This window comes from Chenopodium album, chromosome 9, assembly GCF_948465745.1.
Source record: "Chenopodium album chromosome 9, dcCheAlbu1.1, whole genome shotgun sequence".
Classification (NCBI taxonomy): Eukaryota; Viridiplantae; Streptophyta; class Magnoliopsida; order Caryophyllales; family Amaranthaceae; genus Chenopodium; species Chenopodium album.
In genome coordinates, this window is record NC_137842.1 from 60695774 (window position 1) to 60766742 (window position 70969).

The 70969-nt window shown below is 33.5% G+C and overlaps 2 protein-coding genes and 2 pseudogenes across 5 annotated transcripts; 3 read left to right on the forward strand and 1 right to left on the reverse strand.

Annotated features, from left to right (window-relative positions):
• The first annotated feature begins 6699 nt into the window (after positions 1 to 6699).
• Positions 6700 to 9234, forward strand: LOC145560019 (F-box/LRR-repeat protein At4g14096-like). Of its 2 annotated transcripts, none has more exons than XM_081621274.1 (4): positions 6700 to 6838; positions 7202 to 8301; positions 8387 to 8542; positions 8653 to 9234. In XM_081621274.1, the coding sequence occupies exons 2-4, from the start codon at positions 7858 to 7860 to the stop codon at positions 8995 to 8997; spliced, it is 945 nt and encodes a 314-aa protein (XP_081477400.1). In that variant the 5' UTR covers positions 6700 to 6838; positions 7202 to 7857; the 3' UTR covers positions 8998 to 9234. The 2 variants fall into 2 exon arrangements, with proteins under 2 accessions (XP_081477400.1, XP_081477401.1); XM_081621275.1 differs by having other exon boundaries at positions 6721 to 6838; positions 8146 to 8301.
• Positions 9235 to 24201: 14967 nt separating this feature from the next.
• On the forward strand, positions 24202 to 26811 carry LOC145560020 (F-box/LRR-repeat protein At4g14103-like). 2 transcript variants are annotated; one of them, XM_081621278.1, is made up of 4 exons: positions 24202 to 24336; positions 24863 to 25965; positions 26055 to 26204; positions 26291 to 26811. In XM_081621278.1, the coding sequence occupies exons 2-4, from the start codon at positions 24919 to 24921 to the stop codon at positions 26639 to 26641; spliced, it is 1548 nt and encodes a 515-aa protein (XP_081477404.1). In that variant the 5' UTR covers positions 24202 to 24336; positions 24863 to 24918; the 3' UTR covers positions 26642 to 26811. The 2 variants fall into 2 exon arrangements, with proteins under 2 accessions (XP_081477404.1, XP_081477402.1); XM_081621276.1 differs by having other exon boundaries at positions 24292 to 25965.
• Positions 26812 to 32188: 5377 nt separating this feature from the next.
• Positions 32189 to 32824, forward strand: LOC145557849 (secreted RxLR effector protein 161 pseudogene; annotated as a pseudogene).
• Positions 32825 to 43578: 10754 nt separating this feature from the next.
• LOC145558648 (auxin-responsive protein IAA26-like) lies at positions 43579 to 47177 on the reverse strand (annotated as a pseudogene). Its single transcript, XR_014092592.1, has 7 exons — positions 47008 to 47177; positions 46333 to 46912; positions 46212 to 46213; positions 45323 to 45598; positions 44839 to 44983; positions 44218 to 44282; positions 43579 to 44089 (listed from the first exon to the last, which is right to left on the reverse strand). The product of XR_014092592.1 is annotated as an auxin-responsive protein IAA26-like (transcript).
• Positions 47178 to 70969: the final 23792 nt, after the last annotated feature.

Below are 70969 nucleotides of genomic sequence, written 5' to 3' on the forward strand. Positions count from 1 at the left end.
ATGGAAGGAAAAAAAAGCCAATCAGATGTCAAGTTCCTTGAGGGAGGAACTGAAGCTCCAGAGTTGAAGCTTCAAGACGACGAGTTCCTTGAGTGAGGAACTGAAGCTTCAGAGTCGAAGCTTCACAGAGTCTCAAGGAGTCTAATGTATTTTATCTTTATTTTAGGTTTCTTGTATTTATGTTAAGTACAATGATAATTGATAGGATTTAAGTGGATTTAATTTTATTTGGTAAAGATTTTATTTCCGTATTTTAACTTAATAATTCTCGAAAATATCTTTTAGTTAAAATATCCTTTTTTATTAAAAAGATTTTCTGTTTTGATTTTATCTTATTCTTTGGAAAAATCTGATTATAGGAAAAATATCTTCTTCAACGTGTGTTTTACTTTGTCAAAAGAGGTTGAGAAAAATTAGGAAGCCAATAAAACCACTTCCTGGTAATTCGTTTAGCTTGCTGCCCAAACTCCCACGAACTGCACTTCCTAGTTTTATGGAAGTTGTGGATTAGTGGAGGTTAAGGCAAACGACAGTTTTTAACTTCCTTCTCCTCCTATAAATAAACTTGGTTTTCTGTTTAGAAAAACATACTTGAGTATTACAATCTTTTAGTTATTAAAAAGAGTCATAATCCACTTAAGTCCTTGAGTGTCTTAGTACTTAGCATTTAGAGTTTAATCTTGAGTTGTATTGGGATAGAGTTTGAGGAAACTCTAAGAGTGTGTATTGCTTTAAGTGAAGAAAGGAGAAAGAGAGAGTTAGAGAGTTCAACTGGTTGAGGGATCAGTTGAAAGGGAAACTTGAGTTCGTGGAGGAACTTAAGTTAGAGTCTTAATTTGTAATAGGTTGTTTGCCCTATTATTATTAAGAGTTGAGTTTAAAATCCCTTGTGGTCGTGGTTTTTCTTCTTGATTAGGGCCAAGAAGTTTTCCACGTAAAATCTCTCTTTGCACTTTTAGTTTTTGTTTGAGTTTCTTGATTAATTCCGCAAAAAAAATTACCGTACTTCCTCTACAATACAATTCACCCCCCCCCCCTTGTATTGTTCATTCGAGTCAACAAGGTGTATGAACTCCCATAAGCTGGAGTTGTACTAGTTAGCCTATGGCGCTGACTTTAATGAGCTTTTGAGCCCTAGTTGTGTTGTGTTGACAACTGATATGCACCTCCCAGATGGAGCTGGTATCCCATACATGCATACAATACTTACTTAAAAGGATGGTTAAATTTATATACTACTTATGTTTCAAATTATTTAGAACAAATGAATATTTTGTCACATAAATATTTTATTTTTTTTTTTTTGCAAAAAAAGAAAAAAAAATAAAGAAAAGTAGCCGTAATTCTTTGGAATTTTCGGTTCCGAAAATCATTTATATCATTAATTGCATTCAGCCCCCAAAGTTCATGTTGTTTATTACTTTAAATTTCGTGTTATTAAGCACACCTAAATAATAGTAGTTTGTGTTGTTCAAGCTAATTTCCCCTTATATTACTATTTTAGCATATTATTTTATTGAGTTAACCACACAATTAGGCCCTTAATTCTTACTTTTTTCACTCTTTACATGATTTTCAAGTATGAAAACCAGAAGAGAGATGGGGAGAGGGGTGGGGAAAAGAATCAAAGAGGTATCATCAAAATTAAGTTCTTAGGTGGACAATTAATTTAACCCAAGGTACTCAACTGTTAACCCAAGGTACTCAATTCGTTTTGGGTATTTAATATTTTTGGGCGGAAATTGGGGTTGGATACTCAAACAGTGAAAAAAAAGTGAAGTACCCAAATGGTGAAAAATGTAACAATTGAGGGTCCATTTGTGTAGTTAACTCTATTTTATTTATTGTTTTTTATAAAACAAGGATACGGAGTACTTCCTCCCTTTTTTAATGTTCTACTTTCCAAAATGACCATTTTTTTTAAGTGTTCCATTACTGAAAATGGAAACCCACTCACACATTATATATTATTACTCTCTCATCTTATAATCCCACTATCATCTATTAACTATTACTAAAACAAAACCCGCTTTTCACAAAAACAAAAACAAAAACAAACAAAAAAAAAAAAAAAAAAAAAAAAAAAAAAAAAAGCCCTGTTGATGTTATCAATTCCTTAAAGTGTCTTACGCGTGAAGCTCTCATTAAAAAAAATTTCCTCCAAATTTATATATGATGTCATCAATTTTATATATTTTTTTCTTTGTCATTTCCTTTTACTTGCTAGAAACTAGGATCAACTAAGTTTGAAACTAAAAAATACAAAACTTGGCATTGGCATCGGCATCAATATTGTTGTATACACTATACTATTTTTGGATGTTAATAAATTTAGATATTGATATATATATGAAGTACATTTCTTTAGCTTTCACTCTAAACATATAAGTGTAATAGATAATGCAACATTATTTGATATATTATGTCTAACCATCATTTTAGTTTATTTTACATAACATAGTAAATATTATGATGCGTCATTCAATAATAATCATTTAACAATAAAGACTATGTACATGTTTTTTTTTTTTTTTTAATATTTACACGTAGTATAACAATTTTATTTTTAAAAAGCATGCCAAAGTTATTTTAAAAAGTTGTCAACAACAAAGTTATAAAGGAAATTTCTATTGGTCAACAACATGCTTCCTCCTTTTGGGAGGAACTTTTCTCCCTCGAAAGAAAGGGTTTCCGATCTCCTTCGAAAGACAAGGGTTTTTCGACCTCCTTCGAAAGACAAGGTTTATCTCCTCTTTTCGAGGGAGAAATTTCTTAGTTTTGAATCTATGGTAGCAGATCTAATGGATTGTCGTGAAATTATTTCGTTGGTGAAAAAGTTATCAAGTTTTCGAATACGAACAGATGAATCAAAAGGAAAACATCCTCACGGCTACAACGGATCGTTAGATTGTCTCTCCAACAAGGCTGTAGTTTTCAGCGATATAAGCGGGAGATGCTCCGCAGTGCAAGATCTACTCGACGATCGTAGTTTTTATGAAGGAAAATTCTATTTGATTCAATATCTTATGTATTTGTTAACGTCGAATCTCTATTGTAGATGTCGTATGACTTTTAATTAATGAAATATTTTTGCTATTCAAAAAAAAAAAAAAGTTATAAAGGAAATATGGAAAAATTACTAATTACCACCGTGCAACGCGCAAGTACTAATCTAGTTTTAATTATAATATTTTCTCCCTCTCACACTATTTTTGATAGTCACGTGGGGATGGGGTATGTCAATGTCAGAGTTTTGGGTCAATACAGGAATATGAAGTCAGGTGGCGTTTGACAACAAATTTTTAAAATTGGGTGGTCCTAGGCAATATATTTTTAAGTGAGTGGTTTAAGATAAAAATGTATTTTTAATGGGTGATTTTACACAAAATTTTCAAAATAAAACCCGAATGAAGAGTAAAGAACGAGATGATTATAACCTGAAAGGGAGTGACCGAGTCAGTAATAAAGAACAATTGGAGTATCATGTTTTAATTTCCATTCACTCGTTAAAGGTCAGAGAGAAGAAGAAGAGGAATAAAGTATCTATGTTTTAATTTCCAAAAAGAAAGTTAAACAAAATAATAACAAAAATGGAGGAATCAAGTAAAAATTAAGCTCTTCTATCTCTCTCCTCCACAATTCAACCAAAGAAAATAGAAGAACCAAAATTAGCGTTAAACCCTAAAAATCCGAATCAGAGGAAAAAAATGTAGAATTGGTATTAGGAATTTAGAATGTAGAGATTAGAAATTGATTATTATTTTAGGGATTGGGGATTAAAAAAATATAAAGTTTTTACCATGTCAGGAATTGATTTTCCTTAGTTGTATTACCGTATGAACAAGTATATATATACAATCTAATTAGAAATTAGGGCCGATAACATTGGCCCATTAACTATATAATATTAGTGACGTAGAGAGATTAGCTTCTTGGTTCGACGAAGAAGTGCAATGTCATAAAGCTTGATTTTCGGTTTTTTAAGGGTAATGATTTCTACTAGTCGGGCTCCCGGAGTCAGATTGCTTAATAAAATATATTTTCGGAAATGGAAACGGGCCAATGAGTCCAACACACAGTTGCTGTGACTGACAGGCTTTTTAACCCATCCGAGTTCGTTTAAGGCCCGAATATAGCGTTTAAACAATTTCCGGATTTTATTTTATTTTATTTTTGTATTAGGGTTTTGTTTAGACTACTTAAACGCTGTAGCCGTCTTTAATATTCAGTTTTTGACGTTTTTATAATATTTTCAAGAGTTTTACTCTTTTCTAGTGGATTCCGGAGTATTTTAACTGATTTATTGCTTGTAAATCTGTCTGTTCGCGAAGGATTAGCGCTTGCTTTTCTTTCTACTTTTCCGACTGCGTCAATCAGGCTTAACAGAAGCGTCTCTGAGTTCGCCATTAAACAACCTTCGAAGCATTCTCTCTTCCACTTAACTATCTAAGGTAACTTTTCATTTTAATTTCCTGTGAATAATTGAATGTCAATTTTACAATCTAGGGTAATCTGATTTGTGATTATAATCAATCTAGGGTTCAGGTGAATTATTGAACTATAGGTTATAGTTACTAAATTTTTGAAAGATTATAACAAGCGATTTTGTTGCTACATTGTTGTTCATGTTCTTATATAAGTTATAATTTGGTTGATATAATTGTATGCAGATAATATTTTATTTTTGGAGGCCATGCCAGTTTGATAGTTTGATTCGAGACGTATCGTCGCGTGTCCCACGAGATGAATTTTCCGAATAAGTATTGACGCATAGTGCCTATATGTTTTAGAAACAAATAGGATGACAAAATGTACCACTGCAGCATAATAGGTGACAGGTGGTACATATTTTAGGAGAAAATAATCAACGACATAGGATGGCAAAAAATATCACTACATGCATAATAGTACACAAAAAGTACAATTAAGACAACTTATACGTTAATGGTACATTATACATGCATCATAGTACACACAAATGTACCACTATAGAATAAAAAATGAAAAAAATAAAAACCACATAATACCGTTCTATTTGCATGCCTAGCAAATACTCCCTCCGTTTTTAAATACTTGTTCCACATTCCTTTTGCGGCCGTTTTTAAATACTTGCTCCGGCCATTTCCTTATTTGGAAAGTATTTATAATATTTAATTCATTTTTCTCAACTAGTGATCTAATTTTAGGGGTCGTTTGGTTGGGGTTAATCATCAAAGGGAATGGGAATCAACTACCCTCATTCCCTTTGTTGTTGTTTGTTAGACCATTTTCTCCATTCCCTTTACCCCCTTCATTCCCCCAAATCCCTCTAACTCCATTCCCCCCCTAGACTTTCCCATTCCCTAGCCACCATCTCACCACCACCCTCTTACCACACTCACCACCGGAAAGTCAGCCGCCACACCGCCGCTCTACCTTCGATGGGTCACCGCTCGACCTCTGACGGGTCGCCGCATCTCCTCCGGCGGGTCGCTGCACCTTCACCAACCTTTGTTTCGAGGGTGGTGGGAGGGTTGTCTGACGCTTTTATGGGAAGATAAGGGGATTTTAAGGGTTTTGCGAGGGGCTCGGCGGGAAGTCGGGAACAACTTTGCGGGGGAAGAGGAGGGTCGGCGAGGAGGTTGCGGCGAACAGTGGCGAGTGGTGGGGGGAGTGCGGCGAACGACGTGGTGGCTGAAATAGGTGGGATTTGAAAAAAAAAATGGGTGGTTGTGTGGTGGTGATGTGGTGGTTCGGTGGTTGTGTGGATTGGTGGCTTATTTTCATTATTTTCAAAGCAAATAACATGGCAAATGTAAGGGTTTTTCATTCCATTCTTCTTCTTTCCCTTTGTTCATTCCATTCCGATTACCCTATACGAACCAAACGACCCCTTATTACTTTTAAATTCTCTCTCCTCCAATTTACCTTCCATTAACCCTACTATTTTAATATTTTAATACTTTCTCTAATTTTTCCTAAAACTCCGCACATGGAGAAATGAAGCAAATACTATCTCCGTTACAGGTTATGTGCAGCGATTTGATATAAAGCAGAGAGGGAAAATGTCTAATCTTTGCTCATAACCTGTAACGAAGGTAGTATTTAAAAACAGAGGGAGTACTCTCTCCGTGTTTTTTAAGTGTTACACTTTGACCGGCGCGTAGTTTTTGACAATTTAATTGACTTAAATAAAATAAAAAGTGGAGTATTAAAAAATTGTAAAAGAAAAATAGTGGGGTTAATAGTTTATTGAAAAGTAATGAATGTGCGAGAAAAGATATAATAAAAAAAAAAAGTAGTAGTGGTGGTTTGGGTGGGGACCATGAAGAGGAGAGAGATATAATATTTAAATGTAGCTTGTTGCCAAAAAAGAAACTGTAACATTTAAAAAAATATGGTCGAAAATGGGAAGTGTAATACTTAAAAAAACACATTGGAAATGAAAAATGTAACCCTTAAAAAAACACAGAGGGAATATATGTTATGCACCTATTGGCCTTTATACACTCGAATAGACGAATAGTACAATGTACATGGCTCACGTGAAATAGGCTCAAAAATAGAAAGTAGAACCCCAAATGGAGGAGTAAAGAACGAAATGATTATCACCCAAAGGGCCGAAGGGGAAAAAGTAGTAAATAACGATTGGACTATTCACCATTAAAGGATTAGATAGTAGAAGAAGCAAAATAAAGTATCAAGTTTTATTTTCCAAAAAAGAAATTTAAAAAGAAGGAGAAAAAATGGAGGAATCAAACGAAACACTTGTGTTTGTGATTAGTCACTCGCAAGCTCCTCTATCTCTCTCCTCCATTGAAGAGCAAGCTTTCTCACTTCCACTGAACCACCTTCTAAGGTGACTTTTCTTTTAATTTTCTGTAAATAATCGAATGTCAATTTTACAATCTAGGGTTTATCGTTAATCTGATTTGTGAGTTTACTCAATCTAGGGTTTAGGTGAATTATTGAATCATAGGTTATTGTTACTGAATTTATAGAAGATTTTAACAATCGATTATGTTGCTACAGTGTTGTTCATGTTCTTATGTATCTGATTGATATGATTGTATGCAGATAGTATTTAATTTTTGGAGCCCAAATTTGATAATTGAGTCTAATTTTGTTAATGATGAACTGTAGAATTCTATTTATTACACTTTAATGTAAGATAAAAGTTTATATCTTGTATTAAGTTAAATTCTTGTCTTCATTGAAGCAGGGAATTAATTAATTCAAGATCTGGGAATTGTGTGTAACTTGTATGCTCTATGGATTTGAGCTTGAAACCATGCAGTAGTACTACTGCTACCTTACAGAATGATCTAAATTGCAGCGACGACCTTCTATTAGATAGGTTCCCTAATTTACCTGATGAATTGTTGATTCGGATACTGTCTTTGCTTCCCACCAAGGATGCTGCTGTTACTAGCATCTTGTCCAAGAGGATGAGCTCTATTTTCCCTTTCATTACGAGCCTCGACTTTGACGATTCACCTATATCTCATTGTTTGAATAGACCCTTTGCGATTCAACGTTTCCCCACTTTTGTTGCCTTAGTTAATAGTGCTCTGTCTGCATACAAGTCTCAGTATCTTACCAGGTTTAAACTTGGAGTGGGTGTAGACTTCATGGGCAGATGTTGTTTAGATTGCGAAAGTAATCTACCAGGTGAGAAAGACTGCTGCCCGGACTTGAAAGCCTCACAAATCAATGCGTGGATCTCTTTTCCATTAACCCATTGTGGCCTCAGAGCTTGACCTTCGCATTCAGGTGAAAAAACCTGGTGATTGTCTGATACCCCTAGAAATTTTCACTTTTCAAACTCTAGAGGTGTTAAAGCTCGATGTTAATCTTAGTCTTGATCAAACTTCAACCATGTCATCCTTTCATCTTCCAAACTTGAAGCGACTCCAATTACGTGTGCCTGTCATTTCTGAGGTAGGCTTTGTGACAAGGCTAGTTTCTAGTTGTCCTATACTTGAAGATCTCATGGTGGATGTGGTTTGGAGCCAGGCCTATTTCATAAATATATCTTCCCCTTCTCTCCGGAAATTATGCTTATTTGTGAATAGATATGATTATAATGATGTTGATAACAAATTTGTTACTATTAATACTCCTAATTTGGAGTATCTCAACTACACTGATTATTTAACATTACAGTACTCTGTCCCAAACATGAATTCTCTTGTTAAAGCAGATGTCGACCTTAGAATCTGCCCGGTTGGGCCATCTGAGGTTTGTCTTGTGCAAGTGCTTAACTTTATCAGTGTCTTGTCTAATGTTCAGCATTTAACTTTGGGTGGCGATTGTGTAAAGGTTTGTCTTGGTTCCTTGTTCATATTTTATTATTATTTATTATAAATGTGAAATTGAATGGCTATTTGTTAACTTTTGGTTGAAGGTTCTAAGCCGTGTTGATTTAAAGGATCGTCTGCCCGTTTTTCATAACATGAAATGTCTAGAGCTGCTTTATGATTATATCTGTTGGGACAAATTGCTGCCAGCATTTCTAAATGAGAATTGTTCTCCTGTGTTAGAAACGCTGGTCTTTCCACAGGTTAGTGTGTAATTTTATCTCCTGTATTTGTTATTAAAATTTTCCAAATGTGGAGCGTATTTTGTCTAGTGTAACAATTTTACTTTGATCATCACGTACTTAATTTGCAGGGATTAACTGAGCCTCGTAGCACCATTCGCACTTGGATTCATCCTATCTATCTGGATGAACGAGAATTTTGTAGAAACGCTCTAGCAGTTATTCCTTCATGTTGCAAAAATCATCTTAAAAGAATTGTGATAAAGCATTATTGTGGGGTTCAAAGGGAAATAAGTTTGATCCAGTTTCTGCTGACACATGCATTAGCTTTGGAGGAATTGGTTGTATTCCGGTCGAAGTATGTCGAATCTGATCGGAAGCTGATTGAGGATACATTGCAGAAATTAGAAAGGGTTTCAGCCTGTTCAATTCAAGTGTTGAATATGGCTGACATCAGCAAATCAGCAATGTTGTAATGTTGTGTATTTATTTGCATATATGCACCAAATGAGTTAAACGGCTAATGCGTTGATACGGGCTCATTCGTTTGAATTTTTAAAACAGTTCTACCAGCCTTAAGTTATGTATTCTAGAGCTGTTAGTAATATGCCACTTATTATTATATTTAATTAGGAATAGGGCACATATAAAATTACTATCTATTTCAAAATAAATGCCACATTTTGATTAGAATATGTGAACATGGAATTTAACTAATACTCCCTTCATTCCGAACATGTTTGACTTTTTTTTCACTATTTGTATACTTTCCCTGTTTTTTTTACTTGACTTGTTTCTTTTATCACGTTTGCCAATGCAAAACTTTAACGGTTAATAACTTTAATTCTCTATAATTAAAAAATATAAAAGTTATATACTTCCTCCGTTAACTATTATTTGCAACAAATGGGGTGTTTGCGAACTCCTAGGCAAAATTTGTTTGTGAGAGTAAAATGGAGAGAGAAAAAGTTGGGTGAATGTGATGAGGAGAGAGATAGAGAGATGATTACCTAAAAAGGAAAAAAAAACATTTGTTGCACATAATAGTTAGCATTCATTTATAGTATATGTTGCAAATAACCGTTAACGGAGGTAGTATTATGATAGTACTTTTTGAGACGAATTCAAAATGATCCAACATTAATATGTTTTTCCTTACATATTCACAAAACACGGTCAAAGGAGGGGTGGTGAATAGTGTAAAAGTCATAGCGGGTCAAGTAAAAAAAAAAACGAAGGAAGTATTCCTTTTGATTATAGTAGTTTACTACTTTAGTTTATAATGTTTTTTCCTCGTATTTATTGAGCTAGCCCCAATTACTCATTTGGAGTAACAACATTTGTTAATCAAATGACACAATTGTAAATAATTGTTTCTTCCTCTTTCTTCTTCCTTTTTCCTTCCCATCATTATAGCCACCACTGCCACCACCATCATCACAATCACCCTCTCTCAAGCCGATCTTCTTTTTCCCGTCGACCTTCGATCTTCTTTCTCCCGTTGACCTCCTATTCTTTGTCCTTTTTCAAGCCCACAATGCCGCGGTGGTACAAAACTCAAGCTTTCCCTTCTCCACCTTCCCCAATCTCCACCCACCTCCCTTGATCTCCACCCACATCTGGAAAAAATGAAAACCCTAGGATTGAAGGGTGAAATTAAGGGCATGGTCAACCCCAAAAGGAAGGGTTGACCATATCCTCTATTGAAGCTCCTTTAATTGATGATGGGTTAAGTCCGACATTTCGTAGATGCGTCAAGTTCAGCAACGACGAAGTAATGATGGGTCGAGGTTGTTGGGGTTTGGTGAGTCCGACTCACCGCGGAAACAAACCCAAAAACAAGACCGCACTCGCAATAAATAAAACCATAAACATAATTATATTAATCACAAGATTAAGATAAGCTAATTACCTTTGACGTGTGCTTCGCTCCAAAATGAGCTCTTACTTGAAAGCTTCAAGTCCCGCTCACATGGAGACCTCCAACGAAGTCCACCCGCACCAACAAAACCGACTAGGTCCAATGTCTTGGGGTTAGCAAGACCCGACCAATAAAACCCGAGTAATTATATTGAGTTCAAAGGTTTTCACTAATTGTGATGCCTTTTTCAACTCTTACTCAAGCGTCATTCCCAATGCCCATACTTGGGTATTTATAGGAAATGATGGGAGTATCATTTACTCTCCCATCAATGTGGGATAGTATGATTTTTCCATTTTATTTTAAAGCTAAAATAAAATTAATAATCAAGCTAGTAATAAATCAACAAGTGGCAAGCTCATGTGAGTGGTTAGGTGAGGACCACTTGGAGAAGGGGGGGACCAAACTTGCTCCCCACTCCTTCTCCCATAACCGGCCACCTCACTCCACACACACTCAAGGACCATAAGCCACATGGCACCCACCCTTGGGCACCAAGGCAGCCAAGGTGGGCTGCCATGTGCTGCTGTCCGTGGCAGCCACGCCCAGCAAGCCCATCAGGCCCAACACTCGCATGCGGGCTGCCAGGCGCTGCTGGCCAGCAAGCCCAGCATGCTTGTGCGGGCTGCTGCTGGCCTTGTGCCTTGGCCAGCGCTGCTAGGCAGCAAGCAATGGCCTAGCCATGCTGCTGCTAGCTGTGGCGAGCTGGCGCGCCTAGCGTGCTAGCTGCTGCAGCTTGTTGCGGCATGGCTTGCTAGCCATTGCGCGCACAAGGCTGTGCCTAGCATGCTAGCACGCACTAGGAAGCGCCTAGCCTTGCGATGCTAGCATGGGTGCGCTAGCACGCACTAGCCAGCCTAGGCTCGGCTTGGTGCGCATGCTAGCCACCATGCTAGGCCATACGCCCTTAGCACTCGGTTTGCTTGGGCATTCCGACGCTAGGGGTATTTTGGTCTTTTTGTTGATTTATTACTATTTCTCGTCTCGTCTTTCACTATTTTTCGACTCGACTTCCGACGCTCGGTTTCGACGCTCTAAGCTCGAATATCTGACGTCTAAATAAATAATACTCGGTCGACTCATTAATTCCTTCCGAATTAATTCGTCGTTTCGGTTTGTTGAATGCTTGGGTGTGACCCGAAGGGTTCAGTCAAGATTAAGCTGTAATATTAATTATTCATTAATATTACTGATCGGAAGCGGCCTCCACCCAGGCATTCCGATCACTTGACCTCACTGAATATATTAGCTTTCTAATAATTTTGAACCCACTAACGGAATAGTACACTTGTTCGAAGGACACCATTCCTTTCAATCTCCCACTTGTCCTTCCGGACAAGTGCGCATTTTGTGTACAACCTTTTTCCTATGTCGCTTAATGTCTCTTCATGAACTATAAGGTAAGATTTATTTTGTCATCCTTATTACGTCCAGAAGTGTTTCCCGATTCCGAGTCCGACTGTCAATAAACAGATGATTTCTAAAATCCATCCGAGCACGGCCATGCATTTTACAGTCTCGCTCTACGAGAGGCCTTGTATACAACAAAGACATCTTCCCTATTTTAGTAGGGGGACATTCCCAGTCTTGTAATGTATCTCCTCTTACTTAGAGGACCTAGTCGCCCGAGTGTTGCCGTTATTATCCCCTATTACGGCAGACGTTTGACAACATCAAAGCGAACTAGTACTCAAACAAGAGAACTCACAATACTCATGGTCGAGGAAATAGGTTCCGATAGCCATAATGAGAAGTATACTTATGACAAATTTTTTAATTTCTTAAAGTATTCTCATAGGTCGATCCAGTATGGTTCTAAACCAATACCTGTGCAAATGATTTATGATAATCATGTCCTTGTAGCACATGAAACGGTGTTATAAATCAAACTACACACTAATCTCAATCGGTCATTAATCGTCCATCGTTTAAATGACCTTGATTAGGGATAATTTTCGATTATAATATTCAATGTTCACTTAATAGGTGTTTCCTTACCAAGACTGGTCTTGATACCCTATTTTGAATATTCTCATAATCGAATGGACTCATTATTTAATCCTAAACCACAATTAAATAGCATAACGGAGTAATAAAATATTGCATGAAATTTTATATTACTCCAAAACTTGAATGGTTTTCCTTAGCGTCTTACATTAATTTTTCTCAAAATTAACTAAAACACTAAACAAAGAAATCAAAGCCAGTCTCCTACATGCTTGATTCCCATTGCCTCAACGTACTTGTTGTGCTTCACTTGAGGCAAAGGTTTAGTAAGTGGATCGGCTACATTGTCATCCGTTCCAACTTTGCAAATTCTGATTTCACCCTCTGATTTCCATTCTCGAATCATGTGAAATCGCCACTTGACATGTTTGACCTTCTGATGTTCCCTAGGCTCTCTGGCCTGATCAATAGCTCCATTGTTGTCACAATAGAGGGCTATTGGACCCTTTATAGAGGGTACAACATCAAGTTCACCAACGAACTTACGAATCCAAACAGCCTCCTTAGCTGCTTCAGCAGCTGCTAAGTATTCGGCTTCAGTTGTAGAATCTGCAGTTGTACTCTGCTTTGCGCTTTTCCAACTAAACGCCTCTCCATTTAGACATAACACATATCCAGATTGCGATTTGAAATCGTCTCTGTCTGTCTGGAACGAAGCTTGCGTCGATATAACCTTCCACAACTAAATCCTCTGCACCACCATACACCAGGAATTTATCCTTGTTCCTTTTCAGGTACTTTAGGATATTTTTGTTCGCAGTCCAATGCGCCTCTCCTGGGTCTGATTGGTAACGGCTCGTAGCACTCAAGGCATACGATACATCTGGCCTAGTACATATCATGGCATACATGATCGATCCAATAAGCGAAGCATATGGAATCTGATTCATTCTTACCCGCTCATCAGGTGTCTGTGGACACTGCTTCTTGCTTAGGGTTATGCCATGTGACATTGGCAGGTGACCTCTCTTGGCCTCCTCCATGACAAATCGAGCAAGTACCTTATCAATATAAGTACTCTGACTCAATCCAATCATCCTTTTCGATCTATCCCTATAGATCTTAATGCCTAGTATGTACTGAGCCTCTCCCAAGTCTTTCATTGAGAAGCACTTTCCAAGCCAGGCCTTTACAGACTCTAACAACGGAATGTTGTTTCCAATGAGCAATATGTCATCGACATATAAGACTAGGAAGGCGATGTCACTCCCACTAACCTTCTTGTAAACACAAGATTCATCTGGATTCTTGATAAAACCAAACTTACTGATGGCTTCATCGAATCGCAGATTCCAACTTCTGCTTGCTTGCTTTAGTCCATAAATGGACTTCTTAAGCTTACAAACTTTCCTAGCATTGTTTTGGTCGACAAAACCTTCAGGCTGTGTCATATACACAGTTTCTTCCAAATAACCATTAAGGAAGGCGGTTTTGACGTCCATCTGCCATATTTCATAATTGTAATATGCAACAATCGCTAGGAGGATCCGAACGGATTTAAGCATTGCGACTGGTGAAAAGGTTTCATCGTAATCAATACCATGAACTTATCTGTAACCTTTTGCCACCAATCTAGCTTTGTAAATGAATACATTTCCATCTTTGTCGGTTTTCAACTTGAAAAGCCACTTACATCCGATATGTGTATAACCTTCGGGTAAGTCAACCAAGTCCCAGACTTGATTTTCAAACATGGAATCCATTTCAGATCTCATGGCCTCTTGCCATTTAGCAGATTCGGTGCTTGCCATCGCTTGCTTGTAGGTTGCCGGTTCATCTCCATCCATAATCAGGATGTCCTGATTCTCGGTTAATACTAAACCAAGATATCTATCAGGTTGAGATCTCTACGTAGGGTAATGGATTGAGCATTTGCATTGTCGGTTCGACTTTGCACATTTTGATCATTTTGACCTGCGTCAACAGATGCTGTTTGAGCACTTTGACTGTCATTATGATTTTGTTGCTCATCCTCACGAACTTCGTCGAGTTCGATTTTCCTCCCACTTGTCATTTTGGAAAGGTGCTCCTTCTCCAAAAAGACACCATCGCGAGCAACAAACACTTTGTTCTCCGATTTATTGTAGAAGTAATACCCTTTGGTTTCTTTTGGGTAGCCCACAAAGTAAACCTTGTCAGATTTGGGATGAAGTTTGTCAAAAATCAATTTCTTGACATATGCTTTGCATCCCTATATCTTTAGAAAAGATAACCTGGGAGGTTTCTTCGTCCATAATTCATATGGAGTCTTTCTACAACTTTTAATGGAGCACGGTTCAGTGTTAGTTCCGCAGTTAGAAGTGTGTGTCCCCAGAAAGAGATAGGAAGATCACTAAGACCCATTGTTGATCGTACCATGTCTAACAAGGTCCGATTTCTCCTTTCGGATACTCCGTTCCATTGAGAAGTTCCTGGAGGTGTCAATTCTGAAAGTATACCCTTTTCTTTCAGATGGTCATCGAATTCTTGGCTCAAGTATTCACCACCTCGATCCGATCGAAGGGCTTTGATTTTCTTGCCAAGCTGATTTTCAACTTCACTCTGAAATTCTTTGAACTTTTCAAATGATTCAGATTTATGCGACATGAGGTAGACATAGCCATATCTACTATAGTCGTCTGTGAAAGTGATGAAATATCGATGTCCATTTCTTGTGGTTGAGCTCATTGGTCCACATACATCGGTATGTATAAGACCCAATAAGTCACTTGCCCTTTCTCCCAACTTGGAGAATGGCTGTTTAATCATCTTGCCTAATAGACATCCCTCGCAATTCTCAAACGATTCTAAATCGAAAGAGTCAAGAACACCTTCTTGTAGAAGTTTCTTGATGCGTTTGATGTTGATGTGGCCAAGACGACAATGCCACAAGTAAGTCTGATTTGACTCTATGGTCTTAGCTCTTTTGGTATCATTATTCACATTATAAAATTGTTTGTATAAAGAAAGCACATAAAGGCCATTTTCAGAATGTGCAATACCATATAAAACATTATCGAGATAAAACGAACATTCTTTGTCCTTTACTCGAAATTCAAAAACTTTGGCGTCCAACGCCGAAATTGAAATAATGTTTTTGGTAATGTTAAGAACATAATAAACATTATCGAGTTCCAAAACTAGCCCGGTGGGCAAAGACAAACTGAGAGTTCCTACGGATACGGCACCAATTCTGGCTCCATTGCCGACCCGGAGTTCAATCTCTCCCTTCTCTAGCTTTCTAGCGTTCCTTAGTCCCTGAGAATTGGAACAAAGGTGTGAGCCACATCCGGTATCTAATACCCATGATGTTAAGCTAGTGAAGTTAAATTCTATAACGAATATACCTGATTCAGAAGCAACGGTTCCGTTCTTCTTATCTTCCTTGAACTTGAGGCAATCTCTCTTCCAATGTCCCTTCTTCTTACAGTAGAAACATTCGGAATCAGATTTAGAAGACGCTACTTTCTTATCCTTGGTAGCTTTAGACTTAGGTGGAAAAGTTTTCTTCTTACCTTTCCCCTTAAAGCCTTTCTTCTTCTTGCCCGAAAATTTGAACGGCTTGCCCTTTTTAATCATGAGCATATCATGCTTTCCCTCATCCTTGAGCGTTTGCTCAGCTTGCTTCAACATACCATGAAGCTCGGTGAGGGTTTTCTCCATGCCGTGCATATTATAGTTCATCTTGAACTGATCATAGCCTTTGTGCAGCGAGTGGAGAATGATGTCAATTGCCATCTTGGTTGAATACCCCGCATCAAGCCTTCCCATGTTTTCAAACAATCCAATCATTTTGAGTACATGTGGGCTGACTGGCTCTCCTTTCTTGAGCTTGCTCTCAAGGATCTGCCTGTGGGTTTCAAACCTTTCAGTTCGGGCCTGCTCTTGGAACATATTCTGCAATTCAGAAATGATCTCAAAAGCCGTCTCTTTTTCAAAGAAAGTCTTTTGAAGCTCAGGAGACATTGTGGCCAACATGATGCATTTAACATCTCGATTGGCACTTTGCCATCGATTTAGGGCAGCTTGAGTCACCTCCTCATTGGGAGCCTCGGGCATTTCCTCATCAAGGACATATTCCTTTTGCTCTTGCATGAGAACAATTCGCAAGTTCCTTTGCCAATCAAGAAAATTTGGCCCACTCAGCTTCTCTTTGTTGATAATTGAGCGTAACGAGAATTGGTTGTTTGAGTTATTTGAAGACATGATTCTACAATTGAAAGAATTTTGAAATGAAAAACCATTCATTATACTTAAATAAGATTGAATTCATGCATTTTAATCAAACTTATTTAAAACGTCTTATTCACACATTAAAGATTGTCCCCATTTTAGGAAAGAATAAGTCGATTCCAAGATCCAAAGAAACAAAGAGTGGTTAAGCATGCTTTGGCTTGTCTTAACACTCAATCTCCTAAGGTAAGCAACGCTTTGCTAATGGCTCCAAGCCACTCTTGGTTGAATAAATCGTCGCATCCAATGCTCTCTAAACAATTTATTCCCTTTGCCACGACATGTTAGGACTCCATCACTCATGTCGTTGAGTATAACCAAAACCACCTTGCATACCCGGTATGCCTTACGTTCCTTGGAGAAGTAGTGATGCCTCGCTTTGGCGTAGCCCACCACTACCCTCGTTCGGTTGGTAAGTGTGTTTTGGAATGACAAGTTTTACTCAATATTTTAGGGACCTAGGGTTTCTATGTTGGTTGATTTAAGTGAACTTAATTAATCATCTCAACATTCGAAATCCTAAACATGCATCTAACATATAATTCATATATATATAAACATAAATATATATCGAAAATATAAATAGAGATGCATTTGGCAACTAGCATGACCCCTTGAGATCTTCAAGTCTTCAAAAGGTCTTCATTTGCAACTTCATGGCTTTGTCTTCTAAGAACCCCGTCTTCAAGACTTGACCAAAATATTACAATTTCTAGTATCTACGATTAGGACTAATCTAAATATTAAGGTACAAAAATACTCAACGGTTCGCAGACCGTATTTAGATTTACAAAAATACATCACGGATCACAGTCCGTATTTTCTATCCTAATCGGGCCCCACTAGTTGCCATTTCATAAAACCTGTGAGAGAATTTACATTCCATTCATCCATTCACTATATGTGAATGGCCCATGCATTTTACAACGATAAAAGGTAACAATGCATAAAACGCGCGAGAACTAGTAACTAATCTAGGTGGTTAATCCAATTAACACGCCTAATTAAACTAGTCAAAGTTGTTTTAACCGGTTATGGTAATAACTTAGAGACGCTCCCACTAAATTCCGCATCCAACTTAACTAATCCAATTAATTAAGTCGGTGAACCCAAATATTTGCCAAAATTAATTTTGCAAATGTCGCTCAAAACCCGAGGCCTAGCCTCCAAAATTTTTATTAAATAAACAAAATAATTAAAATAATTAAAACGACAATTTATGCAAAATTACGAATTCCAAAATGTCTAAGTGCCTAGCACTAAACCTTGGAGTCCAAAAAAAATACCCTTATTTACATATTAAGCAATGCTAAAATTAACTTTAAAATAACATCGCCTTAATAACCCGGGGTTATTGTGCCAATTATGGGATTGTACGTACCGTACAACAAGCACGTAGTATGCCCATGCGCACCCCCGCAACACCAAGCATGCATGTGGGCTGCTTGTGCTCGCATGCGCTACGCCCAGCCCAGCCAAGCATAGCAGCACGCACAGCGCGCACAGCCTTATGCTGCTGCGCCATGCTGCTGCTTGCTGCTGGCTGGCGCGCTATGCTGCTGGCAGCGAGCAGCAGCCCACGCCCTTCCTCGCACACACAGACGCACAGCACCACGCACCTAAGAACGAAGCGCCCAGCTGCCTCGGCAGCCACATATGGGTTGCGCGAGCAGCCCAGCTGGCCGAGAGCTAGCTCGGGGCTCTTAGGCCCCGTGTTGCGTGCTAATGCTTCGAAAATTATCGATTTTTGTGTGTGACATTATAAATCAATTCTAAATTAATTTTAGAATTAATTTTGAGGAAAAAGGAAAAATAACAAGTCCAACTTAAATAATTCATCCAAATGCAATTAACCAAATTTATTTCCAAGAACCATTCTTTAATAAAATTGGTTTAACTTGGTGTAATAAAATAAATTAGGACAATTCTCACTATTAATTTAATCACTTTAAATTAATCTTGAGATTTTGGCAAAATAAAAGGGAGTTGGAAAAAATGAACATAAGTTCAATAAAGACTCCAACTTTAATACTTGTGACTCCATGAAAATTTATATCTTCCAATATGAAGATAAACCAATTTCAATCACAAGTTTTAAACTTTATGATTCCAATCAACTAAAAAATGATTAAATCAACAAAGTTTAACCAAAATTCATGGAATTTAGTAACTCAAAGTTTCAATCACTTATCATAAATAAAGATTGAATCTTTAGTACTCGGAAGCAACAAAGAACAACTATTTCACACTTAATGCAATTAATTTGCAATTATGTGGAAAAATAAAACAAAACTTTCAAGCATCAATTACTACCAAGTAATCATGCTTAAAGTGGTCTAAAATTTCATATAAATAAAGGAAAGAACCAAATTCATAACCACCATAAATATGCAATCAATTTTCAAGGTTAGAAAGACTTAAAATTTTTCGTCAAAACGAAAAATCCCTCGAAAAATGCATTTCTGGTCGTTTTTTTTGGCTAAAAACAGAGTCCTGAAAGGGTAAAACCATTTCCAGAATGCCTTTTCCACCCAAAATTCACTATTTTTGGGTCGAAATCTGGGTTCGGGAGCTGAAGACAGCTCTAATACGAGGTAAAAATTGGAAAAACGAGTTACTAATCTAATTAGCAACTTAAAACCAGAAAAATTAAGCCATAAAAACACCTTGAAAATATTATGATTTTAAAAATAAACGAGCGAGGCTCCAATACCGTTGTTGGGGTTTGGTGAGTCCGACTCACCACGGAAACAAACCCAAAAACAAGACCGCACTCGCAATAAATAAAACCATAAACATAATTATATTAATCACAAGATTAAGATAAGCTAATTACCTTTGACGTGTGCTTCGCTCCAAAATGAGCTCTTACTTGAAAGCTTCAAGTCCCGCTCACACGGAGACCTCCAACGAAGTCCACCCGCACCAACAAAACCGACTAGGTCCAATGTCTTGGGGTTAGCAAGACCCGACCAATAAAACCCGAGTAATTATATTGAGTTCAAAGGTTTTCACTAATTGTGATGCCTTTTTCAACTCTTACTCAAGCGTCATTCCCAATGCCCATACTTGGGTATTTATAGGAAATGATGGGAGTATCATTTACTCTCCCATCAATGTGGGATAGTATGATTTTTCCATTTTATTTTAAAGCTAAAATAAAATTAATAATCAAGCTAGTAATAAATCAACAAGTGACAAGCTCATGTGAGTGGTTAGGTGAGGACCACTTGGAGAAGGGGGGGACCAAACTTGCTCCCCACTCCCTCTCCCATAACCAACCACCTCACTCCACACACACTCAAGGACCATAAGCCACATGGCACCCACCCTTGGGCACCAAGACAGCCAAGGTGGGCTGCCATGTGCTGCTGTCCGTGACAGCCACGCCCAGCAAGCCCAGCAGGCTCAGCACTCGCATGCGGGCTGCCAGGCGCTGCTGGCCAGCAAGCCCAGCATGCTTGTGCGGGCTGCTGCTGGCCTTGTGCCTTGGCCAGCGCTGCTAGGCAGCAAGCAATGGCCTAGCCATGCTGCTGCTAGCTGTGGCGAGCTGGCGCGCCTAGCGTGCTAGCTGCTGCAGCTTGTTGCGGCATGGCTTGCTAGCCATTGCGCGCACAAGGCTGTGCCTAGCGTGCTAGCACGCACTAAGAAGCGCCTAGCCTTGCGATGCTAGCATGGGTGTGCTAGCACGCACTAGCCAGCCTAGGCTCGGCTTGGTGCGCATGCTAGCCACCATGCTAGGTCATACGCCCTTAGCACTCGGTTTGCTTGGGCATTCCGATGCTAGGGGTATTTTGGTCTTTTTGTTGATTTATTACTATTTCTCGTCTCGTCTTTCACTATTTTTCGACTCGACTTCCGACGCTCGGTTTCGACGCTCTAAGCTCGAATTTCCGACGTCTAAATAAATAATACTCAGTCGACTCATTAATTCCTTCCGAATTAATTCGTCGTTTCGGTTTGTTGAATGCTTGGGTGTGACCCGAAGGGTTCAGTCAAGATTAAGATGTAATATTAATTATTCATTAATATTACTGATCGGAAGCGGCCTCCACCCAGGCATTCCGATCACTTGACCTCACTGAATATATTAGCTTTCTAATAATTCTGAACCCACTAACGGAATAGTACACTTGTTCGAAGGACACCATTCCTTTCAGAGGTCGTAGATGGTGGGCGACGAAGTGATGATGGTGGTGGTTGTGATGGTTGGGGTAGAAGAGGAGTGAGGAGAGAGAAAGTTTAATGGTAGATACGAAAAGATAAGAGTAGAGTACCCCTTGAGTAACATATTTTGTTATACATATTGAGTAACTTGGATTTACTCGTATTTTAGATAGTAGAAAGTAGAGGTGATCATTGGGCTGGGCGGGTTCGGGCTGGGCCAAAGTTAAAAAAATTATGCCCACTTCTCTGGTCGGGCCAAGCTTCGGGCCAAATTTTTTGTGCCCAAACCCGCCCAAAATGGTTGGGTCGTGTGGGCTTTTCGGGCCAATTTCAGGCCGGACCTAAAATATCAACTAAATATGCGTAAAAGTGTATTCCCAAACCCGTCCAAAAAAATTAATTTTTCGGGCCGGAAAATCTACCCAAAATCGGGCCAGGCCAACGGGCGGGGCTAAACTTGATCACCTCTAGTAGAAAGTAAAAATATGATGGATGTAAAATCTATAAAAAGCAAAAGCGAGTAAAATCGAGGAGATAGAATATGAAAAATATTACAATGTGATATGATGAGACCACTAGTGGGTTGAACAATAGCAAAATACTAGCTTAAGCCTCGTGCCATGCATAAGTATATTTTTTATATATATATAAAATTATTATATTGTATCTAGCATATAAAAGTGATGCTTTAAAGTAATTTCTTTGATATCAATAATATGAATCAGTTTTATCAAGGAGTGTTAAGGGTCTGTTCTCTTCAACTTATTTTCAGTTCAGTTCAGTTCTTATCTTAATATCCCTCTCTCATAAAATATTCAATTCTGTTCAACTCGGCTCCAATAAGTACAGTTCAGTTCAGTTTAGTCAATCAGAACAATCCTTTACTTTTTTGGCAAAATTTAATATTATTTCGTTTATCATATACTATACTCTGTAATTAAAAAGGAGTTGGAATAATATTTTATGTAAATTTGTATGGAAGAATTATGAACACCAAATAAAACGGAATACTACCTCCGTTCCTGAAAGTTCGACTCACTTACTATTCATGTGATCAAAATAAAATAACTTTGACCATATTTTATGATTTATACAATCAAAATAAATTAACAAGTTTGATCTTATTAGATTCCCCTTATGATAGATGGTTCAGATATCATTTTTAAAAAAAAATTTACTTATACATAGCCGAAGCTATTAGTGATCAAAGATGTTCATTGGAAACCGTGCAAATGCAAAGTTCGTCGAACTTTCAGGAACGGAGGGAGTATTTTTGTCTTAAAGATAATATAAAAGATTTGGAATGATATTATTATAATTATATCGAATAGTCACAAAAAAAAAAAAAAAAAAAAAAAAAAAAGTTTTGGAGGGGGGGAAAAATCAGGATGTGACACGTGTCACTCCCAGTCTGTTTTAACATTAACTTATTGATTGTTAAAATTTTCAAAAAAAAAAATAATGGAGCAAGTAATAAATTACTACAACAAAATAAAAGTGGAGCAAGTAATAAAATGTAAAGGGAGTAATAAATACATTTTTTTTTAAATCATAAACTACGTTGTTACATAAAAGTTTTAATACAGTGTTTTTGAGGTCAAACTTGAAAATTCGACGAGGGTTATGTGGTATCCTTGCAAAACAATATTTTAAATGGTAGTTTCCCACAAAACAAAATTATAAGGTAGTTTTTGACACAAAATGCCATTTTAAAGGTACTCATAGTTTCTGACAATTTTTTCTTAATTTAATAATAGTAAATAAAATAAGAAAATTCTAACAAAAAATTATTAATAAAATAAAGTATTTATTAATTATACTAATTTGCGTGTGATTTTGTCATGCATTCTTAAACTAATACCAAATAAGAAAGATAGTTAATGCTTATTTACTCTTTGTGTATGTTGTATTACTTGTATATCATTTTACTAATGAATAATTAATATTACTAGCTTTTACAAAAATTACTCATACTACCTCTATTTTATTTTTTTATTTTATTTTATTTTATTTTTTTTTTTTTTTAATGTTACTCACCTGTATTTCACGCGATGTTTGATGCACTACTTTGACCATTAATTTATTTGATTCAGCATTCGTAAAAATCATATAGAGTTGATATATTGAAAATTCATAACAATAATATATACTTATACTAAAGTGAAATCTTTTTTAAGGGAATTTTCCCGCTTAAACAATATATATATATATATATATATATATATATATATATATATATATATATATATATATATATATATATATATATATATATATATATATAATGTAAAATTATTAATTCATTAATAAACCCCATTACTTAGTTATTTATGGGTTGATTATTAACTTACATTTATATAAACACTTTTATATTTCAATACTACTCAATAAATTGATAAATTTTTTTCTTAAATATACACCATTAAGGCCTGTTCTTTTTTACTGAATTGAACTAAACTAAACTGAACTTATTAGAACTGAACTTAACTGAATTGAAATGAATATTTTATAACAGAAAAAAATTAGAAGTTGAACTGAAAATAATCGTATGAGAACAGGCCATAAACAAGTCAATTTTGACATAGTGTATACTCCCTTTGTTTAGTAATAATCGTAACATTTTGACTTTTGCATTATTCAAATGTTTACTTTGACTATATTTTATACCAATATATTTGACTATATATATATATATATATATATAACCTCCGTTAAATGTTATGTGCAAATTTGGGGTATTATTTGTTAGATATAAAATATTCCAAAGTTGCGCATAATATTTAACGGAGGTAGTATATTTTCATTTATTACCTTTTTATACTTACAAATATTAATGTTCAAATATTGACATGTATATTAGACAAAATGTTGCGATTATTATGAAATGGCGGGAGTAATGAATAGATGAAACTCAGAAAAACGAGAAAATGCAAGTTTATCAAAAAATAAAAATGTAAATAAATTAACAACTTTTAGTCATATATGACTCCCACATTTTTTAATTTATTTACCAAAAAGACATGATGACTAGAGAAAATGGCAAAAATGTAAATAAATCAACTCAATATTTTTTATTTATTAACCAAAATATCAAGATGACTAGAAAAAAATTTTGATTTATAATTTGTTTATCAAGGAGATAAACTTTATTCAAAAAAAAAAAAAGGAAAAAGAAAAAAGGAGATGAACTAGGATTTTCTCTTAAAAAACGGGTTAATAAGAGTATGTTCTCATTAATTGAAATGAACTAAAATGAGCTGAACTGGAGCTAAACTAAATTGAAAAACAGCCCTAATCGAGGTCATTAGTGTTTAATAATGTACTGTAATATCAGAAAGCGTGGGCTTCTCTGAATTTTCATCTCGACTTTTAAATTATTTTTGCCCCTCTTTCTCTCTCCTCCATTGAAGCACACTCCAGCGTCTCAGAGTTCTACCTTAGAAGCATGATCTGAGTTCTCCATTGAAGACCCTTCTTAGTTTTCTCTATTCCATTGAAACAGCCTGAGGTAATTTTATTTTTAATTGCTATTGATCATTAGATATCAATTTTACAATCTAGGGTTTATTGTTAATCAAATTGTCTGTATAGTCAATTTCGGGTTCTTCTGAGGTGAAATATTGAACTATAGGTTATAATTACTGATTTTATAAATGACTATAACAAACTATTTTGTTCATTTCTTATGTAGAGGAATTTTATGTGATTTTGGAGCCCAATTTGATTAATTTTGAATTGCATTCTTTTATTCATATCCCTTCAATGTTAGATTAAGCTTATTGTTAAGTTTGAATTTTTTTATTTTTTTTTTCATTGAAACATGGAATTAATTAATTGTGTTATTAAGAATCAATTCTTGTTGTTGGAATTTTGTGTTAAAAATACTTAATGGATCAAAATAGCAGTGACACCCTTTTATTAGATGGGAATTATGTTGATAATGAATTGCAGACTTCTGTCTATAACCCTTTAATGTTAGATTAAGTTTATTACTTCGTATAAGTTTGATTCTTGTTATCATTTTATTGAAGCAGGGAATTAATTAATTCAAGATCAGGGGATTATGTGTTAATAATACTCCTATAGTCCTATGGATTTGAGGTTGAAACCATGTAGTACTACTACGTTACAGAATGATCGAAATTGTGGTGACATCCTTATATCAGATAGGCTCACCAATTTACCTGATGAATTGTTGATTCGGATACTGTCTTTGCTTCCCACCAAGGATGCTGCTGTTACTAGCATCTTGTCCAAGAGGATGAGGTGTATTTTCCCTTTGATTACGAGCCTCGACTTTGATGATTCACCTATATCTCATTGTTCGGATTTTCCCTATGCGATCCAACGTTTCCCCACTTTTGTCACCTTTGTTGACAGTGTTCTGTCTGAATACAAGTCTCAGTATCTTACCAGGTTTAAGCTTGGAGTAGGTGCAGACTTCACGGACACATCTTGTACAGATTGCAAGTTTAATGGTCCAGAAGAGAAAGACTGTTGCCCTGACTTGAAAGCTACACAAGTTAATGCGTGGATCTCTTTTCCATTAACCCGTTGTGGCCTCAGAGAGCTTGACCTTCGCATTCAAGTGAAGCAACCTGGTGATGGTCTCCTCCCCCTCGAGATTTTCACCTGTGAAACTTTGGAGGTGTTGAAGCTCGATGTTAACCTTAGTCTTGATAAAACTTCAACTATGTCATCCTTTCATCTTCCAAACTTGAAACTACTCCAATTACGTGTGGCTTTCATTTTCGAGGAAGCCTTTGTGACAAGGCTAGTTTCTGGTTGTCCCGTACTTGAAGACCTCATTGTGGATGTCTATTGGAATCACGTCCATTTCACAAATATCTCCTCCCCTTCTCTTCGGAGATTATGCTTATTTGTGAATAAACTTGATTACGTAGACAATACTGATTGTGTGATTATTAATACTCCAAATTTGGAGTATCTTGAATACACCGATAATTTAGCTTTACAGTACTCTGTCCCAAATATGAATTGCCTTGTTAAAGCAGATGTCTACCTGGAAAATCAATTGTTAAGGGAAGAATTTGAGGTTTCTTCTGTGCAAATGCTTACCTTTATAAGGCCCTTGTCTAATGTTCAGCATTTAACATTGTCTGGTGCATGCATAGAGGTTTGTCTCAATTTCCTACTCTTTTTTTTTATGATTTATACTATATTTGTGAAATTGATGGATGGCTATTTGTTAACTTTTGGTTGAAGGTTTTAAGCTATGTTGACGTAAATGATCATTTGCCCGTTTTTCATAACTTGAAGCGACTAGAGCTTTATCATTGTTGTAACTCTTGGGATAAGTTGCTGCTAGCATTTCTGAATTGTTCTCCTGTCTTAGAAACACTTGTCTTTCCAACGGTAAGTGTGTGAATTCGTATCATCTGGTCATAATTTTGTATATGGTGTAATAATTGTAGTTTGATTATCATCTACTTAATTTGTAGGGATTCGTATCATCTGGTGATACTACAAGTAGTCGTTACAATCAGGATACATGTGTGCTGGAAAGAAGATTTTGTGAAGAAGCTCTCTCAGTTGTTCCTTCATGTTGCAGAAATCATCTCAAAAGAATTGTGATAAAGTATTACTATGGGATTGAGAGGGAATTATGTTTGATCCGGTTTCTGCTGAGATATGCGTTAGTTTTGGAGGACTTGGTCTTATTCCGAAGAAAGTTTGCAAAAGCAGATCGAATGTTCCTAGAGAATACATTGCAGAATCTACCAAGGGCCTCCGTTGCCTGTTCAATTCATGTGTTGAATTGTAACTTGCCCATGGTGAGGAGGACTTCCTAATTATACTTTTACTCACTGTTTTAGAGAGGGGGGGAAAATCATGTGCTGACTATAGATTGATGGCAGCAATGTATTGCCTACGCCACCAACTGCAGTGATACATTTGTAAAATTTTAATGTGTTTTTTACGGCTCAATCATTCGAATAACTCGTTTAGTACTTGTATTCTACTTGTACTTCGTAAGTTCGTATCTGCCTTGTGTTTATGTTGTTTTACAAAGTATATTATAAGTTATTGTACAAATTATCTTGTCTTTATGTTAGAGGTGACCAAAAATCGGGTTGGGCTAGCCTTTTGAACAAAATCTTGTGTCTAAACTAACAAAATATTGTCAGGCTTATCAAGCCAAAGCAGGTGTTTTGGGTTTTTAAGGTCGGGTTCAGTCTTTGCGCAAATTTTAAGATGCACTTTGGTGCAGCTATAAATAGGTGTACAACACCTATATTTTTTAACATTTAGTAAAAAATAATCTGAACAATTTTAAATTTTGAACATTTAACTATTGCTTTATGCAAATTTTATGCACTTCCTAGGCCGGAGTAGATCTGGCTAGAGGGTCGAGCCATTAATAGTCACCATACTTTATGAACTACTGTCGGGCCTAGTTAAAAAAAAGTTGGCCATTTTGGGCTCAATGCTCTGGGCCAGCAATAGTAAGCTTTTGGGCTATTTTTTCCTGGGAAAAATTGGAACAAAAATTACCCAAAACAAAGTTATAAGAATTCAGGCCTAAAAGACCTGCTCATATATCTGGGCAAATTTTGGGTCCGGTCAGTAGGTTGAGTTGCATTTTTATGAGCTCTTATCTAATACTAATAAATTATTATGATTATGCATATGTGGGTATATAATGAGAGTAAGGGATAGGTCAAGTGGTTAGACCTTCCTTTCCGATTCTAGGAGATCCTGGAATCGATTCTCACCCCCCCCCCCCCGGCCCTAATACTTCCTCAATTTAAAATTATTTAACATATTTTGACTTTTAATACTAAATAAACTCCAATTTAATTAACTAGCATAATACCCGTGCGATGCACGATTTATAAATCAACTTATTAATTTTTTGAATAAGGTATTATTAATCCCGTAGGGAAAAAAACTAATAATTCAATTAGTAATAAATGGATAATAACTTAACTTATATTTGACCCGCCACTATATACATTTTTCCTAAGCAAATCATTGTGTCAAAAACAATTACAGAGTACATAATATCCATACAACCAATCAACAACTGATAGCTAGAATATACAACACAAATATATAGATATGGATTTGGTAAATTTTTATACGAATGAAAGATATTTATTAAGATTTTTTGTTGGAGTATTTGCAATTCTAGTAATGCAAAGCGGAGATTTACCAAGTGAGTGTGCGAGGATTTAACGAGGGAGTGATATATGCAAGCTAAAGATCTAGCGAAGGAGCTATAGCTCTAACGAGGATAGATAGCTTCGGCAAGGCCGAGCTATAGCTCGGGTAAGAGAGAGTTATAGCTCGCTGCTGCTCGTGGTCGCTGCAAGGCCGAGCTATAGCTCGGATACGAGAGAGCTATAGCTCGCTGGCCATTTGCTTGCGGCAGGGGCGAGCGATAGCTCGCATGCTAGCTCGCTGCCTTAGTTGCTCACTGCTAGGCCGAGCGATAGCTCGCTCGACTGCGAGCGAGAGCTCGGTCGATCAGTTTGCTTTTGGGCGGTGGGCTTGCGTGGGCTAAAAGACCTAATTTCTTGGCTTGTTCCTTACTCCAATATATTCATATAAATACCCTCATACCCCAAAATCAATACACGTTAATTTCATTATTGATTATACCCTAAACACACAAACACAAACCTACCCTTTGAGATCTGAACAGTTCTTGAGCAATTCCACTCTTCGGGTTCGGGTGCACGAATTACGAAGGAGAGTTGCGTTAAACCTGGGGGGCGTGCGTCACTAGGAAACTTGTACCGGTGGTGGCGTATTTCGCTTCTAAGGCAGTGGATTTTGTTCCGCGGCGCGACTGTGAGTTTGGGATCTTCAATCCAGGAAAGTTCTAATCTTTTGTTGTTTGTTATTGATTTCAACAGTTAGTTTACCAACAATTTAGAAGCGAAATAGAATTTGATTTATTCTGTTGATATCATGACTAGCAATTCTCAAACTCGTCTATACCTAGATCTGTCTAAGGTTGAGTCTCTTGATGGAATTAATTATAAGAGATGGTCACAAAGGATGTTGATTGCTTTTGAACAAGTAGAGATTGATTATGTTTTGTTTAGGGATGCTCCAAAGGCCATTGAGCAAACCAATACCATGATTGAAATTCCTAGTACTCCTGCTCCTGGGAATAAAGAATCTAGTTCTAGTCAAAGGATCACTACTATTATTGTTAATGAATCTGAAATCAAGAAATTTGATCGTGATAATAAATTCGTTAGAGGTCATCTTTTGAACAGCATGAAAAACAACATATTTGATTTGTATGTCAATATAAAATCTGCTAAGGAGATGTGGGAGTCTTTAGAGAAGAAATATGGTGCTGATGATGCTGGGAAAAAGAAGTATGTGACTGGAAATTGGTTGAATTTCAAATTGGTTGATACAAAGCCTATTATGGACCAAGTCCATGTGTATGAAAATTATGTTGCTGAAATTCTTGCTCAGGGTATGAAGATGTGTGAAATCCTTCAGGCTAATGTCTTGATTGAAAAATTGCCTGATTCCTGGTCTGATTATAGAAATCACCTCAAGCATAAAAAGAGGGATCTAACCCTAGAAGAACTTGTGAGCCACATGAAGATTGAGGAAGCCAATAGGCTTAAGGATGTTTCCTCTAAGCCTAAGAATGTGTTAGCAATCAAGGCTAACCTTGTTGAATCTGGTGCTGACTCTGACAAGAAAACAAGTGATAATCGTGCCAAGAAGGGGAGCTCTGAGAAGAAGGGAAATCTCCAAGCTAAGGGCAAGATTGGGAAGAAAGTCACTGGCAAGTGTTGGTCATGTGGTGAAGTGGGGCACTTTGCTTCACAATGCAAAAACAAGAAGAAGAAAAATCTGAAATCGAGTGGAGGAATCAAGGGTCATGCTCATCTGGTTGAGAATGAGGATGAAGATGTCATTGCTGCAGTTGTTTCTGAAGTCAACCTGGTTGAGAACAACAGTGAATGGATCGTGGACACTGGTGCATCTAAACACTTCTGTGCTAACAAGGACCTGTTTGTCAGTATGGAAGATGCAAAGGAAGGTGAACAAGTCTACATGGGAAATTCAAGCAGCTCTGAGGTACTTGGAAAGGGCAAAGTGGTTCTGAAGTTGACTTCAGGGAAGACCTTGGCTCTTCACAATGTGTTGTATGTTCATTCTCTTCGTAGAAATTTAATTTCTGGTGCTTTGTTGAACAAAGTAGGAGTTAAGTTAGTTTTTTATGCTAATAAACTTGTGTTAACCCGTAATGGGGAGTATGTTGGAAAGGGTTACCTTAGTGGGGGCCTATTTGTTCTTGAGATTGTAACTGTTCCTTCAATGAATAAGATTTCTACTTCTGCTTATATTGTTGAGTCCTTTGAATTATGGCATAGTAGGTTGGGTCATGTTGGTGCAACAAAATTGAAACAAATGAAAAGTTTAAATTTGCTCCCTAATATGTCATTAGATGGATTTGAAAAATGTGAAGTGTGTGCGGAGTCTAAATTCGTGAAGAAACCCTATAAATCTGTCACGAAGAGAGAGACCACGCCACTTGAGCTAATTCATTCAGATTTAGCAGACTTTAAGAACTTGGAAAGTAGAGGCGGGAAACGCTACTATATCACCTTCGTTGATGATTGTTCTAGATACAGCAAGGTGTATCTTTTAAGGACGAAGGATGAAGCTGAGTCCAAGTTTCTTATGTATAAGGCAGAGGTAGAAAATCAGTTGGAGCGGTAAATAAAGAGAGTTCGATCAGATAGGGGTGGAGAGTATGGCTTCGATTTCCTCAAGGACTTATGTGAAAGTGAGGGAATCATTCACGAAGTTTCGGCCCCGTATACTCCGCAGCAAAATGGTGTGACAGAGAGGAAAAATAGGACCTTGAAGGAAATGATGAATGCAATGCTCCTAAGTTCCGGGTTGCCAGACAATTTGTGGGGTGAAGCGGTTCTATCAGCTAATTATGTACAGAACAGAGTAACTCACAAGAAGTTAGACAAGACTCCATATGAAATATGGAAGGGTTATGCTCCAAACTTGAATCACATGAAAGTGTGGGGGTGCCTAGCTAAGGTGGGCTATCCATCGTTCAAGCGCTCAACTATAGGTTCTAGGACCTATGATATGGTATTCATTGGCTACGCTGAGAATAGTGTCGCATACAGGTTTATGAGTCTGGAAGATCGCTCTATATCTGAATCTCGTGATGCAGAGTTCTTTGAACAGGTATTTCCTTTGAAGAAAAATTTAGTTACTAACGATGTTTCTTCAGTTCCTTCATCTGCAGAGCCAGAAGATACTTCCCCTAGGATTGAAAGTGAGATTCAACCTAGGAGAAGTAAAAGGCAAAGAATGGAGACAAGCTTTGGACCTGATTTCCTAACAGCCTTTATAGCAGAGTGCGGAAATCTAGGTGATTTCAAAGATGATCTAGATGAGATCATGCTGTGTCTACAGGTTGTGGATGAAGATCCGAAATCGTTTGAAGAAGCTATGGGTTCAGTAGATGCAACATTCTGGAAGGAAGTTGTAAACAGTGAGCTTGACTCAATCATGTCTAATGGAACCTGGGAGCTTGTGGACCTGCCAAAAGGGAGCAGAGCTATTGGGTGCAAGTGGTTTTTCAAGAGAAAGATGAGAACCAACGGCACTGTGGAAAGGTTCAAAGCTAGATTGGTGATAAGAGGATTCACTCAAAAATTTGGCCTTGATTATTTTTATACTTATTCTCCGGTGACTAAAATTGTCGCTATTCGTGTTTTGTTTACCTTAGCTTCATCTTACAACTTGATTGTGCATCAGATGGATGTTATGACAGCTTTTCTGAATGGCGATTTGGAGGAGGAGATCTACATGGAGCAACCTCCGGGTTTTGTAGTTCCTGGGATGGAGAATAAGGTGTGCAGACTAAAGAAGTCCTTATATGGCTTGAAACAAGCTCCGAAGCAATGGTATGAAAAATTTCATAAAACTATTCTTAGTTTTGGTTTTGTTGTCAATGGTAGTGATGCATGTGTGTACTCTAAGATGTTTGGTGCGCAATGTGTGATATTATGCCTGTATGTTGACGACATGCTCCTGTTTGGCACAAACATGTATGTCATAAATGAAACTAAGAAATATTTAAATTCAAAGTTCGAGATGAAGGATTTGGGAGAGGTAGATGTGATCCTTGGTGTTAAAGTTACTAAAACCAAGAAAGGGTATTTTCTGTCTCAGTCTCATTATGTGGAGAAAATTCTGAAGAACTTTAATTGTTTTGATTTGCCTCTATTGAGAACTCCTTTTGATCTTTCTGGAGCTTTGGTGAAAAATGTGGGGGACGGTGTGTCTCAAACTGAATATGCTAAGGTGCTTGGAAGTCTGATGTTTTGATGAATTGCACTCGCCCTGATATTGCTTTTGCTGTTAGTAGACTTAGTCGCTATACTCATTGTCCTAGTGAGCAACATTGGGTTGCTTTGAGGCGTGTGCTCAGATATCTATGTGGAACCATGTCTTGGGGATTGAATTTTGTTGGTCATCCTTTGGTTCTTGAAGGGTATTGTGATGCAAATTGGGTAACGGATAGTGATGAAACGAGCTCTACAAGTGGCTATGTGTTTACCCTTAGTGGGGGTGCAGTTTCATGGAAGTCTGGTAAGCAGACGTGTATAGCTAGATCAACTATGGAAGCTGAGTTCATTGCATTGGATCTTGCTACACAAGAGGCAGATTGGTTGAGAAATTTGTTGATCGATATTCCTTTGTGGGGGAAGCCGTCACCACCTGTATCTATGCATTGTGATTCACAAGCCGCTATATGTGTTGCTAAAAATAGCGTTTACAACGGTAAGAAAAGGCACATAAGAGTCAGACACGAGTCTGTGAGGCAGTTTATTGTGAATGGGGTTATTTCGTTGGACTATGTTCGAACAAAGAAAAACCTGGCAGACCCTTTTACTAAGGGTTTGAGTCGTAGACTAGTGGTGGAGTCATCAGCTGGCATGGGTTTAGGACCTTTGTTGTAATGACTTGAAGTGGTAGCTATTCTAGCTATGTGACATGATACATTGGTTATAATAAATCAAGAACCTGTTTTGGTTATTTTGTTTCATTGCAATGAATCATGTGGATTTGTTATATGTGTATCATGTGTTTGAATCTATTACTCTATAAGAGTGGTAAGTTGATTCTGTTAGGTTGAGTTTATCTCTTAATGTCATTAGTCTAGTTGTTTTCTGAGCAGGGATAGGTGGAGGTTCTTAAAGAGTTAAGACCTTTGTCCCAGTGGCTCCTAAAACAGGATAGATAATGACACCGAAAGTTGAAGGGTTGAACTTATGTTCTTAATGTTCTAGTTCCATTGCATGGATTTCTTAGGTTTGCAAGGTGCTTAAACATGTTTAAGCCTGCAGGGAAAGACCTTTGAATTTGCTGGGAACGTGTGTGAGTAACACATAGGATGAACACCTACGTGAGTACGAGAGGTGGCCTCTCTCAAGGGAAGACTGAAGTATTGTTTTCCTGAAGTACTCATGAGAGCCCAAGTGTTGGCCAAGATTGGCGGAGTTGCTTAAGCTGATCATCCTCTCGGACCAGCTACTGATCATCGCCTTGGTAAGCTATTGCCTCTTCTATGAAATGGTTTTACGGGATTCAGCCAATTGTTTTGATCGTGGGATATCATTGAGAAATAGGAATCCGTGTTATCAAAGGATTTCCCGCGATAAAGTCAAGGTATATGCATTCAAGGTCCCTTCCTCGCTCCTAGGAGTTCAAATCTTAGGATATCCACTAGGGAAGTGTTGAAAACCTTGTGCACTAATGTGTTAGTTCAAACCTTTGGATACTAGCATTTAAGTACTAAGACTTTCATTTACTGTTCAGATTTCATGATCTCATGTCCGTTTTGCATTAGTGGGGGATTATTGGAGTATTTGCAATTCTAGTAATGCAAATCGAAGATTTACCAAGTGAGTGTGCGAGGATTTAACGAGGGAGTGATATATGCAAGCTAAAGATCTAGCGAAGGAGCTATAGCTCTAACGAGGATAGATAACTTCGGCAAGGCCGAGCTATAGCTCGGGTAAGAGAGAGTTATAGCTCGCTGCTGCTTGTGGTCGCTGCAAGGCCGAGCTATAGCTCAGATACGAGAGAGTTATAGCTCGCTGGCCATTTGCTTGCGGCAGGGGCGAGCGAGAGCTCGAGCGATAGCTCGCACGCTAGTTCGCTGCCTTAGTTGCTCACTGCTAGGCCGAGCGATAGCTCGCTCGACTGCGAGCGAGAGCTCGGTCGATCAGTTTGCTTTTGGGCAGTGGGCTTGCGTGGGCTAAAAGACCTAATTTCTTGGCTTGTTCCTTACTCCAATATATTCATATAAATACCCTCATACCCCAAAATCAATACACGTTAATTTTATTATTGATTATACCCTAAACACACAAACACAAACCTACCCTTTGAGATCTGAACAGTTCTTGAGCAATTCCACTCTTCGGGTTCGGGTGCACGAATTACGAAGGAGAGTTGCGTTAAACTTGGGGGGCGTGCGTCACTAGGAAACTTGTACCGGTGGTGGCGTATTTCGCTTCTAAGGCAGTGGATTTTGTTCCGCGGCGCGACTGTGAGTTTGGGATCTTCAATCCAGGAAAGTTCTAATCTTTTGTTGTTTGTTATTGATTTCAACAGTTATTTTACCAACATTTTTAAGAATAAAAGACAAATTTCATCAACTACCCAATCATGTATGTAAATATATTTTTTTTATGGATATGTATTCTTATACTGTAATTATTTAAATTTTGAATATTAGCATGAAATTAGTAAGGAAATATGAAAAATTAATGGTTATAGAAAAATAATATTTTAAAGTGTGCAAAATCTTTAATTATTATATATGCGTAAATTTTTGGCATAATTATTGTTAGGAAAATATTGTTTAACTCTTTTTTAAGAAAAAGTTACATTAGATATATATTTTTAATCTAAGTTAATTTAATTTCAATAAATTGTATTCCCTCAAAAAAAATTCAATAAATTGTATATTAACAATTCATAGACTCTACATGACTACATTAATATAAAATTAAATTATTAGATATACATTTTTTTAATCAAAGTTAATTTAATTTATTCACCATTATTCTTTAAGAGGGGTATGGTCAAATATCATAGTGAATGTGATATTGAAGAACGATATATTAATCTTTACATAATATAGATATATAATATGGCCTTGAAATGAAAAATATAAAGACATATATGTTATGACTATGGCTATTATTTATGTAGATGATAATACAAAAAAAATATATTGTATCGTATTTTATTATTTGAATACTATGATTTGAATTGAATATTTTTAGAATATTTTATTATTAATGTATTTTTTGAATATTTTATTTTTACCGTATCATGCTATCATTATATTTGTAGGCTTTTTATTTATTTATTTGAGAAATAATATTTCTAAGCTTTATTATAATAGATGTTCTGACCATTATGCTCGTATTATGTAATATGAAATACTTGTATAATTCTTTCCTTTGTTCATTACGTCGCAATAATATTGCTAGAATTTACTACTATAATAGATGCTTTGACCATTTTCACGACCATCTATTATAGTAACTGATTACATTATGACTAATGAGCAAAAAAATATCACTCTATGCTAGTATGCTATTAATAAAGGCAATTCCCAAAAATAATCCTAACACTATTTTAGAAATAATATTGCTAGACTTTACTATAATAGTTTACGTAGTTATTTAGAATAAAATATTTAGAATATTTTTTTATATGGAAACATAAATGTATAATAAAAAATTAAAAAAATTAAAAAATACAGCGAATCATAAAGAGACATTTGTCAGTCTCACATTGAGGCGCTTGTCTTTTAGTATAATATATAGATAGATAGATAGATAGATGTTTGTGATTTATAACTATGAAAACACACAAGTTGTCAAATTAAGACTATATTTGGTAAAGAGCTTTTAAAGAACTTTTGGATTATTTTGTCCAATTAGGGGTTTGACCAATAAAAAAAAGCTAATGTGGGTGTTTGGTAAATAGCTTATTTCCTCAATTTTTTTTTTATAGTTACAACACTTCTCTTTTCACGCTTGTCAATATATGTTTTGAATCGTTAATATCTTTGATTATTCATATGTAAAAATTAAATATTTTGGATATTAAAATTATACAAATTGAGACAAATCTAACAAGATCCCACATGACTATATTTTTATTTGTGTATAAATCGTCAAAACTAGTTAAAGTGAAACACATGAATAGTGTAAAAGTCAAACTGTTGCAACTAAAAAAAAACAGAGAAAGTATAATATAATCAGCTAGTCAAATTAATTAATACAATAAGTTATATCAATGAGCTATCAGTTAATTATTAAATATGGACTAAGTAGCCATCACCATGTGATTAACTTAGTCCTTATCTTTATCCACAATTTTATTTCCTTTCATGCACATTGCATCAAAAACAATGTCCTTTTAATGTTGTATCAATGTAAGGTTGTTATCACTCAAAGTGATAAGATTACAATTAGTGACCCACACAACATATATTCACCACTCTTAAAACAAACACACAACACCCACGCGTAATCCCCCTAACCCAACAACATTAAAAACATCCCCCCTTGAATAAAATTTAATCATATTTTTATCTATATTTTACTAAAATTAGTCACAAGTAAAATTCTTTTGTACATGACCAAACTTTTGAATGGATTTGTGAAGTTGTCCCACAATTAGGCAGCCTTCAAAGATGATGACCCTTCAATTCACCCCTTTCTTTCTTCCCTTTGATTTGGACCACCATCTTTTTCTTGCTCCTTTTAATACATATAAATAAAATTAACCACTTATATATTAAAAGTCTACTTCTTCCGTTTCATAATAAATACATTATTTTTCACCACGGAGTATTCATATAGAAGTATATCACTTTGATCCATGTATTGTATCCATAAGAACAACAGTCGTCATGTAAAGCAAGTATTTGTCAACTAGAATCTTCTTAACTAATGTATAGTTTTTGAATATCAAATATTTTTATTATTTATACTTATAGATGATTAAAGATATTTTTAGTCAAAATCAGTGTGGGTAAATATGTTAATCAAATTGGGACATTTATTTTAAAATAATGAAATTATAATGTATTTTTATAATATTATGTGGCTTATTGTAAGGGTGCTTTCATGAACATGACATCTCCTAACAACTAAACTTCGTACCTCAAATTATTAGAAATTAATTCCATGCATGTAATAATATTGAGTAGCCCACTAAGATGAGGACTTTTCTTAGGCATATCACTTTTTTGTGCGGCGCAAAAAGGAACAGTATCTTAAAATAAAGGGCTTTTTTAGGGGGGTGCCGCCTAAAATAATGTCTAGAAGAAAAAGATGGTAGATACAAAAAATAAACGAAGTATTGAATAGTTATTTCTATTTGTGTATTTTAATTGCAACGTTTTATTAGAGATTTTAACACCAGCAGGCAGCAGTTCTAATTATCAACCATTTTTTTTATTTTTTTTTTTACAAGAACCATCTAATTAAAAATGTTTCGACTTTCAATAACCCCGGACGGTCTCAATCATAAAGTGTTCCTTCTCAAAACAGTCTTTGACTTATCATGACTAGTTTAACCGATCACTGATGTCAAGTGTGTTTGACCGATTAAATACGAGATTAGAGACCTGTTAAAATCATTGATCTAAATATTTTGACTGGTCACTAATGGCAAGTGTGTGATTGTTAAGACCATCTAAATATATAGTCTTTAAATGACAACTTATTTAAAATACTCCTTTCATTTTGTAAACAAAGTTATAAGAAAATTATAGGTTGAGGACCAAAAGATGGATTTTATATTAAAGTGCAGTTAGTGGGAATATATGGATATATTTTAGTGTTATTAGGAGAGAGAAATAATAAAAAATAAAAAGTAGTGTAAGCGTGATTGGTAGAAGAGAAAAATAATAAAATAGTTTTGGTTTCTTATCAAATAAAGAAATGTTGCAATACTATGAAACCATGTAAAACGAAAGTGTTGCAATTGTTACGGAATGGGTGGAGTATAAAATTATAATACAAGAGGAGAATTATATAAGAATACATAGAATAAATTAATTTAACAAGATCACATAATTACCTTTCTCAAGTTTAAATCACAAAATATGATCAAATTAATTTGTATAAATAGTGTCAAATTTCAAGCGTTATAATTTACTCCCGCCGTTTTTAAATACTTGCTCTATTTCTCCATGCGCGGAGTTTTAAGAGAAATTGGATAAGGTAATAAAATATGGAGGTAGTAGGGTTGGTGGAAGAATAAAAAATTGTAAAAAAAACTAAAAGTAGTGGAGAGAACTGAAGGAGAGAGAATATGAAATTAATATTATTTGGTCCATTTGGTGAGAGAAATTAATTAAATATTATAAAAGATTTTCAAATAAGAAAAGTGGAGCAAGTATTTAAAAATAGCCGAAAAAGGAAGGTGGAACAAGTATTTAAAAACGGAGGGAGTAATAAGAACAGGAAAATACGTAATATGTATTTACACTTTTTTTTTATAATACATATACAATCAAGTATACATATTGTTTTAATTAAAATTCTATAGTAGTCATTTGAACGAAAAGTACATTTTTTTAATATGTGGATGGCCACACCGTGCGGCCGGGGTTATTTATTTAGGCGTAACTCCTAACTGATCGAGTAACCCATGACAAACGAAGTAACTCCTGACTAATCGAGTAACCCTGATATATGGAGTAACCCCTAAGGCCCTGATCAATCAAGTAACCTCTAACCGACCGAGTAACCCCTGATCGAGTAATCCCGGAATAAGTAAACCCAGCCAGACAGAAAACGCGTTGTTTGAAAATTAATTGCCACGATTTTTAAAATTAGATGGTTGTGATTTAATGATTTTTGAAGTATTTTTAAATGCTAAAATTAATTAAGATTCATTTTTCTTATTTAGGAATTCATTTTAAACTTCTGATTTTTGAATTTTGTTTTTTAAATTAATTTATGTAGCTCAGTTTTAATTATTAATAAAATCAAAAAATTATTTTTTTTTTCTCAAAATAACTAAATAAGTATTAACATTTAAAAATAGTTCAAAAATCATTAAATTGTTTTTTTACACCAAAAAAATAATTAATTATGAACCGTTTATTTTAAAAATAACGACCACACAATTATCCTTATTTTGTACTCCCTCCATTTTTAAATACTTGCTCTATTTCTCCATGCGCGGAGTTTTAGGAGAAATTGGAGAAAGTAATAAAGTATAGAGATAGTGGGGTGGGTGGAAGAATAAAAAAAATTGTATAAAGTAAAAGTAGTGGAGAGAATTGAAGGAGAGAGAATATGAAATTAATAAAATATGATTTAAGTGGGTCCACTAAGTGAGAGAAATTAATTAAATATTGTAAAAGCTTTCCAAATAAGGAAACGGAACAAGTATTTAAAAACGGCTGAAAAAAAAAAAAAAAAGTGGAGCAAGTATTTAAAAACGGTGAGAGTAACAAAGAATTTGAACTACTGAAGTCATTGTAGGAGATGAACCGAGTCTAAGAGTATCACTATCAAGTATCAACATACAAAGAGAAGGTCTGATCACATTTTTGACGACCACACCTTGTTTTGTTCTAATCTCAGGTGGCCAGCTATACAGTTAAATTGATAAAGTATGCAACAGGAGTTACGGTCAATAACTCATGAATGCTGACTTAAATAATTGGCATGGGTTGTACACTTGTTCACATTTTGGTTTAGTGAAACATTTTACTAATTTAGTAGGTTAGTGCAGTGGGATGCACGATTTAATATTTGTTTTGCTTATTTGTTTGTATTTGATACATATTTAAGAAAAACACTAATGAATAGTGTGCCTTCTTATTAGACTAAAGGCAATAAATGGAGCTGAACTGAACTAAACTGAAGATAAGCTAAAGAGAACAAGCCCTTAATTTGAATTAATTGTCACTAAGCAAAGATTTATGTTAGACAAATATATTTTCCGATATCTCATATGTCTAACAATTTATCCCCAAGGAGGTCATTAACGTTTTTTTGAATGTATTTAAAGAGGGTTGAGTTATGCAAATATGACGGATAGATTTTTCTTTATTAGTTTCAAGGAAACAAAATTTCCATGTTTTGCAATAAAAGCGTGATTAAGAGGTAAAGTTCTCTTTAGTCTTAACTTAGGGATGTAAATGAACCAAGCCGATTAATAAACTACTTGGGTTCGAGCTCAGTTGAAGCTCGTTTATGTTCGTTTATTTGATAAATGAGCCAAGCTTGAACAAATTTTGAAACTCGTTTACTAAACGAGCTTGAACATGAACATAGATTTGCTCGTTCAGATAAGTTCATGAACAACTCGTTTATTTATATTTGCAAACTACACGTTTATTTTGGTTAATGAATTATTGATTTATTCATAATTGTTAATTTAATTCTTAAATTTTCTAATAATTAAGATTAATTCTTAGGTGTATAATTAGGATTTATTATTATGCTAATTTTAAGATTTTTAAATGTCAAAAATACAAAGCTCGTTTATTAGAGAAGCTCGTTTATTAGAGAAGCTCGTTTAATTTATTACCATACTCATTCATAAAACGTTTGTTTATCAGCTCGTTTAATAAACGAGTCGTTCACGAACATATAGTGTACTAAATGAACCGAGCTTGAACAAATTTTTGAGCTCGCTTGAAAGCTCGAGATCGTACTCGGAATCGCCTAGAACTTGAACACGAACAAGGTAGTACTCAACTCGGCTCGGCTCATTTACACCCTAAACCACATACTCAATTAGTATTGCAATGAGACGTTGGAAAAAATAATGTTATTTGAAAGAAGCGAGAAGAGCTTAGCTTTTGATAGATAAGCCTGTTTCTCTGTCAATTTTTTGTTCAATTTTTTCAATCATTCCCTCCAATCCTATTTAACTGCTTTAATTTATTTCATGTACGTACATCCTAATTTAATTCAATTGTCATTATTGAACATTATTAAGCCCATTTCTAGCCAATTCTATTTTTAATTTTAGGAGTGCTATATAAACTTATTTATTAAGCTGGGTTTAACTTGTACTCCCTCCATTTTTAAATACTTGCTCAATTTTTATTTTTTGCACTATTCATTTGTTCTACTTTGACTAATATTTGTGATTTATACATAAAAAAAAAAATATAGTCTTGTGGATACTTGTTGGAATTATCTCGATGAATAGATTATTAATTTTCAATTATTAGAATTTATACTTATTGATAATTAAAGATATTAGTGATAAAAGATTAGCATCAACATGCGTATCCAAGAGAAAGGGAGCAATTATTTAAAAATGGAGGGAATATATATTTACTAAATATTTTGTCCTCACCACCAACAAAATTCACCTTTTCATGTATGTGGATGTAGCTAACTTATCATCAGCTAATCACATAAAATATGTGTTTTTATATGTTGATTTCTCGCACTAATCTTTTCTTGCATCTTTTAGTTCAAATGGGTTAGTTGTTTACACTATCTGTAAGACATCGTCTATATGTTATGAATTGTAGTGACAAGCCACATCTTTTGGCGTCTCTTTAGAGTTTGCTACGTTGAATGTGGGTGCGACTTGTTTATTCAAATTTGTTCAAGGGGGAATGTATGAACCCATACACTTGATGTGAGATGGTTAAGTGCAAGTGTGTGAATATAACATTTATCATATAGAAAGATGAAGGGCCTATTCTCATAGACTGAACTCAGCTGAACTGAACTGAGATGAACTGAACTGAACTGAAATAAATACTTTATAAGAGAAGGAAATTATGAGCTGAACTGAACTGAACCGAACTAAGCTGAACTGAACTGAACTGAAAATAAACGTATGAGAACAGGCCCGAAGAGTGTCACTTTATAATCCAAGTGGTTTACTTCTTTTATTGTCGACTAGCCTTCTGCCTGAGTAATGCACGGATTGTTTATAAAAATTACATTGAAATTATTGTAGGTGCAATGTGTAAGTGTGTAATAAAATACATGTATTAAAAAATTAAAATCTTAGAACTTACATTTAAAATTAGGCTTGAAAAAAAAAAAGGTGGATCGGAAGGACTAAGATTAAAGGGAGAGAAGAAAGAGGTTGAATGGAAGAAAGGAGATAAAGATGAAATGTTTAATGAAAGAGTTAAGAAAGATAATGTAATAAAAAAAATTAAAAATATAAGATGGCATGTGGCACATAATTAGGTTGAAAAAGAAGATAGAAAAAATGTAATAAGATGGAAACATATATCTTTTCCAATTTAAATTTTTAAATACTCCGTACTAAATATAGAATAATTTTAAGAAGCAACTTCATTGTAGACACCGTGTTAGTAGACCTCTCCCAATCTCCCATATTTGTCCTAAATCCTTCAAAAACTACTCCAAAAATTCACTCATACGAGTAGTCATAAAATGTCAAAGAGAAACCTACATTATATTCAAAAGGAGATCCATTTGTTTTTTTTTTTTAGGGATTTTCCATAATTTATTAGTTGAGTTTATCCTTTTTTCATGAAATGTGTCATTTTGCACCAAAAAAATACAAGAGGGACAAAATCCTACCTCAAAATTAAGCCAAAAGGGTGAAGCAAAACATAGACCTCGAGGTAGTACACAATTACCTAACCTATCCTATCCTATCCTATCCTATGTTGGCTAAGTAGGATATTACTAGATACCATAATTTATGAGCTCATATTACATTCAATACTCCTGGATCATAAATTCATAATCTCAGGAAATTCAGATATTTGATACCATAGCATAAAACAAAACATTAATGCTGAAAACTACATCTACATTATTCAGAAATGTATCCTATATTCCAATGTGGTTTTTAATGTTTAGGTTATGTGACAGAACAAAATATTCAGCCCTATTCAAGTCAAAATCAAGAAAATCCCCTATAATTATACTACTACTGATAATTGTACAACTTGCACTGTACATTTAATTAAAACCTACTTATATTCAGTTATTATTTGCCCCAACCATAAAGTAGACATAGGTGAAAGAAAATTAATAATTTGCCCAAATTACTTCTTTGAATAAGACATGATGTCTATGCTTAAAATTTGCAACTTTTCTTCATTTGTAAACTCTGTTGTTCTCGCGTACCTCTCTAGGTTTTCTATATACGATCATACTTTGTTTGATTTGAATTTGGTTTGATTTAATTCCATTCAGGTTATTTTTTTTATTGATGACTATCAGGATTCTATTTATGATGACCATCTTAATTCAATTCAATTTAAAAGGTAATTTGTGATTTTTACGCCTATTGATGAGGGTTTTTTTTTTTTTTTAATGAAAAATGAACCATTAGTAAATGAAACTAAGTTCCCATATAATTTGGTTTGAGTAAATGTCAAATATTAAGGGCATGTTCTAATAGACTGAAATCAGTTGAACTGAACTGAACTAAATTGAATTGAGCTGAAATGAAATGAATATTTTATAAGAAAAGAAAATTAGGAGCTGAACTGAACTGAGCTGAATTCAACTGAAAATAAACGTATGAGAACAGACCCTAAGTTAACTAGTTTCAAAAACAGTTCGTGTTTTTGTAGCTCTACCTCTACGGCACTCTAGTAATCTACTCCACAGGCTAAATAATTTAATGTACGACGAAAGGGATAAGGACGACATAGCTCATACTCTCATAGCCAACAAAATTTGCACCTGTGAAACTAATGTAAAACAAGAAAACATAAATTCACAATAGAGTAACTTGCATTGTCAAAATATAAAGTACTCCGTAAAATTCAAACCAAACAGAAATGCTTCAAGTATGAAGCTCTACTTTGTAAGTAAGACATTTCCTAGTTCGTCTAGCTCATAACATCAAATTACTCCTCTCAGTAGCAAGTGCCAAAAATCAGAACACAACATAAGAACAAACAAGCACAAGGCAACAACTCGAGTTTTCAAAAGAGTTATATCATTGAAGAAAACATATCTAAAACAAAACCATCAGTTTAGCTTATCTTCTTTTTACATAGGCGAATTGGATGATTAGACCGAATACACATCTTTTGCTCTGAGTTCGAACAATTTGTTGTTTCAGCAAGCAAGAACTGAACTAAGTTACTTAAACACAGAAAAATGGACTCCAATCCTCAACTCAATTTAGGAACAAATAGCATTTTGCTGCTCTTCACTTGGATGGACTCTCAATCGGTAGCTTGCCTTCTTTATTGACACCACCTACAGAATAACATCGATTTATCAAAAACTATTTTGTGGAGTTTTGTCAATTGTTTACTCCGTTATCCAACTTAACATTAAAGTATACGATTAAGCCAATTTTAAGTGGTTAATGGAATGGAACTCACGGCTTAGGGTAGACAGGTCGGAACTCTTCAATACACGTAACCTCTTTACAGTGGATACAAACATGCTGCAAAACAAACAAGTAATTTCAAGCGTCAACAAAATCAAAACTTGTATCATATAAAAAATTTGCAATTTCTTCAACATTGCTGACATAAACACACATCAGAGGCTGCTTATGGATCAAAACAGTAGGTTTATCCTGGAAGAGTTTTAAAATCCACAAGCAACTAAGTCCAAGGTACAAGCAATTAGAATATCATTAGCGCTGCTAAGCGACAAATTCTTCATGCAAATTGCCAAATTTTAGGATTAATTATAATGCAATCTTATGACGGAGTGCAAACATTGATTCTTTTACTCTTTTACAAAAACATTTATACCATTTACCTTGGACTGCAGGAAAATGCTTCACTAACCAACAAAACAATGCATATAATTGTCAACCAAATAGGACTCCTAATCCAGTTTTTCGCTTAATTAATCCAAATAAAAAGCTACCACATTGCTGTTTACGAAATGTCATGACCAATAAGAAGGACGCAACATGGGATAGAGCCGCATAAACTTGATTAAAAATACATAAATCAAATGCCAAGATCCAGAATTATAAAGATGCTTACTGCCATGGGACATCACCAACAAGCATCCTGTCTCCTTCGTTATCCTCATACACCAAAGTATATTCCCCACTTCCATCCAGCAATCCGGTAATAGGTTCCTGCTCTTGTTTGTTATCAATCGCACCAGCAGAAGAATCTCTTTGAGCTGATTGGAAAAACCACACGACAAACAATGTGAGCCAATTTTTCATCCATTAAACAACTACAACTTATCGGTATTAATCAACAAAATAAACCAACAAATAGATCCCTAATTAACCTCCACAGCTTCCTTACCCCCACAAATTAACAAGATTTTTTCTAATAACATGTCAGCCTCATGAAAACATGCCTACCTAAACTTGACTACAGAAAGCAACTATCAGTCAATATATTCATACTGTTTTATATGCATAATGCAACTGATCAACACTAGTAAACGCATTCGAAATTAACACCTAAAAAGCAGTTGACATTTTATCACAATGGAACAGAAGGGTTTCACCTGCAAGAAGCCCTCTGAAAAGCTCATCAACAGACGACGAGAGGCTATCATAGTTGTTATGTACACTCAGATCGACTTTCCTTCCAATCGGTACACCATCCATATTAATCTTCACAAATAGACCCTTGTGAGAATTGTCCTTAGCTGGTTTCTCATTCACAGGCTTACTTGGGATCGCACTCTGCGGTTCTGGAACCGATTTTCCTGAGCTACTGCTAGCAAGGTTCTTTCGAAACGATCGAATTGGAGGCCAACCCACAACTGGAGTAGGAGCAGCTATATAAAATTTTGCCCATTCATGATACAATCATCCACAAAACCAAGTCAACTACATAATCTAATCTGCTACAGTATATGCAACTACACATTCTTAAACAAAATAACCCATCAAATCACATAAACACATAGGAATTAAAGAAATCAACCATATATCAGACTAATAAACACATTTAATGTTTCTTGTACATTAAATTACTAATTATATTCCTTTCTCATTAATTCATTACACAACAATAACAAGCAATCCCCCATTTTTAAGTTCTACTCACTTTCTGTTTTCATCCTCAGTAGATTTGATCTAGAATAATATAATAACATAAATATAAATTTGTTCTTTGTTCATAACATAACATAAAAATTAGTTTGTTCTTTTTCAAAAGGCTAAGGACAAGACTGGTAGAAAACAATAAACATGGGAGCAGATCAAAGCCTAAAATTCCTCATCAAACAAAAACAAACATGGAAAAAACAAATTTCACACATAACTTTACAAAAATACAACTATTTTCAAGATAATAATTTCCTTAATAATAGTACTATAATAAAATAAATTCCAAGATTGCTACTGCTAGTAGTATAATGTTATAATGTATGGACCACATTCAAAAACATCTTCAACATACAGTGATGAATATACTCTGTTAACAAACATAAAAATTAATTTTCATTTTCTTCAATAAATATTTTTCAAATTATATTAAAAAGCAAAAAAAAGAGGAGTGAAATTGTACCTTTTCTGAGAAGTGTTGGGCACAGCTGTAAGAGCAGAAGAGGGTGAAAATGCCTTCTTTTCTGCAGACTGTAACTCTGCTATTCTAGTGCAACAGGGCTGTGATGAATCTTTTACCATGAGTCCATGACAGTCAAACCATTAGCTTGTTTAGGGCATGTTTGGTACTGCTGTTTTTCTTGATGATGATTTTGCAGAAATGCAGAATTACTTGTAGTTGGTGTTGGTGTTGTTGTTGGTGTTGTTGATGATGTTGTCCATAGTTTATGATTCTGCTCCTTACCACACCTGATCACACCACCATTGAAGTATCCTAGAGAGAGAAGTGATTCCTCTCTCTCTCTAGATTTAAGGCCTTGTTTGGCTGACCAATTTCCATTATCACCTGGTAATCCCAACCTTAGTTCTAGCTTGTTCTCTTCATTACATGATGAAGATGATAACCCATATATTTTTTCTGAATTTTTATGATTCCCATTTATTAAATCCAACAATTTTGGACTATTTTCACTCATTTTTTTTCTCACAAATATAAAATCAACCCAGATGAATATTTTTTAATTACTGACCACTAAATTCCTCTGCAAAACCAAAAAAAAAAATATATATTACAAAATATGATTAAAAAAAACTTGAGAACAAGAAATAAATGGAGAAGAAAATGTGAAGAACATACCTAGAGTGTGATTGTGGTTGTTACCCAGAAACTGAAATAGCAGAAAAATACCCACATCCTGAAAACAGGGAAAATATAACAATAAAATAAATAAAAATAAACTCAGAAATTAAAATTATGAGAAAATGAAGAAGGCAAAGCTGATAAATATAGGTTTCAATGTTTCAGAAAATGCTACCAACAACAACCAACATATAACAGCAAATTTGAAACCCCACAAAAAGGAACAAAACCCATTAAATTAAATTAAATAATAAATTATAAAAACACTTACCTTTTAATTTATTTTTGCAGAGAAATAAAAAAAAAAATTAATGGGGATTCTTTTTAGAGCACGCTTAGTGGGTCTCCTTTATTTCTGCTGCTTAAGATTAGTGATTAGATTAAGGAAGAAAGAAAAAAAAAAAAAGATGATTATTTTTTTTTATTGTTTGTGAATTTTAACTTTTTTAAGAAGATGAAGAAAAAATTAAAGAAGAAAATGAAAAACAGAATTAGAGGAAAAAGCACGCAACCCTGAAAAAATAGAGAGTAAGCAAAGCGTGGAGTGCTGACCTTCTTTGTTATTAGCAGCACAACATCCTAAACATCTTTCTTTTTAATAGGAGTGAGAAAGTGACGGAAAGATAAAAGTAGACAATTTTTTAAAAAATATTAAATAAAATTGAGAAAATAAAAATAAAAAAAAAATCTTACTGTACTGTTATAAAAAAAATAAAAAATAAATTAAAAAAAATTAATTGTGTCACTTCAATTTGGTTCATTTGTAGAGTTGAAGAAATGAACATATGGTTTATGGAGTGTATTAGGGCCTGTTTTCATTTACTGAACTCAAATGAACTGAACTGAACTGAACTAAGCTGAACTGAATTGAACTGAACTAAACTAAACTAAACTGAACTGAGCTAAGTTGAACTGAACTAAACTGAATTTCAACGTAAGATAACAGGCCCTTAGTGTGTGTATATATATATATGGAGAATTTTTTTTTTTTTTTTTTTTTTAATGAGTAAGGAAAATTTTCCTGCAATTAGGAGGAGGGGATCCAACTTGCTTGGCGTGAGAATCGAACCCCTCTTGTAGTAATGGCGGATCCAAAAAAAAATATTTGACGGGGTCAAAATATATTTACTGAATTTTAATGGGGTTTTATAGGGAAATATTTAATTTACATAGGAATTTTTTTCCCGTGCTCAAGTGGGGTTATGGGACCCCACTCAAACAGTGTGCATGTGAAAGCCGGGCCTCCAACCAACTAGGCTAACCTTGATTCTCTGTACTTCCTCTATTAATAGTTAATTGCAACAAAGGAATATTTTATATCTCACAAATAATACCCCTTTGTTGCAATTAACCATTAACGGAGGAAGTATAAAATAATGATGTTTATCTTAATTACTCTAATAAATAGGATTGTGTGGTATAGTGGTAAAAAAAATTACTTTTGGTATAGTGGTTGGATTTCTTGCCTAAGAAGAATTTTTCTATTTTTGATTATTTATGTGGAAGAGCTTTTGGGGTTTGTAGTGTAAAAAAGATGGTTGGTTTGTGTCTAATTCGAGTGTTATATTTTACTACTCCGTAGTTACAAGTTAAATATGAGAGTTTTTGACCTTTTCCTTCTTTAGGATCTTGAAACTTTTTTCAATTGGGGTTAAATAGTGTTGTTTTAATGTTCATGATTAATTTGGATTTTATCGCCAAATTGTTGTGCTTATTTGTAAAATAAATTGGTAAGCACCACCTAATTCCTATTTTATATCAAAAGACTGAAAAGAGTGAAAGAGATGAGGGTATATATATATTATATATAACCTTTTATGCTTTGTATTAACTCAACATCAACAACAATTAATTGTTATGTGTCATATTAGTTCAATAGCTTTGGCTAAAATTTTACTACTCCATAAGAAGTGTACTATGATTGTTTGGGATAGATCAAGACCACCAAGTGATTGGAAAATCGAAATTATAAGTTACTCCAAAAATTTAAGGTAAGGGGTTTGAGTGTCACCTCTATCACTTTCTATAATGGTAATTTTGCATGTAAAAAATAAGAGTTTAAAATATGACTTCTACCTAGTACAAGAAAACAAAACAAAACAAAAAAAAAATAGCAGAAAGTTTTAATTGTATTAATTAGTTATCTATAAACTCTAGTAGTTTTAAACTAAAGAAAATAATGGTCAAAATTTTGTATTTGAAACCGTTCAATAGGCTATGGGAAAAAAAACTCATACCGAGAGGCTAAAGAGGGTTGGATATGAATAGTTTGGGTCAATTTTGCTTGAACTTGGTCAACTTTTATTGAAGGCCAAGTTGGATATTATATGAGTCAAATTAGATTATGCTCTCAAGTCTCAAGGGTTGATATTTCCTTAAAAAGAAAAAAAAAAAAAAAAAAAAAACTTCGTATTATAAACAATTTAAGGGTCTATTCTCTTACGTTGAAATTCATTTAAGTTCAGTTCAGCTCAGGTCATTTCAGTTCAGTTCAGTTCATCTCATAATTTCCTTCTCTTATAAAATATTCATTTCAATTCAGTTCAGCTCAGTTCAGTTTAGCTCAGTTCAGCTCAGCTCAGTTCACCTCAGCTCGGCTCAGTTCAGTTCAGTTCAGTTCAGCTCAGCTCAGCTCAGTTCAGTTCAGTTCGGTTCAGTTGAGTTCAGTTAATGAGAACAGACCCTAAATCTAACTTTTGGACTATAAATATAAATTAACTCTTATATTCTGCACATTTTTGCAAATTGAATGTATCAAGTAGTGCATTAAGTTTCACAAATGCAAAACCCATCTCATTAAATATAAAATTTTTAAAGAATAAAAAAAAATCTCACAAATCATATTATTACGTGCAAATTGAAGGTATTTTTTTTTTTTTTTTTTTAAAAAAAAAAAAACTATTGAAGGTATCTAACGCATAATGTTTCATACATGCGGTCATGGGGAAGCACCTAATTAAAACATTAAATACGGTGGTTAAAGATATTACTCCGTAATACATAGTCTGTACTTTTTATGTTTTCTTTTACGAGTACAATATTTTTCCTATAAAACCAATGAATATAAATTTTTGTAATATTCAGAATTACAAAAATAAACGTAGGACTCGTAGTCATTTTTCAGAATTTTTTTCATTAATATACAAGGGACATGAAATAGTATTACAAATTTTGTCACACTCCAATATTAGCGTACATGTGAATATACACCTGAAAAAAATATGGTGTAACAAGAAGATTTACACGATCCAAACAGGCAGATGATGGCAGTAAATATACATGCAGATTTAATAATGAATGTCTCCAGAAAAGCAGGCCAATATTCAGTTTTAAGGCACTAAAAAAAGACGTCTTAATTAATTTTTAATAGAAATTCCTTTTTAAGGGTGTTAGATTTGTTGGTGATTGATTTACAACCGTAGATGCATTATATAATTAAATAAAAGAAGTAAGAAAATGGCAATAACAACACATAAATCAAGGAAAAAGCAGGAAGAAACAGTCGACATATGGTTGCAGCAGACGGTATCAGGTTGAAAGGACTCCTACTTTACATCTTTTGTCTACCATATTACACCCTTGTCTTTGTGAGCTTAAGGCCGATCACCTCTTCTCATAGATCAAACAACTTCATAATCAATTAGGGGGTGTTTGGCAAGTCGGAATTGAGGGTGGAATTGAGAATTTTAATCTGAATTGAAAAAATAAGCCTTGTTTGTTTGGTGGGAATGGGAATTAAAAAAGGGTTTGGGAATAGGATTATTTATGAGTGAATTCCCACCCTTTTATTACCTATGAAGGGTAGGTAATAAATAAATGGAAATGGTAATAGGGGAAAATGACATTTTTGACATTACTGAAAAGAATGAAATAATAATCTTAGTAAGAGTATTTTTGTAAAATTGTTATTTATTCCCTATATATTCCCATCCACTATCCAAACAAGGTATTGACATATTTTCATGTATTCCCATCAATTAATTTTCAATCTCATTCCCACATTTTAATCCCCAAACTCCCATTTCCACAATCCAAACGCCTCGTTAGTGGTGTGCCAAAATCATTTTTCAATAAATTGATAGAGTATAAAATATATTTCTAGAGCTTAACTATTAGTTTAACCTTTTAGTTTAGTTAGTTTATTAACATGGTATCAGAGCCACTGTGACACAAAATATCACGCGTTCGAATCTTATCCACCCTTATGTGATTAGGTATATCGAATGGGAGTATTTTAAGAATTTTTACATATGCCTAGGTGCATGATGTGCATCTATCATTAGTATTTATGTTTATGTGTAAATCTAAGACTCTACTTAAACTCTTAGTTGATGGTTAATTAATATAATTTCCCTTTCTCTTAATAAAAGTATATTTAAGACTCATCAAGGCAGTTTCAAAAAAAAAAAAAAAAAAAAAAAAGACTCATCAAGGCGAAATAATGTCACCTTATCACATTTCGACACTTTATTATATATCATTAAAGAATATTTCTATAAGAAGTACATTGCATTCAATTATATGAGTATTTTTCTTATACTTTGGCCAATAAATTACTTTTGCATAAAAATTATCATATTTTCGTATTTGGTATACTCTTTTTTTTTTTTTTTTTTTTTGACAAATATTTATACTCTCTATCCAATAATTAAAAATAAATTGCACCAAAAAAATAAATAAATAATAATTAAAAATAAATTTTTGAAAATACATGAATGTATTTGGTATACTCTCTATCCAATAATTAAAAATAAATTTTTGAAAATACATGAATTTGACGGATGAAATACATTAGAATCACTTTTCCTTCATTATTAATTACTTTCACAAGTTTTGTCAAAACTTGGCTTGAATTGCATGAGTGAAGTCATTAAACCGATTATTCCAAACGAGCTAGGAGGATATTAACCTAGTCCTCTATCATTATCAATTTATCATGTTAAATGTATAGTTATAAAAGCGAAACAAAATATACATTTTTTGTTTTTTCACATGCAAAATAAAAAAATTGAAAAAAAAAAGGTGAGCTTAGTAGGGAGTAGGGGTGAGCAAATCGGGGACCCGGTCAAAATTTTAGGACCCGGACTTGGAATTGGTTGGAACCGGGTCCTAAAATTCGGATCTGGAATTGGAATTGTTTCAATCGGGTCTTAAAATTTAGGAATTGGTATTGGAACCACCGGGTACCAGTTCCGGTTCCGGGTACCCACTTATGTATGTAATTGTTAAAATATATTACAAATTATAATTCTTATTTTAGTTAGGTTTATTTTTAGTGTTTAATACTTATATTTTTTATGCATTAAGCTATTTGTATTTATGTTAGGTATTAATAATACTTTTTTTAAATTTACAAATTAGATACATTCTACATATGTTTATTATTTAAAATTTATTTAGTTTAGCATATATTAGGTAACCGGGTACCCAACCAATTCCGGTTCCAAAAAGTTGAGAATTGAAATTGGTTATAACCGGATCCTTAATTTATTACCCGGAATTGGAACCACCGGGTCCAATTCCGATTTTGGACCCGCCGGTTCATAACCGGTTCCGGTTCCAATTCCGGATACCAGGAATTTTCGCTCACCCCTAGTAGGGAGGCTAGGGACCAATTAATTCAGGTGATTTTCAATTTTGTTTTGATCAAATGGATGGTTCGATTAGAAATCAGCTTGACTATTAAAGTTACTTTTAACTGTTTAGGGCATATTCACTTTAGCTTAATTTAAGTTCAATTCAATTCAGCTCCAATCAGTTCAGTTTAGCTCTTAATTTCCTTCTCTTATAAGATATTCATTTCAGCTCAGTTCAGTTCAATTCTAATCAATTCAGTTTTTATTTAGTTTACCTTAGTTAAGTAAATGTGAACAGACCCTTAGTTTACAGACACTGTAACATTTAATTTGTCACTTGAAGTTCGGAAGTAATAAGGTATGGATTCAATATTTGATAAACTCCTATTCAGGTCAGTATCGATTGCGAATAAAGTTATTCCGTGTTTAGTTTTGAGAGTCTAAATAGGGTATTTCAAGTCAAATAATCAAAGCATAGTTAGTTTGAAGGTAGAGTGAGTGTAATTGTGAGTTGGGAGAAGACATAAGACTATAAGAGGCGTGTTTGGACCGCGTAGTGAAATTTGGTCTACTTTGGCAAGTTTCTTTTTGGCGAACAATGCCAAGCATTTTAATTGATGTCACTTTGATTGTGGACACGGGCTATCCGCAAATGTTACCTGAGCTAGCTATTTGCCTATTTGGCATCTATTGTTGCCACTATATACATGTTACAACTTACAAGTGTCAGCTTGTAAAAGGTAGTACGATTTTTTTTTTTTTTTTTTTTTTTTTTTTTTTTTTTTTTTTTGGGCTGAAATAAACTTTGTTTTTTTTAGTTTTTTTTTTTTTGATAAGATGAAATAAACTTTGTTTGGTGGCTACTTCCTGTCTTCCTCCATCCCTTTATTTTTGGCCCATTGTTATTTTAAGGTTAAATTTTGAAAACTTTTATCATAAATTACCATTAATTTATAAAAGATATTAGTTATGAGTGGTCTTGTTAGATCCGTCTTATTGTATATTTTATTAATATTACATTTTTATAATTTTTACGTGTATGTAAATAAATATATAGGCATTGTAAGACGCGTCTTGGAGACCGTATACAGTCAAATGAGACAGAGGGAGTACATTATTTATGACACATAATAGCTTTATTTTTTGAGAATAAGGCCCTATGATAGTTTTCCTTATATATATGCTTATCTGAACTTATATGATCTGGTCTGGTCTGAATATCAAATTTGACCAAACTTTGACTTTAATTATACGATAATTTATATGGAAAAAATATCTCAAGTGGGGTCTTGTTAGATTCGTAATAATGTGTACTTTATTAATATATGATTTTCAGAATTACTTTATTCTTTTATAAGTGGTCATATGATATGGCTATCCAAACACAAGACGGGTTGAAATACATATATTTTTTTCCTATTTTGTTTTGTTTATTTTAAGGCAAATCCTTCCCACATTGCATGTGTTCGTTTAAAATATTTAATACTTTCTCGATTTCTGAAAATTCGGTAGGTTGACTTGACTCATCTACTTATTATGAAGTATCGCTTGTTTTCGTTGACTGAAAAGAATTAAACTGAATTGAAATGAATATTTTATAAGAGAAGGAAATTAGAAGCTGAATTGAACTGAAAATAAACGTATGAGAATATGCCCTAAATCTTCAATACATTAAGTGTGATCCCAAATTTTCATCTTAAAATCAATTGAGTTTAATTTTGATTTATTTTAAATTAAATCATTTATATTTTTTTTTATCGTCCCTTAAATAATTTATGTTTTTAATTTAAATTGATAATACTTCTAATTTCAACTGTTTATATCAAAATTAAGTTCAAATGTGAATTATTAAATAGAGCCTTATAAAAATTTATCTTAATTTTGGTTATAAATTATCAAACACATTAAAGTTGTTATTTGGAATAAAAAATGTAATAAAAATTAATCATAGAAGGAATTAAGGATGACAATAGGGCGGGTCGGATGCGGATGATGGTACCTCCATACCCACACCCGCCTAAAAATCTTATAATCATCCCCGCCCCACTACCCGTGGTGGGTACAATATCCACATCCATACCCGCCCCACCAGGTCCCGCCCCATCACCCACTTGAATATTCATACCCACCTCATACCCGTCCCAAAATCGTCCCAAACCCTTTGTCATGATGCTCTATTGCATCACATTAATGACGATTATATCAAATTAGGTTAAGAAAATTGAGACTTTCACCATTCAAGCTTATTGAGTCTTAAGGGGTATTAAGTTTCATAAATTCTCAACTCTTCTAAAAGAAATATGGTGCTAGTATAAGGTGGGTACGGGGCGGGGTGAATATGGGGCGAGTCTACTCTAAAATCCATACCCACCCCATCACTCATGGCGGGTACACATTTTATACCCATCCCTGCCCCATCACCAGCCAAACCTCTCAATTAGGCGGGAATGGGACGGGTCTCTCATTTAATCCGACCCACTGCCATCCCTAGAAGGAATGTAAATTACAACGTCATATAGATGATTTAATGGTGTTGAGTTAATGCTAAGATCATCACTAGACACCATGTTCAGTAGGAATGGGCGGGCCATCGGGCCCTTACACAGTCCTATAATTGGTGTACATGAGCGCGCGTGGTAAGCTCGTGACTCTTAAGGGGGGGTATGCCCTCCGTCCACCCAACATGCATTTCCGCTACTTTGATGTAAGTCGGCGCATTATATCCCTTATGGACCCACCCTTGACCCTACCCCCTATCAAATCCAAATATACTAATGTAATTGGATCAAATCACACTAATTACTTGGATGGTTTTAGGCTAGCATTTCCAAGGCTTAAATCAAATTGCAAGCTCTGTTCTTTTGAGCTTTTGGACATAACAGATCGTCAGAGTTAATTTCAAGAGAGTATAGCAGATTAATATTAATATTAATATTAGTAATTAATAATTAATTTATTAATAATATTCAACTATTAATTAATTACTATTTATCAATTATTAATAATTATTTATACTAGAGTATATAGCAGAGCATGTGTTAGCAAATCAAAGCAAATTTCAACAGAGCATAGCAGAATAATAATAATTATTAATTTTTAGTTTTATTATTTTTACTGCTACATACTACTACTACTAATAAGCTTTGCTTGGTAATTATGTGCAATGAATGAGTACAAAATGTACTACCATGCCTACTTTTTCTATTTTTCTTCACTACATATAGTCTTTTAATGTATCTTTAACCAATCATATATAATCATTAAGTGTAAGGCTTTGTTTGGAAATTAGCTAGTAGTCGATTGATATAATTAATTAAATGATGATCATATTAGCCAATTTTACTAGATAGTATTAATAACTTATTATATAAAGTGTTTGTTAAATAATCCCTCCGTGTGAAACGTTTTCCTTTTCTGATTATGTTTAAATAAATAACACGTTTTCTTTTTCACTCTGTAGTAGTTTTTCTCTATTTTCAAGGAGTTTTAAAGGGAGTAATGTTATGCATCTATAGGTACATAACAAGGACATATATAATGATGATCTAGTACAACAAAAAGGTGCTTGTAACACATATTATCACTTTAATTGTCAAATTTTGATTATACCACTATAGTCTTTTTAATACCATTGTAACTAATTATTACTCGTATACCATTACACTCCAATGACATGATTTCACAACCTAACAGTACATATATAAGCTTCAAAAGCATACCATTGTAACAATCTTTAGTACAATTTATACCATTTACAACACTATTTTACTAACAATGATACATTTTACATCTTAGTGATACCAATGTTAATTTTTGAAATATTTACAAATTGTCATGTTATATGTATCAAAAAATATATAATATTACTCCATTACTATTTCAATTTCTCGTATTCTCTTTACTTGTTAATAACTTTCTATTAACTATTGGTCCCTATATAATTCTTTACTCTCTTCTCACTTCTCAACTTATGCCCCAAAACCTATTAATTTAATAAAGGATAATGATATATGTAGCTCTTAGGGCTATGTATAAGTATTAAGGCAAAAGCTAATGAGCGCCCCCGGGGCGTTAGATAAGAGAATTAAAGTGCAAATATTAGAGTAAGGGCCTGTTCAGATTGACTGAACTCAGCTGAACTGAACTTATTAATTAGTGATTTTTAACTACGGATTAGTGATCTTTGATTATTTATTGATTATTTATTACTATACATATGAGTATATACAAATGTACATAATAATAATAATAATAATAATAATAATAATAATAATAATAATAATAATAATAATAATAATAATAATAATAATAATAATAATAATAATAATAATATTATTATTATTGTTATTATTATTATTGATTATTATTATTATTATTATTTATTGATTATTATTATTATTATTGTTATTATTGTTATTATTATTATTATTATTATTATTATTTATTGATGATTATTATTATTATTTATTGATTATTATTATTAGTATTATTATTTCAATTATTATTGTTATTATTATTATTATTATTATTTATTGATTATTATTATTATTATTATTATTATTATTATTATTTATTACTTATTGATTATTATTATTATTGTTAATATTATTATTATTATTATTATTATTGTTGTTGTTGTTGTTGTTGTTGTTGTTGTTGTTGTTGTTGTTGTTGTTGTTGTTGTTGTTGTTGTTGTTGTCGTTGTAATAAGAGCTTAAAAGAATGAAATTTGGCTTTATATCATTAGCAATATCATTAGACGTAAATTAAGAGTTGAACTGAACTGAACTGAATTGAATTTCAACGGAAGAGAACAGACCCTAAAATGAACATTAATTACACCGAACGACGCGTGATTTTGTCATGAATTCCTAACTTAATACCATTTCAACCAATATAATTTATCCTTATCTAACGCCCCGGGGCGCTCGTTAGCAAGATCGAAGTATTAAATATATTTCCCAAAATGGAATTAAGTTGGGAATTCACAAAATCACACGCAGATCAGTGTAATTAATGTTAATATTTCCTCAATCTTTCCTTTTTGAGCTTCTTATATGTTTATCATTTTCCTTTAATAAATTCAACTAATTTTTCTAAAACTCCACAAAAGTCAAAATGTTTCATTTAAACATAAAAAGAGTAGTTCTAAATGGTTAGATATTTCAATTCATTATTATTTTGAAACAAAGCCAATTGTGCTTTCTCCATTATTTTTAAATTACAACATTTTTAATTTGTTACCTTTCTCACATGCTCCTTTTATTGTCTTTTATGAAATGTGAATTATTCATTGAAAAATAGATAGTAATGTCAAATCTTTTTAGATTTGACTCAAAACATACTTTTATAATTTTTACTAAAATTGTAACATTAGATATTTAAGTTATAAAATGTGCATGTATTGACAAGCGTAAAATCCCAACATTACAATTTAAAAGAACAGAGAAAATATTTGCTTAATATCGTGCATCCGCACGAGTATGTACAGGCCTAGTTGCAAATGAAATGAAATTAAATGACATTTAATTTGAGGGGTGCAAATAATGTGACATTTTATTTGAGGCAAATGGGAGTATTTAGACATGATTGAGAATAGAGATTAATCAATGAAAAAAGAAAAAGAAAGCGGATGAGGTTAGTTGTTAGCAATGATGGATGAGGGGAGGTGTCACCACTCACCAAAGAATAATACAAATTGGGGCATATCCATCGATCATACACTCTGCCGCACTTGCCACCCTAATTTTAATCCAAACTTTAAAAAATTAAGTGCATGTGCCATGTTTATTAATTTGTCCTTTCATCAAAATCAGTTTAATTTTCACAAAAAAATTAGACATAATTAAATTAATAATAAAATGATTAAAAATAATTAAATTAATAATAAAGTGATTAAAAAAAAACGAAGGATATATAGGTGTGAAATATATTGATGTTATGATTCCTATATTTTTTTTTTTTTTTTTTTTTTTTGAATAATTGATGATATGATTCTTATGAATAATGGTGTACAACTCGATGTGTTTGATTGGATAATAAATGATGCCAAACTTATTAAACTTCATATCATTCATGAATGTCACATCGATCTCTCTCAATTATATGCTCTGCTTAAATAGTTTAGTGTAACATATATAAGGCCGTTACTTTAGGCTTTTCTTAAAGTTATGTTTGTCTATGTGTCCTTGTATTAAAGGGTAATAAAATTGACTATGCTCTTTGCCTATTTCGATTGCTATTTGGTGGGTAAACGATCCATTATTCGATCACCTTAGTTAGCTTCCTTTGAGATTAGTCAAATTTCTATTTATATATTACTTTATTCTTCCCAAAATACTTGTATCAGGCCCGGTTTTGTGAGGTGGTGTTGGTGAGGGTGGCACTGTGACAGTGAGATGGTGGTGGCGGTGAGGTGGTGTAGTTGGAGAGAAAAAGCGATAAAAATAAAGGAGGGTAGTTCTATGAAATAAATCACTTGACGAAGTCAATGCCAGAAAACAAGGTCAATAATCGAATTTCGACATAAGGTGTGTTCTCGCAAAAAAAGTTAAGTGTGTGAGAAACTACTTTATAAAAATAAAATATTGTAAAAAACTACCTAATAAAAGGTAAATTGTTATAAGATTCTACCTTTGATCAAATTTCCACCCTTGATTTAATTTTAAGACGTTGATCTACCTCAAAGCACCCTCGAAACCACTGTTAGGGTTGGTTTTTAAGGTGTTAAGGTTATTTTGAGGTGGTTGGAGAATATTTCGAGTTGGTGAAGGTAGATTAATGCTTCGGCATGGTGGTATTTAGGGTCAAAGGTGGTGGTTTTGGGGGTGAAAGATGGTTTATGTGTGGAGGAGGCAATTTCAAGCAAGCCGTGTTAATTTTGGGAATGAAAGCGGTAGTTTCGGCAGGAGTGTTTCGAGGTCGATCAACGGTGAAAATCCAGTATAGTATTTTACAACATTGTACCTTTTTCTTAGGTATTTTATTACAATTTTTTTTTTAATTAAGTAGTTTCTCGCAAAATTTGGATTTTATTAGATAGTTTTTGACAAAAAAATAATCCTTATTCTTATTTTTTTAATCTTATTTTTTTTTGAAATAATTAAATAAGTTGCATAAATAATAATGAGCCGGCTTAAATCCTATCAATTTTTATTTACTTTATCCACTCATTTAGTACCTTTTGTTATTAAAAGCTTTAATCATTAATAATTCTCCCATCATCATGGCAAAAAAAAAAACAAAAAAAAAACAAAAAAAACACGTAGTTAATATGGACGAAGATCTTATCAAGTCAGTTTTTATATGTTGTCAAGACATAATAATAATAATAATACTAGAAATGAAAGCCTTGGAGGATATGTACCTATCACAAATGAAAGCCTTGGAGGTTGGAGGATATGATAATATTGCCTTGAAAAATTATTTCTTAGAAGGAGGCTCACTCTATTTTTTTATTATTATTTTTTTTTTTTTGGGGAGGCTCACTATATATAAATCAGCCATTTTGTTAAATCAACATGATATTTTGGTAAATATATAAAAAAACTATGGAACTCGTATTTGACAAAAAGTTACTCCGTATTAATTTATTTACTTTTTTGCAATTTTGTCTAGTTAATATGACATTTTTTTTACAAGAGTTAACATGACATTTTGGTAAATAAATTAAAAAGTGTGAGACCCATATTGAACAAAAAGTTTTTGATTTACTTACAATTTTATCATTTGATAAACATATTTTGTTTATGAAGGAGATAAACTTAGGGCCTGTTCTCTTACATTGAAATTCAGTTCAGTTTAGTTCAGTTCGGCTCAGTTCAGTTCAGTTTAGTTCAGCTCTTAATTTCCTTCTCTTATAAAATATTCAGTTCAATTCAGCTCAGTTCAGTTAAGCTCAGCTCAGTTCAGTTCAGTTCAGCTGAGTTCAGTCAATAAGAACAGGCCCTTATACTCGTATTTATTTTTTGTCCATTTCATAAATAGAAATGGATGGTTCATAATTCTTTCTTCACAACTCATAATGTATTTTTGGATATCTTTTTACTTGAATCCAATGAGTCAAAGTGGGAGATGGTGTACAATCTATTTTTGTACCTTTAGTTCTTGGCTTCTTACCTTATTTGTTGTCCTATTATTTGATGATCTAACTTTGATTAGAAGTCTAATCAATTATTTGATGCCCCCAATTATTTGTAGTCTTTCTGCCATGTCATTTTACAATCCCCCCTTTCTTTCTACATGTATGATGTTTGCTCAAAAGCATGAACTCGGTGTTTGTTTGGTTCACATAGATAAAAAAAAAAAAAGTAAACGTTTTTAAGAAATGAAATAATAATGTATAGTGATTTAGTTCACAAAATATACAATATAAAGAGACAACTTTCTTTCCAGATATGGAGTATATCTACTTTTTGCAAAATGGAGTATAATTTCTAGTTTCTCTAATCCGAAATTCGGGAGAAGCGAATATTTCCACCCATTGGTCTATAGGGGAGATTAAAAGACTTGGGATGTGCTTTCAAGTTTGCAACATTCTAAAGGTGGTGATAGAGAACAAGTAGATAGGGCTCTCATTATAGCTAACCAATGTCGTTTATTTTAGTTGATTTTACATTTAATATGTAGTTTTACGTTTTGTTGTTGCAAAAAAATAAAATAAAATTAGAGTTAATTGAATTCAAGTCTCTCTAAGACAGTAGTCTCTCCAAAAATTGTGAAAGTTTTCAATTTCCATCCCGTGATTAGCCAAACATCAATTCTTTCTTATCCTTAAACCCTAGGTATAAACTTTCTAAAGCAATGATTTAGATAAATAAGCCTCATATAATTTTTAAAAAAACAAGTTTGCATTGAATAAAGAAAATTTAACAAATACAACACCTAAAAACCTAGGTATAAGCTAATGTTAATCATTCTTGTTTTTCAATTTTAGGCACTCAATCTCATCATTTCACATGTCGGTCTTTTTAAATCCTCAATTTCACAATTAATTAATCAAATATTTACTTCTATCATAAACATCTTCTGATAATTCAGCTACATTCAATTTATTTTATTAGTCCTGCATAATCAAATGCTTGTACTATATATACATCGTTACAACTTGTTATGCTTGCATTAGATATACAAAGTAGTATTTAATCCTAAAAAAAGAACAAATCAAATATCACATGTAACATCGTCCCACAATTAAAACATGCACCATGAATTTGTCACACTTTAAAAATACCTTAGCTTTATCAAAGTAATTAGTGAGTAAAGCATCCTTAATAAGATCGAATTACATTTCATGTATCACCCTCAACAAGCACTAAGAATAAGATTATCGAGTGTCATGAAATGACTCAATGAGTTAACATTAGTGCATGTACTATTCAAATTTTGGCTACCGACTTTTTTTATTTTTATTATTATTTTTTTTACAGTCAACATGCATTTTTTTTCTTTTGGATGAGGGCAACATAGAAAATAAAGGACAACTCTAAATACGAAATATATGACGAAACTCTTTTACGAGTACATAATTTTGTGGGTCCAAAATATTCACTTTTTTAACATTTATGAATGTCTGTCATACGTTGTATAGTGTGATTTGATTCTGATTGTATTTTCCTAATTTTTTCATCCCTATTGATGCTTCAACCAGCTTATGATCTTTACATGTGATGATTGAATATTTGAATTGATTGTCACCTTATAATCTACAATCTGCCTTTTTTTTATGTGATTGTGAACGGATCATCTTCCTTATCTTATTTACTTGTAACAAACCCATTGATACGCACATTAGCAAAAAGTTAAAGAGTATGTTAAAATCTATTTATTTAATTTTTTGCCTACAAATGATTCAGTGTGAGGATCTCGCAACACATAGGTAGTTAGTGAAGAGTCACTTAAATTTGTGTATACTTATTGCATTATATTGATCTTTTTGCTTCCGTTACAACAAACGATATCAGAGTTAGTTTGGTTGGTTTGTTTGCAATAATTAATTGACGTTATTTGAGTTGGAGATTATGCTGATAAGGCCAGGCTATGGCTGTGTTTGGTAAATAGCTTATTTGAGCAAAATTAGCTTATTTGACTAACATTAGCTTATTGACTATTAAATAAACTAATTCAAGGGGTTTGGTGGGAAGTTTATTTAAAAAGCTTATTCCACTAAATAAGCTCTTTTGAAAAAGCTCATTTTAAGAGTTTTTTTTTTTTTTATTTACTAATATGGTGAAATGACACTTAAGGACATGTTCTCTTACGTTGAAATTCAGTTCAGTTCAGTTCAGCTCAACTCCTAATTTCCTTCTCTTATAAAATATTCATTTCAGTTCAGTTCAGTTTAGCTCAACTCCTAATTTCCTTCTCTTATAAAATATTCAGTTCAGCTCAACTCCTAATTTCCTTCTCTTATAAAATATTCATTTCAGTTCAGTTCAGTTCAGTTCAGCTCAACTCCTAATTTCCTTCTCTTATAAAATATTCATTTCAGTTCAGTTCAGTTCAGTTCAGCTCAACTCCTAATTTCCTTCTCTTATAAAATATTCAGTTCAGTTCAGTTCAGCTCAATTCATTTCAGTTCAATTCAGCTGAGTTCAGTCAATGAGAACAGGCCCGTAGACCTCCAATTAATTTAAAATCCTACCTAAACTACCTACCCCACAAATAGTTTACTGGTCATTTCATATACTCAAACAACTTTAAGCTATCAGTTATTTACCAAACACTTTTATACAATCAGCTAATAAAATAAGTTATGGCCTGTTCTCTTACGTTGAAAATTAGTTCAGTTCAGTTCAGTTCAGTTCAATTCAGTTCAGTTCAGCTCAGTTCAGTCCAGTTCAGTTTAGTTCAGTTCAGTTCAGTTTCTAATTTCCTTCTCTTATAAAATATTCATTTTAGTTCAGTTCAGTTCAACTCAATTCAGTTCAGTTCAGTTTAGTTCAGTTGAGTTCAGTCAATGAGAACAAGCCCTTAGTCAAAATCAGCTAACATAATCAGGTTCAGCTTTCAGTTTTAAGTTGTTCACCAAACACGACCTATATCTATTGGTGTATATCTAGGTGACTTATTTATTCATTGTGTTCAAGTGGGAGTGTATGGACTAATGGACTCTCAAACTTGAAGAGTTGAGGATAGTGCAAGTGTATGCGTATTATATGCATCATTTTGAAAGATGAAATAGAGAATTCACTTTATAAATGAATTAAATTCTATTGTCAATTAATTTATGGATAGAACCTCACTATGAACTATGTTAATGAGCTTCTCTCCCTTATCATTTCATCAATCTGTTACAATAAAAAAAATTAAGTTAAACAAACGCAATAAAAATAAACTAAACCATCAATAATAATTCAATCATTTAATCTTAAACACATCATATTATTACTTAAATGAATATAATTAACACTAAAAAAAAAACACTCTACTCCCGTTCTTGAAAGGTGAACTCAATAATTACTATTCACACGATAAAATATTATAACTTTAGTTTGTTTTTAACATAAAATACAAAAGAAAAATAAGTGTGTGGGAACTTGTTAGAATCATCTCATGAATTTTTCTTAATTTTCATATTTTTCCCTTATATATAAGTAGTTGAAGATATCAACAATTAGTCAAATACTTCACATGTAGGGGTGTTCAAAACGAAAAAATGGATCGAATAGCACCGAACCAGATCGGAAGAAGAGAACTAGCACGATCTCCGATTTGAGAAATTTGAATTTTTTTTTTTCAATTTGGTCTTGTCCAAAACCTTTAAAACAGGTCTTGGACCGGATTGATTTTATTTTTTAAAAAAAATGTCACAAGGGTACTCGTATGTTGCTTGTATTAAATAAAGGAAGAAATATGATTCTAATTTGTTATATAGTACAAGTACTATATATAGCAGTGCTTCCTGTGTCCCTTAAAGATTATTACCCTATTGTAACTTATGTGTAGGTCAAACATGTACTTATAACTTTTGGCCATGATTTCCCACTTATAAGTGAAATAAAAATTGTCATATGGTGGGAATGTGGAATCTTGTTGGAAATATTTCAATGTAAACAATTAGGGGTTATGGTGTAATTTTGTAGTTATTGATCTTTGATGCGCAATGTGTGACAATAAACTAATTAGGGTGTTACAAAACACACATACATCATTACTCATTACCTTCTGATTAATTGCCTTATTCAATTAAGGATAATTTTTAAGTATCCATATTCAAGATTTCAAGTTTATAGGAAGCAAATACAACTATTGTCACATAGCCTGGTTGGGTTATGATTTGCAATAAAAAATAGATTTAGACCTCCTATAATATAGTTCCTTTATTCTTTTAATCCAAACAAAAGATAAATCTAATCTAAAAGAGGTTACATTCTATACAAAATGGTTATATTTTCTTAATAATTCAATTAAAATTGAAATGAACGGGGCCTTAATCTATTCACGAGACAATAACTTCGAACATAAGAAATTATGATAGAAACATATATATAAGAAAAATGGAAGCTCAAATTAATTAAGGTAGTAATCATGATGATAATATCTTCATTACAACTTATAGATGGTCAAGGAAGATGCATGACTGCGATAATTAGAAGCATGGGGCTTAGACAAAGTGGAGTAAAGATGTTGGTAACAATGACCTTTAAAGAATCTTAATTATAATATTAATTCACATTTAGTCATTGTAATGATTCAACTACATACACGGGGACAAATTTCCTTTTTTCCAATCTCTTTTTTTCTACACAATTAGACCGTCAACTGCTCATAATTATTATGATAATTTAATTAGTTGATGTATGTGTTTATGATGATGATCTAACTTTGATTAGAAGTCTAATTACTTTTTTAAAAAGACTGCGACTTCTCCTAGAAAGCTATAATAATACTATAATATGTCCTAATTGTCTAGGTTCAGTCGAGTTGTTCTAGAAAGGTTTCCTTGTAAGTGCGTCGATGAAGATAAATTCCTATTTTGGAAATGTTAATTAAACATGGGAAGCAATCCAATTAGACCGTATATGATTAAGGGTCTGTTCCGATTTATTGAAAACAAACTCTCGAAGGATTGCATTGTTTGGAAAGCATACATGTACGTATTACTAAATGTATATATTCATCTAAAGGACCACATGAAATCTAGAAGGTGCATCAAAGAAACTTGGATGAAATTAATTGATTTAACACTCCTAATATACTGAGTAATATTAAAACACAACCCCTTCTAAATAAAGAGAGAATTATAAGTCGCGTGTTTGATTTTCTATAGAAACTTATCACTAATCCTTGTTATTGAAACTCGATGGTTGACAAATGAATTAGGTCTTGTTCTATATAAGGGCCTGTTCTCTTACGTTGAAATTCAGTTCAGTTCAGTTCAGTTCAGTTCAGCTCCTAATTTCCTTCTCTTATAAAATATTCATTTCAGTTCAGTTCAATCCATTTCAGTTCAGTTCAGTTCAGCTCAGCTCAGTTCAGTTCAGTTCAGTTCAGTTCAGCTCAGTTCAGTTCAGTTCAGTTCAGCTCAGTTCAGTAAATGAGAACACGCCCTAACTTATACTATACTCACTGAATTTTATGAAATACAAATACTTGTTTTTGCAAAACTTGGGATAATGAGAAGCTTTTTTGAGATTTTATATTTTATTTTTAAAAAAATCATCTTTTTGCCAAAACTTATTTTAGTAACGAGTATAATAGAGTCATATAGCTGCTTCATTCAAGATAGAAAATGAAGGTTGCTCAATTCCATAGTCATGAGTCATGACTCATAAACATGATACTACCTCCGTCCCTTATTTACATGTCTATTTCTTCTTATTATGTGTAATAAATCTTAAAAATAAAAATGTAAATAAAGGACGGGGTGAATAGATGATTCCACAAAGAAGATCTAAAAAATGCATGCGCCCATTTAATTTTTTTTTTTGGGTGCACAATCTTGTTCTACAGTACTTCTTTACAAAACGTGTGTACAATTCATCTAGACATCTTACAAAGTAGACAGCAGCCTGCCTTCAATTTTGAGGGACCTTTTAACATTATAATATAACATTGTAACATACAAGTAGTATTTTATATTGACACCAACCAACCAGCAATATCTCAAAATCAAAATATATATAAAGATAAAATTATAAGTTAGAAAAAAAAAATAAATGGAATTCCTACAAATAGACATAGCAAATATTTGATTCAATTCTAGTAATGATTACCTGAAAATTAAGGGTCCCTCCACTAAGCCTAAAAAAAGGATCTTTTAAGAAGGTTTATTGTATATGTTCTTATCTTCTTCATCGATTTGTTAGGGTAAAAAATGGTATCATTATCCATCAAGAATATTACTCCTCCAAAAAAAAAAAAACATTTTATACAATCGACATAGAATTGATTTGTGTTCATCTCTTCATCTTTAACACGTCCCCATAATGATATAAAATAAGAGAAATGTTGGCCAATTTTATGTGTTTATTTGCTATTGCTATGTTAGCCCCTTGAACCATTTAAAAGTTATTGTCTATTGCAACAGCCAAGAGCAAGCATCTATTTAATAAATTTAGTACACCTTCCGTTCTTTTTTGAAATATTTATAACATTCTTATGCGAATGAAATCTATACTTATTATGTTCGTATCTAGATTAAAAAAAAATTAACTCAACATATTCATTTCCTATCCAGTGGCGGATCTTGGTCAAAACTATTAGAGGGGCTGGGATTTGAATCTTTTATCTCTCACTACAAAATAATCACTATGTTCTAATATTTTATATGTAAAATAAGGTTATTTAAGTTCATTAGCTAATTTATTTCAACAATTTACCGGGGGCCGGGCCCCTAATGGCCCCGGTGGAAGGTCCCCCTCTGTTCCTATCAAATATCAATTAGTTTCTACTTGGACATACTTATACGTTCATTAAAAATGTTTAAATTTAATGGATATTGATTAGTAAGCAAATCTTCCTTCCTCAAAACCCTAAGATATTTTTTTGTTGTTTGTTGGGCTATCAACTACTATATAGATCAAATGTATTAAATTTTAAAGAAATGAAACAAGCTTAGGCAACTCAATAAAGAGGAGGAGAGATCGGTCAATTTACATGTCCAAAATAAAGAAGACTTCATACCAGTTAAAATCAATTAATGATAGTATGATCAGTACCCCTCTAGGTTATAAGGTGCTACTTTCTTTGATCTACTCTTTTTTCAATGTGGACAACAATGAGGTCTCAACAAAATTTTGGAATGTTGTACTCATTTAATACAATGAAGTGAAAGAGGATATTCATCGTTAGTAGATGTCCTTTACAATTATCGAAGGTTTATCGATTTTATTTTGAATTTGTTAATTTTGATTTCTCTTGTAAATGTCATATGACTCTTTTAATAGTGAATAAATTTTACTTTAAAAAATAATTAGTAAACCAAAAATAAAGATATCAAATGAGAATTCGAATGTCAATCTAAATTTGAAGCTCAAAAACTATTATCCTAAATGCATTAAAAGTTTTTGATAATTATACCAAAAAAACAAAAAAGAAAAAAATGTAGATGATATCATAAAATGAAACGAAATAACCTTGCATGTTTGAGATTCCTCCATTGTGCATATATTGACGATAAGCTGACACAACAACCGGGCCAAAAATCTCTTCACTACGAATAACTCTAAATCATACTACTAGTGTATAGGGCCCAATGGTTGGCCCATTTAATGTGAGTTGCAGACTCTTATAAATGCATTAGGATAGAAGATTGGGCCTATTCTAGCCATTTAATGTGAGTTGCAGTCTCTTATATGGAGTACTCCATAGTCCATAACTTCAAATCTTTAAATGCTTACCCTTTATTCTTTCACGTTAATGTATAACTTGATTGAATTTTTTTTGTAAGGTAAGAAATAGGAGCCTCATCTAAGGGAATCTCTTAATAAGTCCAATGAGTTTTGATCGTTACACTTCGAGGTGGGGAGGGATGTCACCACTCCACTACCTTAACCTCTATGATTTGACTATTTGACCATTGAAACATTTGTAAAATAAAGCTTTTAAAGTTGATGTCTAGGAAGTATGTAATGAGATACTTAAGACAAATTTAATAAGATCCCACGTGAATATATTTTTTGATCTTGTAGCTCAATACACACTTGTGCATGAGGTGCAACTATAATGCTTTGATCATATCACAACATACTTCATTTATCTACCATTTACTTGAACCTAGTCTAGGAGTTGACCTGAAGTATAATTAACTCAATTCGTTTACATTGTGAACAGGGATGACAGTGGGGCAGGTTAAATGGAAGACCCGCCCCATCGGCGGGGATGGAGAGAGGTTTGGGATAGAGATGGATTCTATCTTGTACCCGGCTAGGCGGGTATAGATGTGGATATTGTACGGTGGTGTGGGGCGGGGATGAATATAAGATTTTTAGGCGGGGATGGGTATGGAGTTACCATCATCTGCATCCTACCCGCCCTATTGCCATCCCTAATTATGAATCGAGTTGGGTTTGTAAGCCAGTAACCAGTCAAGCAAATCTTAAATGGGTTTGGGCTGAAAGAAGTTGGGCTAGATGTGAATTCTCCAAATTCTTCATTAGCCAAAGTTGACTAGTAAATGTCTAGTTGATTAAGCCAAGATGCCCTTGTGTTTTTGAGCTATTTGAAATTTAGTGATTGGATTCAATTATTTAAATCAAAAAATGAGTTTTGCAAACAAATTAACAAATCTAGCAACTCAACAAAACAACTCATAAATTACTAATGACTTCAATTCTAAACCAAACGAAAAAAATTTAACAAACATAATTATTTTATTACTCACAAATAAAGGCTAAGACCAATAATTTCAATTTTTGTTTTGATGCAAAATAATAATGTAGTTGCTTACATACTTCCAATTTCCAAGTCCAGCTAGCAATATCATTATTAGTGAGAATGTGGACTAGTAGAGATGAGAAACTACGAATTAGGAAGAGTAGATGGTTCTTGTTTGGCTTATTATAGATTTAAAAATATTGTTGTCATTGAATTGAATTGGAAATATGGCATCCTTATTTAGAGGTTAGAATCTTGATTTTATGGATATGCAAAAAAAGTACACCGTATGCTTCATTGGAAAACACATGCACTTGCCTCAATTATACGGCAAGGTATTGTCTTAAATCAAGCGTATGACATAGTGCTGCCAATTAATATGGACTAGTAATGACTTATGAGTATAAGTTAAACATTATTGAAATTTGTATACCTTTGGTGCATTAGGTTTTAGAATTGCCCTAAAAGTGGAACTTGATCAAGTACAAAGGGTACATGAGATCGCTATTGATTGTACAACTAGTTTGATTGCCTTTTCTAACTATCCGTAAAACTAATATGTTATGCTATTGTTCAAACAAATTTAAAAGGTTCGAATGTTCCTTTAATTATAGTTTAAATTATGGGTTTTAGCTTAGTTACTTATGTTATGCTTAAACTTAGCATGCATCAACCAAAAAAAATTACGCACCACATCGCATTGGTGTCATGATTTTGCTAGTTGTAATGTATGCATGGGGCTGCCCATTTCTAACACAACACATAGTAAGGGTTGTTCACACATTAAATAATACAAATTTTTAATTGACCCTTCTAATATCAAACAAAAGACTTTAACTTTCTAATAATTAAAAGAGTTTATTATTATTATTATTATTATTATTATTATTATTATTATTATTATTATTATTATTATTATTATTATTATTATTATTATTATTATTATTATTATTTTTTATTATTATTATATCTGCAGTTTTACGTCAATTAACGAGATTACATACTTTAAGCTTTTACCCTAAACATAACAAATTATAGTTATAGCCTTATAGGTCACCGAAACCCTAATAATGTAGGAAGTAGGATAATTGAGGTCACTATCTATCTTTATTCATGGAGACAATTAGACAAAAATTATCAATAGAAAACAAGGAATGCCGTCATTCCCTTAATATCTTTGTAACATTAATACACAATAGCATAGAAAATCAAGCTAAGTGACAAAAAGTGATGCGACCAATAATAAAACTAACATAGATGACCATTTTGTGATGTTTGGTAGATTATGTACCGCAAATCCAGCTTGTAAACATTGATTACCTCACTTAATTCATAGTTTAATATAATAATCCAACTTCTATTCTTGGATACCATTCAATGTCTTAGGGCCTAAATTTTTTAATTTGAGATTTATTATTTATGGTGGATTTGCATCTTTAATTAATGTTACTTAAAAGTACAGTAAAAAGTAAATGTTAATTATTGGATCTACTAGTATTTATTTAATTATTATTATTAATTAATTATTTATTTTTATAGAGATTCACTGCACATGTGGCAGAAAC

Coding starts and splice junctions, on each gene's coding strand:
- LOC145560019 (XM_081621274.1), top strand. CDS start 7,858: ATGTCATCCTTTCATCTTCCAAACTTGAAGCGACTCCAATTACGTGTG. Junction 8,302..8,386: donor TGGGTGGCGATTGTGTAAAG/GTTTGTCTTGGT, acceptor TTTTGGTTGAAG/GTTCTAAGCCGTGTTGATTT. Junction 8,543..8,652: donor AAACGCTGGTCTTTCCACAG/GTTAGTGTGTAA, acceptor CTTAATTTGCAG/GGATTAACTGAGCCTCGTAG.
- LOC145560020 (XM_081621278.1), top strand. CDS start 24,919: ATGGATTTGAGGTTGAAACCATGTAGTACTACTACGTTACAGAATGAT. Junction 25,966..26,054: donor TGTCTGGTGCATGCATAGAG/GTTTGTCTCAAT, acceptor TTTTGGTTGAAG/GTTTTAAGCTATGTTGACGT. Junction 26,205..26,290: donor AAACACTTGTCTTTCCAACG/GTAAGTGTGTGA, acceptor CTTAATTTGTAG/GGATTCGTATCATCTGGTGA.